Source organism: Passer montanus, unplaced genomic scaffold (assembly GCF_014805655.1).
Source record: "Passer montanus isolate IOZ18808 unplaced genomic scaffold, ASM1480565v1 scaffold34, whole genome shotgun sequence".
NCBI classification, from domain to species: domain Eukaryota; kingdom Metazoa; phylum Chordata; class Aves; order Passeriformes; family Passeridae; genus Passer; species Passer montanus.
Genome location: NW_024368152.1, coordinates 3,637,770 through 3,709,858, shown reverse-complemented (window position 1 = coordinate 3,709,858; position 72,089 = coordinate 3,637,770).

The following is a 72,089-nucleotide window of genomic DNA, read 5'->3' as shown; positions in this document are numbered from 1 at the left end:
AATTACTGTCTTTCATGGCCCTAAGGGGACCTAATAGGAAAACCAAGACATATTCTTAGGGTATGTTGGTACCATTCAAGCTTCTGGAAGTCTTAGGCTGACATAAACCAGCATTCATATTTTCCCGTGAGAAGAAAAATGGGAAAGTAAATTGTTACATTTTAATTTATTTCCTGGTGATAAGGGAAAAGGGTAAAATATGGCACTTTAATTTTGCCTTTTTTTTATTCTTTTACAGGAAAAGAAATTTTATTGGCAATGAAAGAATGAAATTTAAATTTTGAATTTACTTTTCAGAGACAATCTGAGTTACATATTCATGCTAAAACTTTCTTTAACCTGGATTTGCACAGAATGAAGACAAATAAATGCAGATGACAACAGGCAGCAACCAAAACCAGATACACACTTATTTTCTTTTAATCGTAACAAAAGCAGACAGAAAATAAGGCGGGATTAAAAAAAAAATAAAAAAGGGCAGTCAGAGTATTTCTACAGGCATTTTCTCTCCAAATTATTTTGTATTCTTTTTTTTGTTGCCAGAATGATGTGATTAATGAAACAATGGAACAGCTGAAACAATAACTGAGGCATAAGTGGGCAAACAGATCCTGGATAAGCATCAAAAAAGCTAAGACTTCAATTTTTCTGTTATTTTGCCCATATATAATGATATGCTCAGGGACTTACAGGAGTGTATCCAATGGAGAAGATAGAGGTATCAGTCTAAAAGACTGCATACATCTTGAAGAAATCAGTCAGCAGAATGAGGATTCCCACTCAAAACCTAAATAATCCTGTCTCACCGTATGTGTAAGTCCCACAGTTGTATAAAATGCATCCTTGAAACAGAAATCTGAAGGTTTTTATGTCAATTCACTATGTAGAAATGACTTGGTGATTATAAGAACATGCAAATCTTGTAGGTATTTCATTATCAGACAACAAGTTAATGAATAAACTTTCACATTTCTGCAAAGAATGGCTGGTAGCCATGTTTTTCTGAGAATTTTTGAACTAAACCATTCATTTAAATACACAATGTACCTCCTCACCTTCCCTTAGGATGAAACTCACCCTCTGCAGAGGTCTTGCACAAGGCTATGCATCACTTAAGTCATGTTTATGCCCTGTTTTTTCAGTTGTAGTGAAACTAAATGTTGTGTAGACTTTTGCACTGTAGAATGAGAATTCTAATGTGGAATGAGAATTACACTCATTATCCAAATGATTCTCTGAAAAACGTTTGTAAATATCTGCAGACTTCTTCAAATTGGAGGACCATAACGAAGAAATATTTTATTAAAAATCATTAATATTTCTGACCATATTTATACTTTTTTTCCCCTTATTATCTCTTTTATCACCTCCTGTTTGTTAAGTAAGAAAAATCCTCCCTCTCAATTACCCTAACAACTTTTTCACCTGTCCTCTGCATTTTTGCCTCACATTGCAAGGGGCAAAACATGAATCCACTTGTTCTCATCTTTCAGAGATTATTTACCTTTACTTTCCTGGTCCTTCATACTTTATTACTGGAACAAATTAAGCTTCCAGTCATTGCCATAAGTGATAATTTCATACTCTCGGTCAATATTTGATGCTAGTCTATCCAAGCTTATGTTACGCTTTCACACAAACTCTATGACCTCTGTTAATCATTCCAGATATCTGCAAAGGTACTTCATTTTTTTTAAGTCCTCCTCTGATCTGCTTTTTGATGTCATATTTCTGAGATTATAGCCTCTCGTGTATATATCTATGTCTCTATATCTCAATATTTTTCTATATCTATCTATATCTATAATGTTTACACACAGTGCAAATAGGTTCAAGTTCTGTCCTGATGCTGACTGTACATAAGGAATCCTTAGGGATATTTGTCCTTTGAGTACAGGATGTTCCTTAAGCTGTTCTTTAAAATAAGTTTTGTTAAGAAGTAGGGTAGGTTGCTCACACAGATCATGATATGCTGTTGCTTGCAAATGTTCTTGAGTGGGTGTAAGAAATGAATAGGTCTTCCCCCCCCACCTTCTTATCACCTCCTGTAAACTTCTGCATTTATTCTCTTTTACCTTCTTTTCCAATTTCCCTACATTGTGTTTTGTCCGTAGATTGTAACTGCTTTGCCCTTGGATTGTAAGTGGCTGGAGCAGAGGCCATGATTTTGCTTTTATATCTACTATTTTTTGGCACAGTGCAAATATGTTCAAGTTCTGTCCTGACACAAAGCTGACTGTACATAAAGCATCATAGGAATATTTGTCCTGTGAGTACAGGATGTTCCTTAAGCTGTGCTTTAACTGAATAAGTTTTGTTAAGAAGTAGGATAGGTTGCTCACATAGATCATGATATGTTGTTTCTTGCAAATGTTCCTGAGTGGGTGTAAGAAACGAATAGGGCTTCCCCCCCCCCCACCCCACCCCTTCTTATCACTTCCTGTACACTCTTTTCCAATTTCCCTACATTGTGTTTTGTCCGTAGATTGTAACTGCTTTGCCCTTGGATTGTAAGTGGCTGGAGCAGAGGCCATGATTTTGCTTTTGAGTATTTTTTGGGGTTTTTTTTGTTTTTGTTTTTTTTTGTTTTGGTTTTTTATTTGTTTGTTTGTTTGTTGTTGTTGGTTTTTGTTTTGTTTTGTTTTGTTTTTTGGGGGGGGTTGGATTTTTGTGGTTTTTGGTTAGTTTTGTGTTTGTTTGTGGTGTTTTGTTGTTGTTTGTTTGTTTGCTTGTAGTTATTTTTTCTTTATTTTTTAAAATTTTAGTATACACTACTGTATCAGGAGTCCCCTCCATTGCTCCGGTTCCTAGCAGTTCTAGCTACACAAATTCAGAATGGAACACATCACACTGAATATTAATAATGAGCTAAAAAGATTTGCATTCCAAACAGGATTTCACTGGTTATTTAAGTAAGCATTTGCTCTTCTGCACTGCTTCTCTGATTCCAGTCAGCACTGAGTCTCCTCAACCAGAAATGAAGCCCTTGCAAGGAAGTGCCACTAAGTTACATGGCCATGGTTGAACTTGTAGTTATTTATTCTTTATTTTTTTAAATTTTAGTATACACTACTATATCAGGAGTCCCCTCCATTGCTCTGGTTCCTAGCAGTTCTAGCTACACAAATTCAGAATGGAACACATCACACTGAATATTAATAATGAGCTAAAAAGATTTGCATTCCAAACAGGATTTCACTGCTTATTTAAGTAAGTATTTGCTCTTCTGCACTGCTTCTCTGATTCCAGTCAGCACTGAGTCTCCTCAACCAGAAATGAAGCCCTTGCAAGGAAGTGCCACTAAGTTACATGGCCATGGTTGAAGCAAGATGGCCTCAGCATTTCAGTGCCAAGTCTCAGCTGCCCATTTGAGGCATCTTTGCAGCAGTACAGAAAACCATAATGCTCTCCTCCCTGATGTGGGCAGGGTGGCAGCCTGTGGCCAAATGTGCCAACATGCCCACACATATTAGCACAGCCCCAACAGCTGTTAAACTTCATGCAGGGCTGGGAGCAGGTTCTAGTGCCAGTATGAAGCAACTGTGGAAGGTATTTGACAAACTGAGTTTATGGCAGCTGTCTGCAAGACAGAATTCCAGCCTGATTATTTACAGCTGGAACAATAGCTGGTACTTCAGATCCAAAACTATAAAATGACTGGACAACTTCTGAGGAGCCCTTTTTACTGACAGGATGCAGCTGCTAAATACACATACAGCTCAAAAACCCAGCATATTTTAGCACCAGCTCTAGAATGAAACAAAACAAAACCATAGCCAGGTTCTAGTGCCAGTATGAGGCAACAGTGGAAGCTATTTGACAAACTGAGTTTATGGCAGCTGTCTGCAAGACAGAATTCCAGCCTGATTATTTACAGCTGGAACAATAGCTGGTACTTCAGATCCAAAACTATAAAATGACTGGACAACTTCTGAGGAGCCCTTTTTACTGACAGGATGCAGCTGCTAAATACACATACAGCTCAAAAACCCAGCATATTTTAGCACCAGCTCTAAAATGAAACAAAACAAAACCATAGCTATTGGGTTCTTTCAATTATATTTCCTGTAGCACTTGAACATACTGCTTGTGCATACTTTTTGGCTACCACACAACTGTAACTGTGAGACAGTGGTGCAACATTGAAAGAAGTTGTATACATCCCCAGAAAATGCTAGCCTGCTGCCTTAATATTCTGCATAAGTCAAGTAATTCAAGTGTAACAAAAATTTTCTGGGACCAGAGTCTTCTGAAAAGAATCTGTATTGGGGTCCAAATCAGATCCTATTACAGACACACTTAGAAACAATTCTATATATTAGACCAACTGGTGACTGCCTCATTGGCAGTGATTATCACAGAACCACAGAATATTCTAAATTGGAAGGGATCATTGATTTAAATTCTTCAATTAATGGCCCCTACAAAGATCAAACTTGCAACTTTGGCATTATTAGCATCATGCTCTAACCATCTGAGCTCATCTCAGGATAAATAGGTCACTGATAAATATGTGGCAAAGATTTTGGGGCAAAAAAACATACAGTGAAATGGGATGTGATTGTTATGTAGAAACACCCCAAGAGTACCACAAACAACAAGTTGAGTAATGTTCTTTGCTGTTATCCTTGTTGGTATAAACTGATTTTTGTTTTTTTGCAGATATGTTTGTATCTGAAAAAAAGCAGCAGAATGTTCCCTGTGAGCAAGAGAAGAATATTTGGGCATTTTTTCTCTTTAGTGTGGTGTATTTTCTGAGAAGAAAGGTAATTTAAAAAGTAGTACTGTCATGAATATTTGCCAAACCAACAATGTTGACCTAAGACTAATTTCCCAAATGTCATGACCTGAATCAAAACCACGTTGTCTATAACTTGGGAAAGGAATCTAAGCTAGTATCAACAATTGTTCACAAAATGTCATAGAGATGGAAAACCAGAACCATTAGTACAAATATATGTACTTTCTATGTTCATTTATCGCTAACACTTAACTGAACAAACAATTTGTCATTTTCAAGGAGAATAATCAGGGAGAATACATTCTAAGTTATCTGATCTGTATATATTCATCCAAATCCTGACTCTGTATGACGCTGTTCATTTGATCAGAAACAGAGCTTTAATTGTCTACTAAAATTCACTGAGCTGTGTGTCTAAAACTACCCTTAGAATCTATTTCCTACCAATCAATTATACTTTGAGGTGGCAAGCTGGCTCTCTACTACAAAAACTATGTGCAGAGATGTGTTATTGAGGTAAATAAATGAGTTAAGTTCTGCTAATATTTGACTGTATATTCATTAGGACACTCAATATATGTGCAATCTTACTGTTTGAAACAAATAAATATATATGTAATAATCACTTAGAATTAATAAAAATATTGGGAACAAATCCAGCAAGAAATTTCATATCATATCATAGAAGCATACAATGGTTTGGGTTGAAAGAGATATTAAAGATCATCTACTTCAACCCCTCTACCATGGGCAGACTCCTATATCAATACTAGCTTGCTCAAACTCCCATCCAAGCTGGCCTTGAACACTTCCAAGGATGAGGCATCCACAGCTTTTGTTCCAGTGCCTCACCACCCTCATAGTAGAGTTTTTTCCTAATATCTAATCTAAACTGGCCCTCTTTAATTTTAAAGTCATTTCACCTTTTCCTATCACTACATGACCTTGTAAAAGGTTTCTCTCCAGCTCTCTTGTAGCTCCCTTTAGGCACTGAAAGGTTCTTTAAGATCTCCCTGAAGTCTATTCTTCTCCACGCTGAACAATCCCAGCTGTCCTACCCTGTCTTCCCATGAAAGGCTCTCCAGCCCTGTTGTAATAATCCTCATGTCTCTCCTCTGCACTCACTCCTGCAGGTCCATGCCTGTTATATGTTGGAGACCCTAGGGCTGGATGCACTGCTCCAGGAGGATCCCATGAGAACAAAGTGGAGGTGCAGAATCACATCCCCAAATGTGATGGCCACACTGCTTTTGATGCAGCACAGGATAAGATTGGCTTTTTGGCTGCAAGTGCACTTTGTCAGCTCATGTTGAGCTTCTCATCCACTAACACCCCCAAACTGTTGGAAGTTACCCTCAACACATTCCAGGACCCTCTAGGACTGCTTATACCTTGCTGTGTTGTCTCTCCAGCAGATGTTGGGGTGGTTGAAGTTCCCCGTGATGACCAGGGCTTGTGAATGTAGGTCTGCTCCTACCTGTCGCCTTGCTATGTTGTCTCTCCAGCAGATGTTGAGGTGGTTGAAGTTCCCCGTGATGACCAGGGCTTGTGAATGTAGGTCTGCTCCTACCTGTCTGCAGAGGGCCCCATCCACTTGTTCTTCCTGGTCAGGTGGCCTCTGGCAGATCCCCACTATAATGCCCCCTGTCCATGCACTCCCTTTAATCCAGATCTAGAAACTCTTGGTTGGCTTCTCACCCATCCCCAGGTAGAGCTTCATGCACTCCAGCCAGTCATTGACATAAAGTGCGACACTGCCTCCTCATCTCTCCTGCCTATCCTTTCTAAAAAACCTGCGTGAATAAAAAAGGTCTGATCTTCTAAAACTTCCAACTGAAATAATTTTTTCAATGCTAATTTATACAAATATAATCAATTAAACCCAAATCAACTGTAAAATTTTAAGGACTGCATTTCACAGTAGTTCTAGTGGAATAGATTTTATTTGAATAAACAACCTGGAATCTGACACAGGTTTGGTGAGCTTGGAAAAAACAAAGGAAAGAAGAGGAACATAAGACTGGGATGATTATCAGGACAAAGCAAGTCTCTGAAATAAATTATTGCCTTGTAGAAAGGCAGAGGGATAAACAAAAACTTGCTTTGTATTGCATTTGTTTTATGATAAGTAATAGCAAAGACATTAGATGACAAGGTGATAGCTTGTGACTTTCAGACTTATAAACAGCAGCCAATTTCAGTCTCTTTCAGGCAGTTTATAGACTAACAGAATTATGTAAAATGAGAAGGGCCTCTGGAGGTCATCCAACCCATATTCCTGCTCAGTGGGTCAGGTTGCTCAGGACATTACTCAGCTGACTTTTGAGTATCTCCAACGATGTAAATTCCACAATGCCTCTGGGCAGGCTGCTCCAGTATTTTGTTGTTCACATGGTAAAGTCTTTCTTAATATCCAAGAGGAATTTTCCTTGCCCAAAATTGTAGTTTTTACCTTTTCTCCTTTTACTTTGTGATTTCAAGAAATGTCCAGCTCCATTTCCTCTGCCCTCCCATTAGGTAGCTGAAGACAGCAATAAACAAAAATTATCTTTCCTCTTATGATCTTGTAAGTTTGCCAGCCCTGCAGAACACGAGTACCTTGATCCTTGCCTAGAGATTGCAGCACATGACAAGGAAGCACATGCTTTAAGATGATTTTAAGCCTGGGTAAACCTGAACAGAACTTTATATATAGAACATATATCCTATTGCCTAACAAGGACTGCATGACCACCAGTGTGCAGAGGGTGCCAGCTATACAACTCAAGTTGTTTGCAGACAACTCATGCTAAATGCAAAAAGAGCAGATTAAACACACTGCAGATCTGTGGATCAGCTTGTACATGTAATGAATAGTTACCTAGGATTTCTGGGAGCCATGCAGCATATTCAAAATTATCATTACTGTAAATGGGCTGTTTGGCATTGAGGAATCAAGCAGGATCAATGAGAGAGCTATATCCACTTAGTTCCACTTCACTACATCTTCATCTGCCACCACCTATCATTGCTGCGGGTGATTAAAGCTGAAAGGAGCAATGCAAAAAAAAAAAAATCACATGATTTGCAGTTGTTTTTATTTCTATGCAGAAGCTTCATCTGAATTACATCCTTCTGGGTGACTATATTGTTTGATGGAATTTGTCTACATTTGCTTTATGTTCTGAATCCTGGATGTGCTGCTTTAGTATCATAAGAACTTGTTTATTTTATGCATAACACAGTCAGAGAATGGACACTATAGCATTGCATATAGTAGTGGAAAAATGCATTTTATAGGCAATATATGGTCACGTAACATTTCCAAGTTAAATAGTTTTTCACCTATAATTCACTCACCTGTTTTATACCTACCCATTATGATTTTATTTACATTATAAATTTTCAAATCACAGTTAAGTCCATAGATAACCCTCAACATTGAGAATTCCAACACAGACAGTTCACATATCAAAGAAACAGAACATTCAGAGTGGAGAGGACCATTCCATATAAACAGTGTTGATACAAATCACATCATGGAACAATATAAGCATATTCTATCCTGTGGAACAATAAAGAGAGAATGAATATGTATTTTTGATAATGCAGCAAAAATTGTGATAATGCAGAATTTACATAAAGCCTTTGAATGACAGCAATATATATAATATGATTCAATTTTCTGTTATGTGTACACATAACATATATAAAAACAATTATTGCTACAATATTGTCTTCATGGTGTTTTGGTCTTTATTGTAATTTGGTTCTTGTGATACACTTACTTTGTATCCCATATGAGGAACTTAAGGTTAGTTCTTTGTGCTCTTTTACATGCTTTAGAGGTGAAGTCATGTCACCAACAAGTACAGTAGCCATATCTACGCAAGAGGAACTTTTCTTTCAGCTTTCCTGGGCATGTTCACATGGGCAGCAGAAGTAGTGGCAAGACCAGCCAGCTTTTCCTATGCAGAGGAATGGTGTTAATTCTGTTGGTTCATTCCTCCAGTTATAATCTTAAATACCTGCAATTTTTAGACTGAGAGAAATTTCAATACTCAGTCTAAAATACTTCAATAGTTTTTATATCAATGTACTTTAAGTAAAGACACTGGGTTTGTTTTTTTTGATTTGGGTTTTTATTTTTACTAGTCCTCTCCCAATAAAGCTTAGCATTTAGTCTGTTTTTTCTGGCCAGTGTTGAGCACCGCAGTTGCATTTCAATAGAATCACCAATTACAGTGACAAGATTTCATTCCTGAGTTTGCAGCATCATCAATATGTGGACCAAGTTTACTCTTTCTTTTTCCCAACTCACTTTGATTTGCATTTAGTCTACGCTAGATTATTCTACCAGTTCCTCAAAACTCAAAGTTCCTTTCTTCAGCTATTCCCAGAAAATATCATAGACTCCTTCTCCATATTATCTGTGAGTCCATTCAATGATTCATGCTATGTTTTTCTTCATTAGGAGTAAAGGGAATTTTAAGTGGATAACCTAGCCTTAGAAAAATTTATTTGATCAAACTCTGTGCCTTCTTAAGACTTCTCTTACCTTTCAAAATTCAAGAAATTAGAAATTCAGCTTTGTGAAATGGTCTATTTCGAGCCTAAAAGATGCTCAACTTTCATTAATATTCAGTTTAATATCTGCGTTTTATATTCAGAACTGTTCTGAAACTATAATCTAAGGGCAGAGTTGAAAGGCTGCCAGCCCTTGTCTTTAACAATGTGTTAAATGTCTGTTCTAAATGAATGCTTTCAAAATAAAAGAACCAGTTTTATAATTTTATTTATTTCAGAAGGGTATCTCCTACTTTCACTCTGTGAGGTACCTTTTCAGTTTTGCTTTTCTTTTTTTAAAACCCTGGCTAGGGTTGTGTCACAGCTTCACCATGTTGAACCATGTTAAGCCAAGCACTTTTTCTGGGGCTAGGGTCCATACAGATTTTTTGCAACTCTATGACCCTCCAGCTAACCAAATTGGGTGCTTAGAGGCTGAGGAGAAAGGAGGATTTTTTACTAGCAGGTGTAAGGTGTAAGCACAAAAAACTTTATATCATCGAAGAATAGGGAAGCTCTTACGGAGTTTATAGCACATGGTTTTGAAGAAAGAAGAAAACCCAGAAGTTCCCTTTTTTAGAAATTAAGACTGTCTTTCCAAATAGTTTTGCGTCAAAAGGAATTCTTATTTCTCTGAAGACCAAATTCATACTGTGTGTCTACCTGTCTGCTTGTTTTCTGGTTCATCCCACAAATATTCAGATAGTCAACTCTAATCAAGACATTGCCAAAGCCATCACAACTGCAAAAAATGTCAGAGGAAACCTTTCAGTCTACATGGCTGAACTTCCATTCAGACTTTGCAGCAGCAGTCTGCACCTTGGGAAGAGGATCCTATTGTTCCAGCTCTGATCAAACAAAAGCTCATTTAATTGCTTCTTAATTTAATATGAAAGTAGAGTAAAAGCACCAGTGTATGTGAGATTCCTATACATTTATTCACACACTTTCTGTAAGATTTATACCTTCCAAAATAACAGTTACATCTTGAGTGTGCAGGCACAAAATTCAGTCTCCTCTATCCCTCATATAACACTATCAAAATACCTGCATACTTTTGCTAATGAGAAAATTACAATTGAATCAAAATATTAGCCTAAGTTATTATTTTATTTATATATTAAATTAATTCCCTTTCTCTTGCCAACTTAGTTCTTGATAAGGAGAAGGAATTAAATTGCCAGAACCAGGAGAATTTGTCTGTGAAGGGCTGCTGAAGAAACTGAAAGCCCTTGAGAGATTTCAGGTTCTGCTCTTAACAGAGTAGCTAAGCATTTCAGCTGCTAACACCAGACCCCTAGGGTTGAGCAGAACTTTAACATAACTATGAAATTTTGTCTTTGGTTTTGTTAGAATAAATTTACATTTTTCCAGGTTGATTTATTGGAAAAACTACATTTATTGTCATTTGTATGATAATTTTTATTAGTTAAACTCAAGAATTTTGAAAGACACAAACTTGATCTCTCTGAGATGTTGTAGAGTTACAAACAGTGTGGATTTGTGAACACTGAATTGCACAGAGATTACACAGAAAATTCAATTGGCCCTAATTCTGTGCCCCAAACATCTTCCCAGTAAAAGGCACAGAAAGAATTATTCTGGCAAAACAGCTCTTTTAGCCATTTTAGCATCCTGAAAGGCATGTGGAATGGCAGATATTGGTGATGAATTTCACATGTTGACAGTTCCCTCTGTCCCAAAAAGAAGAGCAGAAAAGATGCTCAGAAGACACACTTCTTTCATCAGCTGGCCATAACAATGATTTCCTGTGCCTGGTCTTTTTGTAAGCTACTGGGGAAGGTGGAGGCAGCTCATAAATCTCTTGCCTTTTTACTTTGCAGCAGCTTAAAGGCTCTGAGTCAGAACTTATGGTTGAATTGAGTTGCTTCTTTAACACTTGCTGCTCATGTAAAGGAGAAGATTATGTCCATGTGTTTTTGTTGGTGCTGTTGCTGTGGAAGACAATTGGGCTTATAACCCTTAAAAGCAACATCTGTATGTTCCTGCATGTATACATAAATAGTATTACACTGATGTAGTGTAAAAACTGTCTTGTATCCAGACATTGCAGCACCAGTAAAAATTTAGTTAGCAGCTAAATAGTAATACGAGAGAGATAAACAATGCATTGTTTCATGTATTTTGTGCTCATACATCAAATACTTGCTCTCTTGAAGTGTTGGCTCTTTAGTCACCACGATCTTCTTGTGTCTTTGCTGATGTGAGAAAGCTCTCAGTTAATAAAGTTTTATTGAAGATTTTTTTTTTTCTGCTTGTGTACCTTCCTGGCTGGACTGTGCAACAGAGTACTCACAGATTGTCTGTATTTGATAGAAGGAAAACAGAAACTGATATATTGAAAATAATATTTTTAATGTGATTTACAGGCATTTTCACTTTCAGATGAAGCATATTTAACTGGCTTACTTTAAATAAACATGCAGAGAAAGAAATAGCAAATCAGTATCTTAATTACTATAGAAAGAACTGAACAGCTAAGAAGGCTGCCAGTTATTTCTCCGCATAGGGACACCATGGTAGAATAAGTGATAAATGTTTCTCTGCATTCCTGTCTAAATCCACTGTAGAATAGTTTGATGCAAGTTTAAGCCTCTGAGTTCACTTTTAAATATTTTAAGAGAATGTTGTGTAAAAGCTCACATCTAGAGGATTTATCACAATATCTGGCAGAGACAGAATGTTCGTGTTTAGAAACCAAATAAAATGTCTTGATGAGCATATATGAAATATGCAGATGTTTTCCAGGAAAAGCAAGTTCAAAATCTTGCTGAATTTTATGACTTCTATTTATTGGTATTATCTCTCTGGTTAGTATTCTAGAACACTCATTTGTTGTTGGTAAGTAGCCCTACTCATATTTTGCTGATTTCAATACGAAGTATTCATAATGTATAACTCACAATAGAGAAAGGATTCATTGTTTTCCCTTTATAGCACTCTAACACATGCCCCAAACTTCACAGTATAAATTTAACTAAAATTTTGACTTTAACAAATGTGCTGGTTTTGGTTGACATAGAGTTAAGACACCTTGGAGGTGGTTAATGGAGAAAAACAATGGATTAAACCAGGATAAAACCAGCAATCAGATTATTCAAAATTATTTTAAACAGTTTTTTCTTAAAAAGGCATGGCATTTGACATTTAATTTTAAAGAGGTAAAAATCTTCTTAAAAGTTATGGTCATATCTAGGTTGCAGTAGAGGACTAAAATATTATATGGTGTCTAGATTATGTTTCTCAATAAGTAAAGTAACAGTTGTTTCAGAAAGAACCACTAGATGCAGCTGTTCAGATTTTGAAGTCTTTAGGTTGCTTCAGATTTTTTATACAAACATTTACCTCATTTATCCTAACTGGTTCTTAAGAAACTGAGTACTACAATATACAAATAGTGACAACTAGGATGCAGGATTTTATGTTTTGTTTTATTGTGTTATTATTATTTTTCAATATCTTCGGAAAGGATAAAATATTTGTCTTCATTATGCAGTAATTGAGAGCTTCCTCAGATTTTTAGAATTAGCTGACACATAAACATGGGAGTTCTATGGGAATATTTCTGGGTGAGAATGATCACTGCTGAAAGAGGCTGGTAATATAAATATGATATTTACAAATAACCTGTCTCCCAACACTCAGGGGAAATGGCAGGAAAGTATAAATGAAAGGAAGGTAGAGAGGAAATATGTGAAGTTTTCAGGTAATCATATAAATCTCAGAAGAACTTTATGCATAAGCATTTTTTAAAGACTAATGAAAATGTGCCATTTGCAATTTTGTGAAAGATACATTTTAGAAATGGCAGCATTTAAGCATAAAATATCTAAACAAAAGAGTGTAACCTTACAGAGTATACTTACTACACAAGCAGGACAATAAATGCTAGGACATAAACAAGAAAATGAACTATTGTAGTACAGGCTTAGCATCCATTGAATCAGAAGTAATTGTATGGCTTTAATACTTCCCTAATAGGTCTGATTTTACTTCCCCAGCTTGAAGATATGTACTAAAACAATATCACTTCTGTGATTTTGGTTTTTTTTTTTAATGAGAAGGATCATGCTAAGCATTCAGGTAGATGGTAGCTTGCATTCTCAAAATATTGTATGACCATTCTTTAAGATGTGTCTTACTAGCAGCAAATGTTATGTAAATATTTTTTAAGTAAAAAATTTAACAAACACTAGTAATAAGCAAATATGGGGAAACATGTTTCCTTTTCTTTCAAACTTCCTAGGAAATTTAGAAAGACATAATTAACATTTATCTGTTTTCAGATTTATACTAGTCATAATGAACTAAACAGCAATCTTCTGCTTTAAAATCTTAGTGGCTTGTCTGAGTTTCGGGGAGTTTTTACTCATAGCTGTAGAATGGACAGAGAAGAATATAGAATAAATAATTAGAGAGAAATTTAAAGAATAGCTTCAACACTCTGGAAGCAAATTTGAGAGACTGGCCATCTTTAATGCTTTGTGAGGTAGGTAAGAGAAAGCCAAAGTTCATTTTAAATTCTGCAAGATAAACACGACAATGATGCAACTTTATCTCACTACATCTTGGACTGAAACATAATCAAAGAAACAATTTTTTATTTCAGCTCTGTTTATTTTTTAGACAATCATTTCAGAGATCATTAGAGTGGTAACAAAGACAGGACACAAGGAACAGCAAGGTAAAAAACAATTGTATGCTATTTTTAGAGACTTAAATATACATGGTATTTACTTTGAATAAGGAAATATTTATGAAGGGGCACATTGAAGGAAAAACCTGAAGGGACTGCAGGGGCAAATAAAAAGAAAAAATGGGAAAAAGTAAAAGGAGCCTGAAGTACATTATATTCCTTTAGTATATTATAATCCTTTATATTTCTGCTTTCTTAGCAGTGTCGTCCTAATGGCCTGCTGAAAGACTGCCACTCCTAAATACGGCCATGAATAATATTTGCATTTTCTTTTCCCTTATGAAGACAAAGTAATTTAAGAACAGAAAATTATGTAATTTGCAGACATATAGGAAATGGCAAATACCAGTGTTATGGTTTAAGCACAATCAGGTGTCTTACAAAATTCGGTGCTGTTAAGTTACCATTTGTTTTTATTTGGCTGCAGAATAAGCAACATAATGCAAACTCTACTTATGAGCTATAAATATGGCAACAATCAACATGCACTACTGAGTTAGAGTGGATCCATCTTTTTTAATTCATACATTTTAAGTTAGACTATGAAAATTACAGCAGTAAAGAAAAATGGGCACCTTTGTAAGGTGATTCATCTCATCCTTAGGTGTCTGAATCACACAGCATGATTTGTGCTTCAGAGCACAAAGGGATCCAAGGGTGCCTAATTGAAATTCAGATGTTTCACTTTTTAATACCAAAGGATAGCTGAGGTTATTTCTATCTATTATACATTCAGCAGGAAAAGACTGTCCTACAGCAAAATGGTCAGATAAGTAAATCTCTTCACTTTTTGGAAGAAAACGAGGTTAGCTAAAGTACCAGGAATTCTTATGGTAATATGTTAGGACAATACCATTTTCATTTTGACCTTGCAGGCATAATATATGTCTTCACTGCACAAAGTAATTTTTTTTTGTTATTTTATTAAAATGACACTGTATGCGCTTTAAGATTTAAACTGTTGTGGTTTGTGCTTCACTAACATTCTCATGTGCTTTACACAGGGTGTCAAATAAACCGTTAGTTGTCCTGAGAAGAATCCTCCTCTTACTTCCACAAAACAATAGTTATTTCCATGAACTATTTGCTAAGTGTCAGCTTATGTATGTATTTACAGTCATACTCATGAATTTTTGTAAACTTTAGTGGCCACATTTTACGAGTTTTTCTGAATGTGCTGTACATGAAAAGTTTTCCTTCAGTTGGGAGAGAGCTTTTTATCAACCAAACTTTCACACCAGATATTTGTATTGAAGTGTTAAGTCCAAAACCAGACATAGTACCCCAGATGTGAAGCCATTGTGACTTTGTACAGTAGTGGTGAACAACACATTCTTATTTCTATGACTGGTAACACAATTCTTTTCAGCTGAACTTACCACTAAGTGTACCACAATGCTGTCTCACATGTGGTCTAAGAAGTGAACTGAGACCATCAATCTAGGACACAAAAAAAAAGGCTAAAAATTGTTCAGTGCTCACCTAGGGTGGTTGAAACTGTGTCATAAGTTGAAAGTACCACGTATCCAATTATATATCCCTTGAGACATTTGAGTGACTGCTGTTATTTTGACAGACAAATGTATTTCACGTTACATTTCAGTCACAAAGACTTCACAGCAATGAAAAAGCCTTGCATTGTTAGGGAGTTTGTAACATTGTTGGCAAAGGTTGGCAAAAGAATTCAGAAGGGAAAACTGAATGCTTCTAAAGAGCAAAAATGCCTCATACATATAAATAAAAACATCATCAATTAAGATAATGATTGAACCATGTTTTAAATAACTTATGAGTATTTTTCCCATAAATGCCAAATGGTGTGATTGACAATAAAAGATGAAAGGATTAAAAGAACATATCTCAGTTCTATGGAATAACTACAGGATTTAAAGGAATTCAGAAAGACCAGGACATTTCACAACAGATAAGGCATCAAACCTAAAAAAGCTACTCACACGAAATAAAGAAAAATCTGTTAAAAATATATTTCAGGGGAAGAAACATCAAAACACTCTCTCTTTGCACCTGTCAGAAAGCGCTTGATTGAGTTATACATAGTGGGTACATAAGAATTTGTTTTCTAGAGAATAATGCTTTGAGCAGTATGTATTAGAAAAATCCTTTCAACCTTAAACATCACAGCATTGCCTTTGTAATTGACATCCATGCTCATTGAGAGCATGTGGAAGAAAGAGAAAAACAACCTCCACCTCCTTTTTAATTTCAGATGATTTTGTAGCCTTTGATTATTCTGCAGATTGTCTGAATTAGTATTTGCTATATATTTACGTTGATCTGTCAAAACAAAATATTTTGTTTACTAAGTATTTTACTCAAGATAGCACATAAAAATAAATTCTTTATTCTTATTTAGGTTCAAGTCTTTTATTTTGGTTTCAAGTCTCACTTCAACTGTAGAGACTTTATAGGAAGGTTCTGTATACAGCTGTAGTTTAATCACCAAAGAACAGCATTAATATGACAGTGAATACACCAGTCATAAGGCTGAGGCAATCAAGAGCTGTGGGTTTATTCCAAATCTAAGTTTCATTTTATTTAAAAAGTCTGTGTTTATTCTGATGGATTTTGAACTGGACCTTTTCCACTCTCTGTCAGTTCATTAGTGGATGATGAATGGATTAAAAGCAGCCCTGAAGAGAAGGACTGTAGGATACTGTTGTGAAAACTGGATATGAGCCATCAATGTGCACTTGCAGCCCAGAAGGACAGCAATATTCTGGGCTGCAGAAAAAGAGGCAGTTCCAGGGATGTGATTCTGCCCCTCTACTCTGCTCTTGTGAGACCCCAACTTCAGTGCTGCATCCAGCTCCAGGGTTCTCAGTACAGGAAAGACATGGACCTGTTGCAAATTTGCTGGGAAAATAGTCAAGATCTGGAACACCCTTCCTGTATGAAAAGGCTAAGGGAGTTTGGGTGGTTCAGCTCTCAGAAGAAAAGGCTTCAGGAGGACCTTATTGTGTCGTTCCAATATATAAAGGAGACTTATAGGAAAGATAAACAGGGACTTTTTATCAAAGCCTGTAGCAACAGTACAGAAGGCACAGGTTTTAAACTGGGAGGGGCTCGACTTAAATGGCATATAAGGAAGCAGTTCTTTAAGATGATGGTTGTCAGCCATTGGAATGGGTTGTCCAGAGAAGGTGTGGATTCCCCATCCCTGGAAGTTTTTAAGGTCAGGTTGAGTGGAGCTTTGAGCTTGATGTACATCTTCGATGTAGAAGGGTGTCCCTGTCCATGGCAGGGGGTTGGACTAGATGGTCTTTGAAGGCACCTCCCAGTCCAAATCTTTCCATGGTAGTATGTGATAAATCTCAGCCAGTACTCAATATTTCTTTTTTTTTAACTACAAATCTTACTTTGAAAAGTAAGACTATTTAATTGTACTAAAAATATTTATTTTCCCATCTAACCTCTTGCAACTCATTTTCTAGTAGTGAATTTCCATGTACTCCACCACAATAGAAAAGGGATAGGCATTGCTTACAAATTTATAATGGCAATCAAGTTGTAAGGCTGAAAAATTATAAGGATACAGCAGAATTGGGGCTTCTGTCCTCACGAGCGTGCCCTGGAAATCGACTGCTTGGCTTGAAGTCTAGGGTCCTCACTTCAACTCTGTTCTGTTGAAATTACAGTGAGTTCTAAAACCTCACTAATTGAATAGGAGTACCTTTTGCCAGCAGAACCATTCACTTCAAATCAACAGTAACATTAGAGGTTTTACATCTTAACAACAACATAATTAACACACTTAACTTATTGAAACTTCACATTTAACAGTTGCTGCAGAATTCGAGTTGCAGCAAGACAATAACACTTTCAATGGCCTTAACTTAGAGGATTGTCCATCACAATACACATCACGTATAACATAATCTTTCTCTATAAGTACAAAAATCACAGGAGTGATAACCCGATCCCCAACCCTAAATCTAACCCGAAACCCAACCCAAACATTAATCCAAACCCTAACCCTAACCCTTAACCTAACCCTAAATGTAAACATAACCCTAACCCTAAACCCTAACCCTAACCCAAAAACCTAACCCTAACCCTAACACTAACACTAACCCTAACCCTTAACCCTAACCCTAACCGAAACCCTAACCCTAGCCCTTAAGCTGAAAAATTATAAGGAAAGAGGATACACATCATGTATAACATAATCTTTGTCGATAAGTATAAAAATCACAGGAGTGATAACCCCAACCCTAAATCTAGCCGGAAACCCAACCCTAACCCAAACATTAACCCAAACCCTAACCCTAACCCTAACCGAAACCCTAACCCTAGCCCTTAAACTAACCCTAAAACTAACCCTAAACCTTAACCATAAGCCCTAACCCAAAACCTAACCCAAATCCTAAACCTTAACCCTAACCCAAGCCTAACCCTAACCATAAACCTAACCCTTACCCTACCCTAACCTTAACCCTAACTCTAACCCTAGTTCATACAAGATGGCGGTGCCTATGTCCTCAAGTGGTACTGGTCCAATATGGCAGCCTCCATGTGCACACGTGATCAGTGTCGAAGATGGCAGCCCTGGAGGGGGTCACGTGATGCCGTACAAAATGGCGGCTTCCGGGACAGGGCCTTGGTTGGGGTTTTTGTCGTTTTTTCTGGGTATTCCGCGCTGCTGCGGTGTCGGTGCGGCTTGTTCAGTGTATGCGCACCAGGCGGTGCCGCGCGGGACTGGTTTTGGAGCACGGGGTCGGTTTGGGCTTTTCGGTCCGGGTTAGGGTTATGGTTAGGGTCACTGCCTGTTCTTTTTCTTTTCTTATTTTCATCTGTTATTTAAATAGACACAGGATGTATTAGTAGGTTTCTGTAAAACCACATGAGTATTCCCAAACGACTAATGCTGTATCCAAGATGTGTCATCCAAATGTTAAGACGAACATAAGAAAACTCTTCCCAAATGTGCATTTTCCATAATGAAAATGCATTAGACATGATGTAAAGCAGACAAAGAAGAAAGAAGTAAATCAGAAGGTTTGGGAGTTTTGGTTAATTTATTGTGTGTGTTGTTATTGTTTTGGGGGTTTTTTTGGGTTTTGTTTTGCTTGTTAGCTTATTAATTCATGTGAGTAAAAAAATGTTTCTAGGATAAATAGGTTCCTAGATTATATGTTGAAATCATACAATTTTTAACTTTGAGTGTTGACATGGAAAATTAATTAAAGGAGCCAGAGGTTGCCATAAATTTTCCCTGCTACCAAGCTTAATGTAGAAAGACAAAAGTAAGTAATATGAAGCTTTCTGGCCAGGAAAACGGTTACCAATCCTTTGAGGACAGTTTTATTGTTCCTTGTGTCTAAAGGGTGAGACACGAGGAAGAATAATAGCAGGGCTATCATTGGAGTCACTGATTAAAAAGGAAAAATGCCTGTGTTAACAGTTTTACAATTATTGAGTACTTGAATCCATGGGATTTTTGTTCTGTTTTGTTTTGGAGGTTTGGTGTTCTTTTAGGTAGAGAACATGCTAGAGAAACCTTACAACAGAGAGCTTTACTTTTCTAGAACTGCCAAGCTGGTCTTGCTTATTCTTCCCACCACAAATTTATTTCTAAGGCTGCTTTAGATTGTGCTGTTATTACAAGGTTTTTTTGTACTTGAAATGTTCAAATTATATTAAAGAACACAATGACATTTTCATTGTGTATCTATATATAATGACTAAGGATGAAAAAAATCCCTCTGTTTAAAAATTTTTCTGAAAGCTATGTGCTTGAAATGGGAAATAATTCAAGAAATTAACTGTAACATAATTCAGAGAAAAAAATCAGTCTATATAGATCACAACTGCTCTTGTTGTCTTCATTATCTGTGAAACTATCAAACTGATTAAGGTAAAAATATTTGGGGTTTTTTGCTGGGTTTTTTAAATTATTTGAGGCTTAAGGGACACACATTTAAGTGTTTTCAAAGATCACTTTCAAAAGAACAAATTGCAGTAGTATTTCTGGGCACTGTTCACTCTGTCTTTGGAATGTATATAATGGCAACTTCTGCAAGATAAACCTGTATTTTCATTGCACATCCTGTGGGATAGGATGCTTGATTTGATAGGTGAGTACACTAATCCAGCATGGCAAATCCAATGTTCCTAGATTCCTTCACTGTTTGTTTTTTTTTTTGTTAAAGGCTAAACTGCCGTGAAGAAAGAAACTTTGCAAATGCCCTCAGTGCAGAGATGAAATTCTGAGACACAACTTTTAAGATTATCGATGTTGCAGCACTGTGCAGGTAACATCAAAGAAGATTTACAATAAAAGCACTAGATCAGTTTTAATTACCTTTTTAAGTTTTTCTTGTTTGTACAGACAAATTTGTCATTCATTCTAAGTTGTGGAAGAGTAGAAAAGCTGCTTATGGCAAGGAAAAAGAGTTTGACTCAGCATTTTACCCTTTTTTCTCAAAAGATTACAGTATAGCCTGGGGTAGCATTACAATGAGGCATGTTACTGTTAAGGGAATAATGTAGCACGTCCCATAGGTCCAAGTCTCAGGGGGTAAAAAATATTTCTCATGATTGCTACCTATCAAGGTTCAATTCTAAAAGGATTTTTTTTGTATATTCATGCCAAAACTGCCTATTTAGGCTATAAACTAAAAATTCACTTTGCTTTCCTAATATATTTCATGTTCCTATTCATCTTATCAGATTTTTTTGGCACTGGACATCAGATACCACCTCATTATTTTTTTTCCTCCATATGAGATTAAGTAATGAAAAAAACAATAATGGAAATAGAACAGGGTATCATGAACAACAGATTTTTATGGACCTTTGCCATCAAGTCATGAAACAATGGTGTTGGGCTGGTCAGTCCTGGTATTAGATTGTCATAACCATTCCAGAGGTTGTATATTTAAAACAATCACAAAAAACTCCAAAAACATCCAAACCAAAAAACACTTGAAGAAGAGAGAGCTCAAAAGGGAGATCAGAAGTCTTAAATTCTGTCTGATTATCAAGATAAAAAAAATATTATTTGATTAAAGAAAAAAATCATTTCACAAAGCAGAAATATTTAGTACCGTAAGGGCAATAATTTATTGATCAAGTCAAGTAACAAGAATATAAATAAGAAACAAGTTCAAATAAAAAATAAAATGTTCATTATAGTGGCATGAACTACTAGAATAAAATACTAAGGAGAATATAAGATTTTTTTACATTCGTGTTGCAACTTGAAGTGTTAGGATTTTTGGAGAATGCTTGGAGTTTATATTGGTTGTGGAAGATAGAACATGCCCATGGGGTAACCCAGTTTGACTGTGTGAATATATTGCAGGGCCTTAAATTAATGTCTATTTGAAATGGGCCATTTTTAATGAAAATATTACTTTTAAAATATTTAATGTGGCATTATAATCTGAAAGAAAAAAATTAAAATAAGACCTCAGGTGGTTAGAGTTTATCAGCCTCATAGAAATTAAGATAAATTTCTTCTAGATAAAGTATTAACAGGGTGGGAAAAAGTCATGTGAAAGTTTTCTCTACAGAAGAAGCTTTAAGCAACACAACTCTTCAGCAGAGGATTTACATTCTGAATGAAGTACAGGAGGGAAAGGCATCATACTGAGGAATTGTCTTAAAAGATACCATGCTGACATATCTGACTTTGATGGGAGGCTTTTCTCCTTCTCCTGCCACTTATCAGAGGAATGACCATTTGATGACTACATTTATGTGGAAAACCTGGAAAATTCCTCAAAATAACCTTTATTTTGAATCAGTGCAGGCTAGGATTATTGGGGGAATGTTCATAGAGTGATTGAAGGAAAAATAGTTGTGAAGCATGTCTTGAGAAGAAAATTTCTCTTTTCTCTATTTTTAATATAGTTAATATTTTGAAAATATTTTAAGATGAGTGTTTTTTCCAGTTTTTTCCAACACAGTTGTCTGTGTTGGATCCTTTGTTCCAACTCTATGAAAGGATGAGGGTTTTTTTTCAGTTTAAGTTGTCTATGTTGGATCCTTTGTTCCAACTCTATGAAAGTGTCACCTTTAGCACACCAAAGGCATGCACTGTTTTCTTTCCTACTATCAGAGGAAAGATAAAGGGATCATCCTTTGTTGGTCCTGAGCTACAATGAATTTTATTGCTCTGATCAAATTCCTTGTCTATAAGAAAAGATTGATTGAAACACAGTCTGTTGCCTATAACTTCTCCTGAACTCAAAAACTGACTGCCGTGGTATTTAGATATTACAAGGTGGTTGAACACCTGCAGCCTGTGTACTAAAGCTGAAGTCACCAAGGCTAAAGTTAAAAAATATAAGCCATTTTTTCCCCTCTAAGCCATCAGAGGTAGATGTTTGAGAAACCAGCATTCTGTTCTGTAGTGTGATTTGGTGGTTTGTAGCAGACAGCATCTAGTATCTACTATATTATACTTCAGGTGTACTTTTAACATCATGTTAGAATACATGAATATTGAAGGGGATTCCTTCTGTGCTGTACATGATGTGGAAGCAGATAATGCCATATTTGACATAGAATGACTCTTCCAATCCATTATTTTTTAAGAGTTCATACAAAGAATTACACAGAATGTTCTGAGATGGAAGAGATCCACAAGGATCTTCTGGCCCTGTACAGGGGAATCTCAAGAATGACACCATGTGTCTGAAAGCATTGTTCAAATGCTTCTTGTTTGTTTTCTTTTTTAATCTTTTGGGTTTTTTTCTATGAATCTTGTGCCTTTTAGTGCCTCTAAATTTTGTTTTCAACACCTTGAACTTACACTGAGCATTTGTCCATCTATTTAACACAAAACAAGTAATAGTTTGATCAGAGACAAGTTACTGGCTTCATTAAAGCAGAAACAGATGAAATGTCATGGTTTCTCATGCATATGTAGCATCCAATGGTCTCTTTGTATAATGACCTCTGTAAGTAACTAGAATAATAGCAACCCATTTTCTATATAGAAAATCCAATTAACCTTTCACTCAGCTCCTCACTGTAGTTTCTTTCTGTGGCTCAAGTGAATTTTGCTTGATGTGTTAGTCATAGTGGAAGCAGTTTGCTAACATCTCCTGTGAGATTTATGTGTTGTTTTAACCTTATTTTACACTGTACCCTGCATTTCAGTCCCCGTTAAGAACTCCTGCTACAGCTAGTGTGGGTACACAGAGTGAGAGCAGGAATTCTGTGAGATGAAGACATAGCTACAGCCAGCCACCTGCCCATGTGGCTAAAGGATGCAGAAATCACAAGACAGAGGTCTGCTGACTCTGTCTATAAAACCTGAGCTTAGAAAAATTGGTTTTTGAACTTCCAAGAATTGCAATGCTTTCATAGCAACTATTTTATAAAAACTCTTACTCAGAAAGTTGTAAATACATAAATCATTAAATTAATTCCTAGTTCCTAGAGAAGTAGAATAACACATACCGTAATTTAACGGTAGTATTTATGGTAAAATAAACCACTGGTGATACATGCTCCCAGTCCAGTAACCCTCACAGACATTTATCTGAAAGCCTCCATTATTTGTTTCAGAATTCTAATAAATAGGATAGATTAGTAAATTTTGTCTTACTGTGTATTTACTGTGAGCACTAAGTGCTATTAATATATATCATCAATTCAAAAGTTTAATCTTCTGTGCAAACAAGCTACTTTGAACTTCAACATTTTTCTGTGTTGACAGCTCTGACCTTTATCAAGAAAAGCAACTTCATTAAAATTAAAATTAAATATTTGAGATGTTACACTCACAGCAAAAAAGCCTGACTTACTGAGGACAAATCACCTTCGATCTCAGATCTTTGTTGGTGTTGATCATTTTGTGTTGTTGATAAAAGAAACAAAAGGTCTTTTTGAGCAGAGATGCATGCAGAGGGAAGGCACATCTCTCAGCCTAGTACTGGAAAACCATCACTGGTTCAGCTAAGGAAGCCAACAACCTGCAGCAAGATCTACATCCTGCTGTTTACAGCAGCAGTCAGGAACCTGTGCAGCATCACATTGCCTGGTCTTTACCATGGCAGTAAAATGGTGTGTGTCTTTCACTGACCTGTGTCCATTGCTGTGCTTGCCCACTGATGAGGCTGAGAGATATTCAAGAACCACCTGGGCACAACCTGTGCAATGTTCTCTAGGACAACCCTGACTGAGCACGTAGGGTGAAACAGATGATCCCACTGTGGGACTCTCCCAATCTTACCCATTCTGTGATTCTTCACTGACCTGGGGGTCATACCTTCCCTCTCTTTGTAGCCCCGGGCATGCTGCACACCACACCTAGCTCAAGTGTGGAGCCCAAACATACAGAACTTATGACTTTTCATGTTTTCTTGTAAAATGCTCTTCTGCCACTCACTCCCTGCCCTACTCATCTGCTCCCCACAGGGGGCAAGGAGAAGGCCCAAGGGGAAGAGGGTTAGAAGCCAGAAAGTAATGTTAAGGCTCATTTCATGAAGTTGCCCACTGGGATGGTCAGAATCACAAGCCAGAGCAGCTCACTGATTCAAGTGGAGGACAGAGTAACACCTAAAGTATTACCTCCTTAGGTTATGCATGCCAGGTTTTGGTGGGTCTGAAAATGCCTGAGAGCAGGATGTCTGGAGTCACCTTAGAATTATCCACACAGACATACAGACACAATGGTGATTGCTGCAGGGCACTGAACTAGAGATCTGCAATGAGTTACTGACTGTGTGTGCACCTGCATAGGTGGGAGGACAATTTCAGGTGGAATAAGGTAATTTCCAAAGTCCTTTCCCAAAGGGAGCATGAATTTTGCAGGAACGGAAATATGTGTTTGGAAATATCCAATTTAGTGAGTTTCACTCAGGAAACATGAGTTCTTCTGATGACAGAGTTATTTGTTACCACTTTCTCTTTGCCTGCAGAGCATTAGACTCTGGGCATGAAAAGGGGGACAGAAATTATTTGCAAGCATTTAACACCAGAGGGGCAACGAAGTACAAAAAAACAGAAAAGGTAAAAGATACAGAGTAGATTGCTATTTGAAATAATTTTAATTCACTGTCTATAAAATTACTCACACAAGCACAACACAATCTGAAAATATCCTTTCTCAGGTCCAAAATGGTAGATAGTTTTAACATCCATGCACTGTTACATGCTGTCCAAATAGTTCAAGAATATTGAACTTTAATCTAAGGTCCAAGTGAACAAGAGACTTCTATTTTGGTTTTTTTGTTTGTTTGGGGTTTTTTTGTTTGTTTGTTTGTTTTTTGGTTTTTTTTGTTTTGTTGTTTTGTTTTGTTTTGTTTTGGGTTTTTTTGGTTTTTTGTTGGTTGGTTGGTTGGTTGGTTGGTTGGTTGGTTGGTTGGTTGGTTTTTTTGTGGATTGAAAACATTCAGGACACTTTCTTGAGTTCAAAAGTATAGACTGTAGATATAGTCAGAAGTCAAATAAGACTGATTATCTTCTGGATTATACCCTAAGGCAGAACTACTCAGAGGAAGGCAAGGAAGCTAAACACAGGCCATGTTCTTTTGATTTAAAAGTTAAACAAAGCATCCTTATAATGTCATTATGTGCCCAAAGAAAACAAGGAAACAAACAAGTAGATTACAAGTCACTACCTTATTTCAAGTCTATGTTACAATGGATTGACTTTTTGTAAGCAGCACAAGTGGCTACTGAAATACTTAATTCTTTTTGAAAAAGATAATTCAAAAAGTTAGAAATGGGAATCCTTTTGTTGATTCTCTCTCCTGCTTAGCAGGCAGCTTTGCTTCCTGTTCTTCTTTTTCTTTATTGGCTAAATTCTGAAGATATTAAAGAGAACACCCTGTGGATTTTTACCCCACATGAACACACATCTGATTGGATTCTCAGGGTTTGGAATTATTGCCTGTGTCTGTAACAGAAGATTAAATGTACCAACATCTGTCCTCTGGGCTGAAGCCTGAGACAAAATGGTCTACTATGAAAGCTCCTAACTTTCAAAGTGGAATGACCATGATCAAGTTACCTGTTTGGAAATTTCCTGGGTCTACTCCTAAACAGCACTGGGGAACTTTTTATTGCCCTGTAGAACCAAGCCAGGGACGTCTAACAATTTATGAGGATAGATGATTGCAAGCTAGTGCTCGTTCTCTGATGTTGAATACAGGGGTGCAGGTGTGCCTTTCAAGTCAGCCAAAGCCCAGACTCTTGCTCCTCTTGGCTGCTGGAAGGAGATGTGAGGCTGTTGCTGAGTCTGAGCCATTAGAGATAGAGAAGAGGTCATCATGAGCTCTGAGTCTGTGCAGTGTTGGTACTAAATGTATTAGTGGACTTGAGTATCAACATCTGGCCCTTTCTGTCGCACTTTCAAAATTCACCTCAGAAACAATTGGGAATTCATTTGCTCCCAATTTCCCTTTTAAAAAAAAATTGTTTTCTTTATAAAAGTCTCAGAACAGGACTACCTTTTTGAATACATGGACAGGCATCTCAGAGGTCAGGATCTGGCTTCCTTTCAGGTTACTCACAAAACCCTGGCTGCTGGACAAAGGAATACATGCCTACTTGGAACTCCTCTCCTTTTTCATCTGAACATACATCAGTACTTTTTTTTCTTTAAGCATAGCAAGCTTGAAAAATGCCTAAATTTTTAAATTGAAGAGTAGTAGGCAAAGAATAGTTTTCCCCACAAATGTTAGTTGTGTTAAAAGCAGAAACAGAGTATTACTGGGAGGAAAAATAAGGATGTAAATGAAAAAAAATGTTTGATCAGTGTAAAAAATGGTTTATGAATATGATTATCCTTATCTCTGGGATTAAAATGTCAGCATTTATTTTTCTTAATGTACAAATAACTCCAAGGAGAATTATTTTTAGTGTGATTTCCTATTCATGTTCCTCCACATCTGTGAAAGAAGAAGAAAGACTATTTTAAAAATAATTTAGATTTCTGAGCTGGCCAGAAAACCTTACTCAGGAAACCCACCCTTTCTCTTCCCTTAACATCAGAGAGATTAATTTTTAATAGCTAAATATGTGACCACTGGTAAATGATCAGTTCTGCCTTCCAGTAGTGATTTACATACAGAAAATACTATGCCAGAAAATGTTCAGACAGAATAGAGATGTCTGAGTAAAATAACCCCTTTAATTTAAACAGTACATTTCATAGAAACTTTATACTGAATAAGCCATAGAGTACAAAAACCATAAATGTTAGATTTCTATCTTGAAGTCATCTACAAAAGAAGTAGTGATTTCAGATTAACTTGCAGGACTGCTGGGGTGTGTGTAATCTTTTGGCTTTGGGGTTGGAGTTTTTGAGATCTCAAAACACAGTTTTCCGTGTTTGCCATAAAAAAACAATCTAGATCAATAACTCAAATGGAGTTGTCTATCTCATGGTTCCACCTGTCACTGAATCCCAGAACAAAACCCATTTGTCTCTTTCTAACATTATTCAAATTATCTGATTTTTTTGTCTTCAAATACATTTTCTGCTAAAACAATAGATAAGATTATGTTAAATTTATCTGCTAATGTTTTATGAGACCATTCAGGAAAACTTCTAGCTCATTAAATATCACAAATAGATAAAAAAAATTATTAAAATGGAAGACACAAAGTAGCATATTCCACTTCTTACTCTATAATATTATCTTTATCTTTTTAAAGATTATAATTATTGATAAATAAGAACAAGTAAATATTCTTCTCTGAATGTAACAGAGTATCTTATTACAAAAACAAGCATGGAAATGGTGTCATAACTGAGTCTCAGTAAAAGCAGTGGAGGCATAGAAATGTACTAAGGAGGATTGATATATGACTTCTGTTTTGGTTAAGTTGAACTGCCCTTGGACACATCAGTTCTGTAAGAGGGATGCAGGTAATTAGATGCCAAGCCCTGTAACAAATGTATCTGTTCAGATTATTTTATTTCTGCTTCCACTTTACTTGGTAAAGCTAAAAAGCTAAAGGGTCAGTCTGGATAAAGGGTCCTATTTTAGCTATCCATTGTGAAAGAGAAGACTGCAACAAAAAGACATTGTGGGTAGAAGAAAGGCTTGAATATGATGGCTGAAATTACACTGCAACATATGTCTGGGGTTTTTATTCCTATATCACAAGCTTTTCATATGATGACATTATAGAAAATTTGATGCTATTCTGAAGATGGCATGGATTCTGAAATTTTAAACACAAAGATTAACACAATTACTTGCAGATAAAATACAGACAACAAGAATAGATAGGAAAAGATGCTGTGAAAATGGCAGTAGTCAGGTCCTTTATTAGTTAGTCCTTTTCATTATGTGGTTCCTCTGTGCACCCATCTATTCAATAGTTAAGCTAAAAATATGGATCCTTATGCAGTCCTCCCATCTAGTCAATTGTCATTAGTTCCAGCTCTAATTCCAAATTTCTTTCCTGAAACAATGAGAGTAGTAATTTACTACTCTTTAATCATAAGAGTGTATCATAAGGAGTACTAATAATGTAAAGTGAAAAACAACAGCACTGAGGTGGAAAAGCAAATGAGCAATAGATCTAAATACATGAATGAAAAATAATTTATATTACCCACTTCTGGTAATAAATGTCATTAACAAAATTCTCGTGTTCTGATATAAAATATTCATTATCATATATTTTCCCTTACCAGTCCAATAAAGTGTAATCACTGTTCAGGTCTTGTGAACAGGACAATCTCAGAATCCCCAAAGATATTAAGCAAGTGAGTACACAGTCTCTTAGCCCTAAATGTGTTCTCTACAACTTCACCAAAAATCTTTATTGAATAATATGAAAAAAGCTTCTTTGCATCACCCTGCAAAGTCCTCTTGATAGCCAGGCAGCCTGGTGACTGACTGCCATGCAGAAACCATCCACAGCATGGAGAGTTCCTCTTCCTTTCTCTTTCAGTTCTATTCTACACATATTGTTCTCATGTTTCAGTAACTTCAAAAATGTCCTTGACCAAAATGGATACACCAACTTCACTCTATCTCAGCTTTCCTGTTTGATAATAGGTGGGACCAAACTCCTTTCTTCTTTCTGAATTTCTTCATTTCTTGCTTAAACTTCTGAATACACTTAAAAAAGAAAAAAGAAAAAAAGGTCCGTGGCCATTCTTCCTCTCATTTCCTAATAAATGAGTAACCTCCAGTACTTCAAGGCTTATGCATAAATAATTACATATTGCAATTATTTAATTTATAAACTCAATAAATTGTGTTGAAGGAAGAATAAGCTGAATAAATAAGTATTGTCACCAGAAAGGTTAACTAAATGATCCAGAATGCTGACCTTGAAGTCAGGGGTATTTCAATAAATATGACAGTTTTGATCTTCGAGCAAACATAGGAACAGAACACAGAACTCTGGTTTATTCTTTTCCTATCAAAAAGTTGTTAAGATTACAGCTGTTTGAAGACAACATGACTGAGTCTTCCTTTTCTTGAATCCAGCCAGTGGTTAAATATTTACAGCAAAATCTCAGCTTAAAGAAAGCTCATGTCTTGAAAGACAGAAAAAAGTACTAGTGGGGCTGAATCCCAGGCATGATCCTTTCAGTACCAACTGCAAAATGAAATTATATCATGCTAGACTGCAAATATGTGATGCTTTTCAATAAACCATTTATAGAATCAACCTAAAGGGATAAAGTATAACCTTACTCTGTTTTGATTATTGTCAATCCTTAGTTACAGATCTGAATTGCTAATTGATAAAAGCATGTTGAAATTTTAGGTGGAAAAGCACTCTTGGATTTTTTTATTAAATGCTATGAGCTTGACTGGCAGCATACAGGGGAGGTGGGAAGGAATAATGAAAGGTTTATAGGCTGTGGTATTGTCTTTGAAAATTATAGACAGGAGTTATAATGGGTGTCTATAACAGAGTTCAATCCAATTCAATTGTCTTGCATGTATTTTTAGAGTAGAGCCTATGAATTTTTATTGTTAACAGGAACAAAGAGTAATCAGAAAAAAGTGGCCTAGAAATATCTTCAGGTGCAAAATATTCCCATGCCCCTTAATGGTTATAATTAAGGTTCAATGAGGAAATTAATTATAACTGGTATCATTAGATGAGATAGAGGAGCTAACATTGCAGTATTCAACCTACCTTCAGTCAAAATTTTCCAGCAACAAAACATATTAATGTTACTTGCAATATACTAGTAATGTACAGCCTCCATTTGCATTTTCCCTTAAGAGAGTTTCTAATTAATTTTAAAGATCATTAAACAGTCCAATGATTTTCAAATATGTATTAATGTTTATTGATGCTAATTATTTAAGTAAAACTTATCACATTTCTCTTGTTCTTTCCATGCATGTTCAGTTCGGAACATTGGTGCTCCTTGCAGGGCTAGGGAATCTATTGAATTACTAGGAATTATTTTAATTTCTACACCTAAGAGCGAGTTGATGATAACAACTACAGCCTCCTATTATCAAACCTAATGTTTTAAGGGTAAAGCAGTATTCCTGTCAATACATGAATCAGTAAAATCATGTGAAGCTGTTATATGATCCATTCTGAGCTGATACGTGCCAACAATTTTGATCTAAAGTGTCAGCTAAGGTTTCTGCAGTGTTTGTGTGGGAACTGATTTAGTACTTATGACTAGAAGATGCTGAAACCACCTTGCATTTTAGAAAATGACTTTGTTAGGTTCACTGGCAATCTTACAATAAATTCAAATAGAGGATATATATATTCCTCAACTGATTTACTACTACTGGAAGGGAATTGATATATTTAATTGGACTTACCCTAGTTTAAAATATGGAATAATTTTGAAAATACTGAATAACATAGAATAATATTGAATATTGAATAATATTTATAACATTAAAAAATACTGAAGCATTTTCTTTAAATGAAGGCCTCTGATTGTGAGATCACTGAATTGTGTTCAGTCTCCTATTAACTTTAAATTTCCTTAGTGATTCTGTGTCAAATTAATTAAGAAATTTAATTGAATTTATTTCAATGCAGATTCCTAAATCAAGATTTAGGCATCATTGAGAACCTTGAAACTCCCTGCTCTTAAACTGCCTATATCTGATATCTTAAGGGCTACAGCAGTGTTTGGTACACAAATAATCTAAATTCTGCTTAGTTTTATTTATATTACCTTTAGTAGGTGTGAATACTTACCTTCCTGGTACTGAACAAAACCATCACTACCCACAACTTGAAGCCCTAGAATCTTCACATATTAAGGTTTCAGTTGCCTTTAATATCTTTAGCTGTGGGGTTTTTGCTTTTTTTTCATTTCTGCTTTTGACCCCTGGTAGGGGACATCCATTCCATAAACAAGAAATCCAAAATTCAGTTGGCAAGAAATGTTTTGGGAGGGAAAGACATAAGTTCTCTCTAGTCTTTTACACTGAAGTCTGCAATAGGGCTGGGTAAGATGAGGGGGGAAAAAAATCTCCTAGGATCAGAGAAATGAGAGGAGTCTTGAAAATGCAGTTATATATACAATACATGTCCTACTGAGTTTCTCAAATGAACATTCCAGGCAATACCTTCTAATGATGTACTTTTTTCTCAGCCCGGGGAAGATGCTGCTGATCCACCCACCCAGTCTGTGTGCGTGGTGAATCGTGATCGTTGTGAAGGACAGCACTGGCCTGTCGTGAATCTCCAAAGAGGGGGGAAAAGTGGCTGAACTGCATTCTGGTCTAGAATAGGTGCATCTCCTGAGAATTTTCTATCTCTTTATAAATGTATCAAATTATTAGATTCTATGAAGAATTTTGTTTGATATAAAGGGTTTTTTTTCCCCCAATTTTCCGCTATTCTTTTTAGGAATCTGAAGGCAGATTTCATTTGGTGACAAGAGTTCCAAAATATTTGCTACTGAAACATTTAGCAGTGTCACAGTGGTACCTTTGTCAAAATTCCCTTAGTTTATGACTGCATTTAGTTTTCCCCATGTTGCAAAAAACAATTGAGAATTTATGAAAATGATGGAGGGAGGAATGATGTGACAAACATTAGTTAGAGATAAATAAAATATCTTGCTCTAAATGCATTGTGCTTACCTGCTCTGGAAAGATGGAATATTAAGGAACTTTTTGTAAAGATTCACACCTTAAGTGATTTTTTTAATATAATTTTTTTTTCAGTTTACCTAAATTACTCATCTTTAAAAAAAGAGATGCTGTCTTACAGTTCAAACCTTCAAAGTACAGGCTGTTGTTTAAGGGCTGTGTGATTTCTACTGAGTTCAAAGGGAACTGAAATATTTTTCAGCATTATGGTGGTTCCTTGGTTCTTATATGAAAATGTTAAAGCTGTCTAAAATCCTAACTCCCACAAGAGAAATTAAACTCAAATAGCTTTACGTATCTGGACTTTACAGTAAACTATTTCCAAGTGCTCTTTTCCTTGGAGGAAAAAAAAATCACAGATATTTTTCAGTGATTTAATGTGTATTTCAGCATGGCTGTTCCCTAACCACTATAAAATTATTGCTGTGTTTTTATGAAAATGCAGCTGGACTCTCTCATCATAGGTTTTATCACTGTCTCTTGCAGAAATACACTTTAACAATTAAATTAATGCATAGCAGCATTGAAACGTAGCTCCAGTTGCTCTCTGAAAAAAACACAACAATGGAAAGCAATGGAGCTGGGAACAATGACATTGTGGCCCTCTGCGTTTTTGATGTTTTTGAGTACAGTTGCTCTTAGAAACAATTGATGTGCAAACAATTCCATCTGAGTTACTGTATAGCACACAATTGAAACAGATGCTGTAAGCCTGCTCAATTCAATACAGCTCCACACAGCATGAATTCCATATATGGTTCCAATTTAATAAAATTTGTATTGTTTGACACTCTTTATGTAACATCTAACATTATTACATTTCCTGCCTAAGGGATACAAGTAGGTTGAATGCTTTGTTTCCTTTGAAGAGAAACAATGCAACAAGTGATTCCTCTTTTCCATTAGTTTTCCCTTTTTAAATTACCTTATAAAGTTTAGTTCCTTAGATATTTTATGTAGAGATTCTTCTAATGCAGTATAACAGAAGAAAAGTGGCATTTTAAAAATACAGTATATTTTTTTACTTTTTTTCTACTTTTACAGTAGAATACTTTCTGACCAGAGACAAAAGGACAAAGAAAACTAAGCATTATTTTTAGCATAAAAATTTCATATACGTTTGCTCTCTTTTCAAAAAGGGAAATTCCCTGAAGAAAAAGCCACAGATCTACTAAAAAATTTATGTTTATGTCTACTGCAGTGGCTTACCTTTTGTTCTTGACCTACCCTGACTCAGTCAGAGGAAAGATTCCACCATCAGCAATTCTATTTCAATCAGACTTCGACTGGATAAAATGATATTGAGATCCACATCAGTATTGTGTAATTACACAAGCTTGTATTACACAAGCTTTATGTGTAGACTGCTATCGAAACAGAAGGTAATCACTGAGTAATTAATATACACTAAGAAGGACTCAATGATAGTGCAGAGCCTATCTGATGTCCTGTCCTTTCAAATAGACCTTCAGGAACTGAAAAATCTAGAAATATTTATAGATATAGCACCAAACCAAACAACATTTATTTCATGTCTCAATGGAAACAAAATTAAACTCTTTTTTGTAATATCAAATGCAAAATATGTGCTATTACTAGGCATGAAAATTAAAGGTCTGCTTAACTTACTGATCCCTATTGTTATTTAGAACATAGGACACAATTTAGCAAAGCTACTGCAGGAAGAAAAAAATGTAAAAGTGTAATTTCCTGGGCAAATTCCTGTTCTATAATGCTTTAATTCTCTGCTTTCTGTTTTCCCTGAGACAACATGAAACACTGACACAGAAGGACGGCAGACCATATATACAGCTACGTCTTACAACCCCTTGTTTCTTCAGGCAGGAAAGCTCCCCAAATACCACACCCTGCCTGAGCAGATGCAATTACACACTGAGTGGTGCACAAAGTACACGTTTCAATTGAACCACACATACAATTGGAGATAAGTACATGTGCAATGTTGGGAGGACTGGACTTGAAACTTTTCTAGTTACTGACATCCTGAAGACACAATTTTTTTCTATGATACCTGCTATTTGTACTGGAAAAGCTGTTATTTTCTCAAAAAAACAGTGCAGAAAACAAGTGACTGTAGCCAAAGTTTTCATTGGTTTAATTTGGAAAAAGAAGTTTACAAAACTATTACTTATTTGAAAATAAATCCGTGAAATGGACGCTAGCTTTTAGGGTTATTTCCAGTGCACATTAAATAAAACACTCAAGAATGCCTCTGTTGTGCTGATGACCCTGCTGCAATAGAAAATGGCATATTAGCTGTCCTAAAATGCAAGGCAGTATCCTACCTAGGGCTACAATTCACGAGTTAGTATTTAGATAGATTAAATTGTTTGGCTAGATGACATTTAAAATGATATTTCATTAATTATGACAAGGCTGATGTTCCCAGGAATATTTGTTTGTTTGTTGGCTTCTTTTTCCAGGCTCTGGGTAGGAATGGAGGAAAGTGGAAGACAGATGATCTAGGACAACCTAGTTTCCTGCCTATTGGAAATGAAAAATACATGTAGCTATATCTAATCTGTCGGGATTTTCTTTTTTTTTTTTTTTTAGAGTACAAAACTGCCACATATAATCAGCGTCTGAATCAGTGGCTATTCTTTCTTTGTAAAGATAGAATGACTTTGAAATGCTGCCTCCTCTTACCCCTTTATTTCTCTGCCCTGGGCAGGCATTTATGGTTCAATGGGAACTGGAGCAAGAGGGAGTCTGAACTCAAATAATCTAGGCTTTCTTCTGTCTAAAGCAGCATATTCTTCTTCTTTCACAGTGCTGAACTTAAGTCATGTCTGTCCCTTTATGTTTCATGAAGTTTTTCCCTGACCTCCTAGTTGTGAAAAGTGTTAAGTACACACTACTCAGCTAAAGATAGATAAGACATCAACTTGTATTGATGGAAAACTTCAGAAATCCTGCTTGCTGAGACCATAACATGGAAGTAAAAATAAAAGAGTGAAATTCAGAAGATAAATCTAAATCATCTGTTAATTCCTTTTAACTGCAACCAATGCTTGAAGTTTTAAGAAGTTTTGCAACCACTGAGAAAGTGCTTTTTGTTGGAGAGGGAGAAGAGATGAAAGCAGCAAAGAACCCCTTAGCAAACCAGGTTTTGATTTGTCATTTTGACTAATTACTGAACAGAATGTTTGTGACCACAGAGGCCTGAAAGACATGCCCTGGTTCATTCTGTCTGAGAGAATCTTCAATCAGATTCTTCTGGAAGCTTCACAAGCAATTAAACCCTGGAGTATACAAGGAGCAGTTGATGCTATCTTTCTCACTCTGATTTTCCACCTACATGAGAAATGCCAGAGAGATGGCTATTAAAGGTTGAAGATTTGCTCAGCAAATAGTGTAGAAGTGATCAAACCTTGTTTATACAGATGCCTTTCCACATGGAAAACTGAATATCAAGAGTATATTTACCTGTACAGCTGGCATAATGAAAAAGAAACTGATACAGCCAGGACTAAATGGGTGAACTATGCAGTCATGAAATGTCTCACTGGAGCTCATTCTTTACTTGACAGATTCAGTGATGGGGAAAGCACTAAAATATCTTTTTTTTGTTTGTTTTTCTGAGTGAATTTGTTCCCATACATTATGACATCAATAATCTTTGCTTTTAATTCTAGATAATCACAGACATTAAATAGGTATTTTGAAGCATTATATAGACAATATGTTGTTTAAGCAGAATTGGAGAAGGGAGGAGAATTCAGTCTGAATGGTGATCTAAGGTCTTTAAGCACTTCTACACTCCAGTTACATGACACAAAGAGGAATAGTCACCCTCCTCTTGGCCCAAGGTCATACACAGTACACAAAACATCAGAGAGTGCATCTACTGAAATCATTACTGCTGCACCTACAAACTGCATAGGTCAGGTTATGCTCTTATGTACATTAATTTTAAAAGTAATTCAGAAACTCAGTTCAGTTCTGGTATTTTCTTTCCTGGCATCAATGAAGCCCCTACAAATGGTCTCCATAGAGTATATCTAATTGCATTTGTTTTGCATGGCAAAGCTTTGGTGGTTGGGGAATACTTCCAAGAGGTGGTTTCTGGGAGCAGCTGCCAGAAGCTTCCCTTATGTCCAACAGAGCCAATGTCAGACAGCTCCAGGAGGGATGTGCTGCTGGCCAAGCCAAGCCATTCAACTCTGATGGTAGCACCACTCGGACACCACAGCTGGGAAGGAGTGGGGGAAATGCACAACAGCAACTTGAGCCAGAGAGAGAATAAAGAATGCGAAAGAAACCTCAAGGTGAGTGCAGAAGGAGGGGCAGGAGGTGCTCCAGGCACCAGAGCTGAGATTACCCTGCAGCCCATGGGGCAGCCCATGGTGAGGCAGCTGTGCCCCTGCAGCCCATGGAGGACCACAGCTGGACAGACATCCTCCTGGAGCCCATGGAGGACCCCACAATGAAGTATGTGGATGCCTGAGGGAGGCTGTGATCCCATGGCAAGCCCGCACTCTACCTGTGTACCTGTGAAAAGAGGAGCCCATGCTGGAGCAGGTTTCTTCACAGAACTTGTGACCCTGTGATGGACCCCATGCTGGAGCTATCTGTTCACTCTCTGTTCCCCTGTGCCTCTTGCAGAGGCGTAGGTTGAGAAATCTGAAAGGAAAGTTGAGCCTGGAAAGAAAGGACAGGAGCAGGGAAGGTGTTTTTATGATTTGGGTTTATTTTTCATTATTCTACTCTTATTTGCTTGGTAATAAATTAACTAATTCCCCACATTTTGTCTGGTTTGCCCATTACAGTCACTGGTGAGTGATCTCTCTCCCTGCTCTTATGCTGACCCACAAGCCCTTTGTTATATTTTCTCTCCCCTGCTCAGTTAAGAAGTGACAGGATGGCTTTGGTGGCCACCTGGCATCGAGCCAGGGTCAAACCACCTTTTCATTCCTCTAGTGAAAAGGAAATTTGCCCAAGGCAACTTGGTAGGCACTGACACTTCAGGATACAAAATGACAGAAGCAATTTTCTGTTTAATCAGAGGTGCCTACAATTCCATATTAATTCTTTATATTTGTTACTTGAAATGTGAAAACCTTAATGTTCATCTGTCAATTTTCACAGTCAAAAGTGAAAGAGATGAAAATCAAAGTAATAATAGTAGAAAAAGTCACATGTAATTTCACTCAAAAAACTTAGCTTGCCAGAAATATGATTGGCACACATCACAATGTATCAGTGGAAGAAAAATTATTAAATACTAACCTTTCATACCCCTTTTATCTCCCATGCATCTTTTAGGTAATTATTTTTGTTATAATGCTCAGCAATTATTGCAAAGTACTTTATGTAAGTGATTCCATGTGACTGCACTTATATTACATCACACAATATATCCTTATCTTTTGAGGTTTATACCTGGCATGCAGAGTCCCATGACTACCCTATCATATTGTTTGTGCTAAATTGTCAAGACAAAAAATTTGGTTAAACTTAATGTCTTGACACATCATCAAATTTATTATTGAATTTATTCTAACCAATAGACACTATAGTCATCTGTTAACTAGCAAAATATCTGTGCCTTTAAAAAAATCTAATACACTTTAAATAGTCTTATCATAATAAAAATTATCAACTTAAAATATGTTGCCTCCTAGTAAATATTTCCTCAGTTACCCACTATTGAGCCTTCTCCAGATCTTCCTGTCCTTTGGAGGGAATACTAACACCTCTAAGTCTTTCAGCTGCACCTTCTGAGAAGATTGGCTTCACACTTCCATACCATTCACTTCTGTTGGTGCAGTTCAAGAGGCAGCAATTTTTGACAGCATTTTATAAGACTGACAAGAAATGATGGCTCCAGGCTTAAAAGGCCTGTGAGCTTTCTTTTTGGTTTGGTGGTTTGGAGGGTTTTTTTTGTATTGGGATTTTTGGGGGGTTCTTGTTTGTTTGCTTTTTTGTTTGTTTGTTTTTTGTTTTGTTGTTTTTATTGTTTGCTTGTTTTGATTTTTTTTTTGCGGGGGGGAGGGAGGTTCAGAATTGGAAGATGGTCTGGTAGGTTATGGTACCTTTGTATTGAAGCAATATTTTCTTTGATGTTGTCCCAGCCCCTATAGATCTTGACTACCTGTCAATGCTAATTTTATCTCAATTCTCATCCTGAATTTTTATCCTCATATAAATGGCCATCCATTCTTCATTCAATGGTGTATCTGCTAAAAACAATGTCTTCATGCACTCAACTAATTCAGTTTATCATAATCTTTATCCTCCTTCTTAATTATGCATCTCTTTTATTTATACGCTACAGAAACCACAGCTCCTTTGCTGAATATTTCGCTTATTACACTTGAGCATACTGCATCAAAATAATCCTGTTGTAAGCTACTAATGTATGTCATCTCTAGTTCTAGAAAGGCTTATGCAAGTGTTCTATTTCATATGATGTAAGCAGTACTGTTTACACCAGTGGGAAGAGTTGCTGTGCAAAAAAAGATAATTCCATAGGAAGCTCTTTAGTAATTTCAACCAAAATAAGGAAAAAGACTTTGACCTTCTGGGATCTAAGAGTCCTTGAAGTGCTTAGTGTTTTCATTGCCTCAGCTCAACTTTCCTCCCATTTCATATTGAACATAGCTTGGACCTCAGAGCTTTTATAAAGGCTATCCATTCAAAAGTGTGCACTTTTCTTCTAGCCTGTTATAAAGACTTAGTATAAAATACTGTCTCCTTTTTAACTGATTTAACTCAATGGAGGTACTCTGAATGGCAGTTATCCATGGAAGGAAAACTTCAGATCTCTCTTCTATTCACCTGCTGAAAACCGATTACCCTTTATTCTTAACACAATATATATGCTAGCAGCTATGAGTGCTTCCACACTTGTATTTACTATATTGGAGGGAGGCCTTTTCATATAGACACAAGACATTTTTTTACCATTTTAAGACAGCATGAAAGCTATCCTGGAGGTCCACATGCATTTCTCTACAACATAAATCCAAACTCTTCTCAATCACCTGCTGTGCTTGTGTAGTTATGTATTATCGACACCTTAATTGAAGGGAAGGGACTACTGTCAGGCTAAAAACCATTTCTTACTCAGATAAACATCAGACTCAAAGGCTGTGAAATTTTAAAGCAGCAAACAATTGGCCGTAGCTCAAGATAGTCACAAGTTTCTTTGTTACAAGGCAATACAGAACATTCTAATCCAATAGAAAGTTGCCACAAAGTTTATTTTGTTTTTCTAATCTATCACCTTTACTTAATTCTGCTGCAATGCATATACTTTTATCCAATGGGCTACTATTACATGAACACACACTTGCTTCTATTATAACATCTAAATTCTTAGCTTACGCTATACAATTACATTATTACACTATAAAACCCTTCACTATCTTACTCAATATAGTTTCTTACCTACTTAAGGGATATTCTTACTTAGCATCTTTACAACTATAGAAACAAAAGTTTATCATTTTTCTGTTTCATGTCTGTGTACTTTTATTTTTACATCAATCCAAGCTTCTTCCAAGGCTTCAGTATCTGTCGAAGTTTCTATCTTTCAATTTCCTACAGTTATGGAGTCCATAAAAACCTCATGACAGATAAACTGAAAGCATGCTATTGTAGGGACATACTTTTGTTTTCACAGAATTAAATTGGGAGATAATTCATCCTACAAGAAACAAGAGAAGAGAGCAATTTCTAAGTGAGAAGACAAAGACTACTATATTTATTCTGTTTGCTTTGTAATTTATATATGTCAATAGAAATTTGACATTATTAAGAACGAAACTTGGCTTAAAAGAGCAATGGTACTTATACTGAGTAGTCCAGTGTAAAATACCTGGTGTAAAATCTGGTGCAAAATACCACTTACACTTATGCCCAAAAAAGGCATTATTTTTCACAATATTTTTCCATTCCATTCTTGTAACTAAAATTATTTTCATGGGAGCCTTCCCAGGTGAAAGCAGCAACATACACAACCACATTCCAACGACTGCTGCACTAGAAAATATCAATAGATAAAAACACGTTGAATGAGAGAAGAATCAAACTGGAATGGACAGGGATGTAAACTGAATTCAAAAGGTTGTAAGAAAATGTGAGAGAAACAGCTCTGCTGATACCAAAGTCAGTGAAGAAGGAAGGGAAGAAAGTGCAGGAGCAGAGGTTCCCCTGCAGCCCATGGTACAGACCATGGTGAGGCAGCTGTGCCCCTGCAGCCCATGGAGGTCCCATACATGAGCAGGTGGATGTGCCCTGAAGGAAACTTCAGCCCCTGGATAGCCCATCCTTGGGCAGTCTATTCCAGAGGGACCTGTGCCCATGGATGGGACCTACACCAGAGCAGTTCCTGGAGAACTGCAGCCTAGTGAGAGAAACCCATACTGGAACAGTTCTTGTAGGAGCTTTCTTGTAGGGAAAGACCCCACACTGGATCAGAGAAACTGTGGGGAGGAAGGAGAGGTGGAAATGAAGTATTAATGACTGACCAAAACTGGTCATAAAAGTGTTTATGATTGGTCCTTTTCCCAATCCCTTTTGTGGTGCTTGAGAAGGGTACTAGGTGGAAGATTTGAGGGTGAAATGATCCAAGGAGGAAGTGAGAACCCGTGAGAAGGTGTTGTTAGTTTTGCATTTGTTTCTCACTATTGCACTCTATTAAAAACCAACCAAGCAAACAAAAACAAACAAACAAACCCCAGTAAACTAAATAAATCTTTGCCCAGCTGAGTTTGTTTTGCCAGTGATGGTAAGTGCTCACTCTGTCTTCATCTTGATACATGAACCTTTTCATCTTAATTTCCCTCATGATTGTGTTGAGGGGTATGAGAGTAGCTGGGTGGGGATCTCATTCCTAGGCAAGATTAATCTGCCAGAATGGCACATGTGTCTCAGCAGGAACTGTTTAATGGCCCCATTTTAGGCACAGGCAGTGCATTTATATGTTAGAAATTCCCAATATGAGACAATAAGAAAATCAAAAGTTTTCAAGAGACACAGAGAAGATAAAGGGGGAAAAAAAATCTCTGGGGACTAAGAAAGACTTACAAAGCCATCAAGGACAGAAAGAAAGGCACTTCACATATGCTTTTATTAATACAAATGCAGAAAAGTGATGCTGTGTTTTGCACAACACAACCTCTTTTTGACAACATTTGTCATGTATGCTAACCATCTTCTGTGGTCTTTCCTAGATTTCCCTGACTCGAATTCTTACCACAAGGGGTGCTCTGATGTTGCCAAGACTGGTTTATGCATTTCTCCAGAAGACACTAGAGTGATTGTTTCTCTAGTAAAATTCTAATCACCCCTTTTGTCATCATGAAACTGAGTTCTCTTTGCAGCTCTTGCCTAAGAGTTACTAAAGGACTTGACCCATAATTAGTTGGATTGCAGATATATTTATAAAACACAACATTTTTAACAAGAACAGATGTATTGTCTCTGTAATTACTATGGAGAAATTGGAGATTGTATTTGAACAGTCAGTTAATGCATCGATACATTCAAAATGTTTACAAAATGAAATAAAAGGGAAACTTGTGCACCGAAAGATGAGAAACACTATCAGTTCAGAGGCACATTCAGATCAGCACCGAAAAATTTCTATTTCACAAGTCTGAAAGCTAAGGGATGGCTAAACTGAGGCCACATTTTTCTAAATTTTCTGAACTGGAATCCAGTCAGTTGCTTTGATTAACTGATGACCTCTCAGGTTTGTTGCTGGCAGTGTTTTGAAAAATTGAAGTACTGTGAAAGAAACTGGATTGTGTCTTTCCATTAAGCAGATAACTGTAGTGTAATCCCTCATCCTTGCTAAAAAATCCACAAGGAAGCAGTTCTGGGATCTGCAGCTTCTAATTCATTTCATCCCAGTCTTCCTGGGATTCACTCAAAGGGTTTCCTCCAAACTTGTTCTTTTTTTTTGTAAGAGTTCCTGAAACTGAAGGTGTTTCAGAATAAACATGTTTAGTTCAATAAACCAAGATTTTTTAATATAGTTATTTTGTCAGAAATTTTTTTAACAACTCTGTGTTCCACATCTTGCACGTAGTACACCGTATGAAAAGGACAAATACACAGATGTGAAAATTTTCCATGTGAGGGTTTGCTGTTTGTCTGTAAATTAGTACAGTGCAAGATAAAATAGAAATACCAAATACCAAAATAACCTTTTTGCTTTTTAAAAAAGTAGAGAAGTCACCAGGGAAACTCACTAATAAATGCCTGTAGTAACTATACAGCTTGAATTACAGAAGCATTTAGTTAAAACAACTCTAACTTTTGTACCATTAAATTCTTTACTAAAGGCAGTGTAAAATGCTTCAGCTATAAAAAAATGTATTATTTTATAAATAATAGCCATTTTTCTACAGTACCTAATGCCAAGGATGAAAACTAACAAACTTTTTTTTTTTCCTTAGAATTGGTGCTAGAAAAAAACAGGTAGAGGGACAGTTCTGTTAACCAAGCAGTAATCTCATCCATGCAGACAGCTGAGTATTAGGAAGGCTTAAGTCCAGTAGATCATTTTAGATGAGTGCATAAACCTTCATATGGGGATGAAACCTTGTGAGAGAAATCTATTATTAACTTCAGTTGGTACTCAGATTTGACCACGATTTCATGAGCAACAACCATAAGAGCTGACCAGTAATTTTCAGTCTCGTACCATACCTGATATAAGTTGGGTAGGATTTCCCACTGGAAGAAACGTTTTTTCCATGCAAATAGCAAAGTTACCATGCCATAAAAGGAAAAGGAGAATATTCCAAATAATTTGGTACCTTGTGTAACTTTTGCTGGAACATTTAGCACTGTGAATGTATCTCATGAATCACTTCAATCCTAGGCATGGATTTCTGGCTCTTTGAAATAATTTCTTCATCAGACAGTATTTAAGTAAAGTAGATAATTAATCTTTAGAAACCCTAGAATTAACCAAGATAAAGCACAGCAGTGTTTAGGGGTAGATATATATATATAAAGCAGCAAGTACACTTTAGGTTGTCTATGTGTTTCACTTAAATAACAAACTGTAATCATGCTGATATGATTTACTTGCTGAAATGTATTTGTAGGACAAGATCCACTGGTTGGATATTGCCTTTCTTGAGGGAAATCTGGATGGTAGGATGCATCAGTCTTTGTTTGACCATTGTCTCTGCATTAACGCTCAGACATTTGTCCTTGCTGCTCCACAGCACTCTGGTGCTTCATCACTTGTTCAGAATGTCAGTTTGTAACATTGTGCCTGCAGGATTGTTGACTTCCCCTCCCCAGCCTGAGAAGTGCTAATGTCTCTGTCTAGAAAATAAATAGAAAGTGCTAGGATTGCTCCCAACATCTACATTTAAGGAAATCATTGACTCCTTCTGAACTAAGTACTTACAAGTTCATGCAAGCATAACATTCATATAACAATACCTTGACAAGCACTCTTTGTAAAGTCACATGTAAGGAAATAATGTGTGGTGCTCATCAGGTCCTCTTTGAGAATAAACACAGCAGTGAAAAAACTCTTTTGGGAGTGGTGACAGTCTTGGAGTGTCTGCAATTTTAGATCTGAGCTATACTTTGATCTTTAGGTTTCTATGATCCATAAAAAATTAGGGTTGGAATATTTTTTTCATGAGCAAAGAAAGCCTGAACAATGTAAATGTCTTGGTGTCCATATGAGCTAATTTCTCAGAGATCCCTACGGTAGTCTCAGGAGTACTAACCTAATCCCTTAGGACAATTTTCAGAGTTTAGCATCAGTTTGCCTGAAATAAGGTTAATTTATAAGTTGTCCTTTTCTAAATATCAGAAATTTTGAAATTATTATTTTAACATGAACATTTTAATGAAGGACTTCAAATTACTGTGGGTCAATGCATTCTTAAAACTGAAATACGAAACAAAAGTGGACTAATACCTCATTTGCTTGCATGAATAATTCTTATAAAATATAAAAATGCATATCAAATTTGTTGGTTTAGCCAATCAAAAAAAAAAAAAAAAGAAAATATAAATCAAAGATTTAAGGCTAGAATATATTCAGAGGTATGAACTTCTGAAGTAGGGTGAAAGTTTTACCCATGAGTCCTTTGATACTTTGAGAAGGCCAGGAGGGAGCTGTAGCTGGAGAGGGCAGTGCTTCCCTTCCCTGAGCTGGGTGTGAGCAGCAACTCCTGCCACAGGCTCAGCCCCTCTCCTGGGAAAGGGCTCCTCCAGACACCGGGAAATGAAGAGACACAGGGTAAGAGGCAGCAGCTCCAGCACAATGAACAAAGAACCAAGAGCAAGACCTTGATCCCAACCCTGACACGGGTTTCATTTGTCAGGACTGACAGGTCACAGTGGGAAAGCCCAGCACCTGATGTGGGTATCAAACTCCAGAGGCTGGGGCGCTGCACGAGCCAGGTGGCTCTGGTCATGACTCACAAGACAATGTGGGCACAAGCAGACACAAGCAGAAATGTTTGCTTTATGTATGTGTTCCATTCTGTTTACCCATCCTGTGAGCGTAATGCGCAGAGAAAGATTCCGTGTGTAGGCACAAAAATTCACTATTATTTCTACAAAGCCTTCAGAGTCTGGACATCCAGAAACTTCAAGAGTTCCAGCTGTCCTCAGCACCATTTCTCACAAAGCTTTTCCAAATACTGGGGAAAAAAAAAAAAAAAGGTGCCTTCCTAGAAGCTGCTGGATACCTGGATACCGCTGCAGTATCCAGGACTGTGGTCCATCCTGACTAACACTGCAGATCCATTATTGTTGCTTCATCCCTGGGCCAGTGAATTGCAGCTCTGGACCCAATTCATGCCCTAAGCATGGAAGCAGATAAAATAAATTTATAAAATTAATCTCTTTGTCCCTTGATCTTAACAGAAAAAAAGGAACCTATTGTCCCTCATTGAGATGTTTCTGTTAATTGCTGTATTGTGCAACATGAAAATATGATTCTCTGAAGTCTGTTTCAAATCCAAGCAAATATAATTTTGAAAATTAATTAATTTACAGCACAGTCTGTAAATGTTTTCTTTTTCAGAGTGATACTGAGAACAGATGACTCTTCAAATGAGAGCCACTTTTGTCAAACACAAAAAGCTCAAGTTGCACTCAGTAGAATTATTTCTGAAGAGAAAAATACTAAAAATTTATAGATACTCATATATATATTCCATATGTAGGTATATCATATATAAATTTGCACATACAGACTACAAATTTCCTAAATAAACAGCATTAACATTTTGGAAAAACTTTTTAAATAAGTTTTTTAATGTGTAGACAGGAATTATGTAGACTTTAGCATTTCTTTTAAAAATAATTTTTTCAAGAAAATAATAGTTTTGAAATATACTCTGCATTACATTTAATACGCCACAGTCTTTTAATAAAGTTGGGATCTCATCCCAAGAAAAATTAGTCCTAAAAAAAATTAGTCTCTTCATTTTCTCTGCAGAGGCTATCAATAATTTCTAAATTCTTGCTGAAGAACACATGTATCAATTAATTAGAAGGCTTATTATAATTTATCTTTGATTTTACTTGAAAATGAAAACACATTGCTGGTTTTATAGCAAGAAACATACACCATACACCACTTCAATGAACAGAACATTGACAAAGCAGGACAAATTGGCCTACAGAGCAAAAGCCAGCAGAAAAATATAACTTTAAATTACATTAACAGATGATCTTCTCTTAATACCTTTCAAGGATTTGGTGGTTCTTAGCAAAAAGTATCAGTAATAATAATAGCAATAATAATAATAGTAATAATAAAAATAATAACAACAACAATAATAATAAAAGCTGTTCTAACTTGAATTCTATTTTCTACCCTCCAAAGTCCAGCAAAAGCATTGTAATCACATCTCATTGCTCCTCAAAACCCGCTTCTTTGCTGAACACATTAATTGTATCGGTCAAAGTCTTGTGTTGAAAAAAAAAATTGGAAAGAGTGAGGTGTGATTACAGAAAGGAGAAAATCTATACAGGGAGGTAGTAGCAGGTAAGCTAATTCAGGCCACAGTGGATATCATATGTTTCGCAACAGTGTTTTTCTTAAAACTTAGGGAGATCATATCTCGGGAATTATGCAATTTTCTAGAAGAAATTTAATACAACACAACACCAAAATAATAAATTATTTGGAAAATTTCTCAAAGATATGCTATCATTGATGACTTTTTTCCAACTGTGTGCAGAGGACTATATTCACGCAGCAACATTAATCTTAATTTATTATTATTTGCAGTCAATGTTTTAAAAACAAATGATTCTTTTAAGTTATATTACATCCCAGTAAAGTGCTGAAAAGTGAAATACTGTGGAACTGAATAAAACATGTCCTGTTTCAACACCAGTGGGGAAAAATTAATTAGATATCAATTAGATATCTCATATAGGAGCCTCCAGTGATGATTCAGACATTGTTTATTAATCCACAGTAAGTAATAAAATCTGGTTAGGAAAAAAAGAAGTCTATGTGACAAAAGAACAGAAGGCAATTCTAGCTCTGTGTTTGGAAACAGCCCAGAGGAAATCCCCTCTGCATGCTCAGTGGAATTCAGTCAAAAAGGGAATTGTTTCCAGAAAAAAGGAGCACCATGTCTGGAATCAAACTTGCACAGACTATTGAAATAATTTAATCTGAGGTCTCTACAGGAATGATTTTCTCATGGTGGTCAAAATCCTCACACACCCACCCCTCCCCACACACCCCCACACCAGGTTTTGGCTCTTGCTGGGATGTCCATTCTGTCTATGCTGCTGGTGCTCTGAGGTTTTGAAAATATTTTGTCCTGACAACATAGTGAAAGTGATGTCTTTCAAACTGTGACCTCCAAGTGCTGATGACCAGGTCAAGGTTGTCCTTTCTCCAGTGCGCCCTGCAGTCTCTCTCCCAGCAAGATTGGGAGAGGAGCACATTCGTTGTGCTGTGGCTGCCTCCTGGCCCATGTGTTCACTGTTATGGGTTTTTTTTTTCTCCTACAATATTTGGAGTCCATTTTTTTCTCTCAAGACCATTCCTGAAATAGCCCATTAAATCCTAAGCTAAAGTAGAAGACAGAAGGCATTACTGTCTTATGAAGAGACCAGAGAAGTCTGAAGACTGTGCAAGTGAGATTTAAAAAATCCTGAAGAGCGAGTATGAATGTATAATTAGATCACAACCCTTAAATTATACAACTAGAGAGCAGTCATTAAAGCTGGTAGCATACTAGCTTAAAGGAAATTTAAAAGCTACAGTTTCATTCGCTGCACATTGAATTTCCTGAATTTACTGGCAAAGGAGGTTGTATCTGAAGATTCAAAAAGGATCAGAAATTTAATAACTAGTAGTGTTCTAAACAGACAGAAATATAAACCTTCCAATACTTCTAATATAAAGATTGTGGATGCTAGAGAAATAAATTGTCACAAGTTATTGTTCATGTTTGCCTACTTGTTCCATCTCATTTGGATTTTTTTGAAACAGAATATTGTGTGACATGAATCATTCTGTGCCAGCCAGGAATTTCTGATGTCCCCGTATCATTGATCAGCCTCTGATAGTCCCTGTACCATTCTCTGGGTTAGACTATGCTAGCCAAATTAAAAAATTTGTCAGGTAAGATGCAGAAATTCCAGAAGAAAAATTCCCTGGCTATGTATAATTTAGCAGTACAGACATAGTTAAATGACACAGTATTCAGAACTCGAGGAAAAAAATAGCATTCCACATTTAATTCACTTTGTAGTCATTAAGTAAAACTTTTATTTTCCTAATTCATGATGCAGTTCATGTAGAAGATAACATTAATTTAGAAATAATTTGTTATGTAAATGTGGATTCTCATCAATTATCTAATCCATTTGCTGGTTTAGATCCCTATGCTTTGCTAATATACTGTAAACTTTCTCTTCCAAAATTAGGTAAATTGTTTAGATACACAGAATGAAATCACTATAGCAAGATTCACTTTCAACATAATAAACTAGGAAAGTCTATCAGCAAATTAATAGAAGAAAAGTTACATTAATTATCCATATTGCTGCATGATAAAATCTTATTTTGCTTTGTTATTTTTGAAGATTGAAATACTTACATTGGATTTAATTTTGATGGATATTCTCGGTTTAATTAATAAAGGAGCTTGTAACAATTACAGAATCACATAATCAGAGATTATGCCACAATATTACAACAATATAATTAATAAACTTATAATGTTTTTGCCTGATGAATATTTTGACTCTACTACAATAATTCTCCAAGGTCTTTGATGTTGTCATGTATCTTTGTTGTCTCTAGTAATCATTCAACTCATTTATATCAGAATTTTTTTAAATCCTTCAATTTCATATAATCCTTATAATAATTCCCATTCAATTTCATTTCTCTAGGAAAACAGACTCCAGTGTCAAAATGAATAGATTCAGACTTTACCAGAAATCTCTCCATGCACATTGTCACTCCTCCTTTGGTGCATGTAGAGTCTTTCTCTTCAAAAGCCCTGATACACACAGAGATTCTACATAAAGTAAAAACAAATCTCATTTGCTGTTATTTTTTCCATATTGACTTTAAAGATGATAGGTTAGGTAAGAAAAATGAAAATATACAATTAACTCTTCTGTAAGCTCTGAAGATACCACAAGGTATTTTGAACAATAATAAAAATCATTTAAATTATCTTAATTAGGACCCATTATCCCTCAAACTGCATATGCAAAGAGGGAAGTCTCTCATTCAGTCTCTCATTATATTAGAACACTAGATTTGCTCTTATTTATTAATTTTTGTTTACAATAGTGTGCATATAGCTAGTATGTTCCCTGTAAAAAAAGTCCCACCAAGAGGGTTTTACTTGTCAGTGATGTTGGATGATATCAAAGGAGCAAGAAATCAGAGTCAAATGGGCTGTGAGAGTGAAGAACTGGGAGAAATACAATTAGACAGGAGGCAGCCTGGTGAGCAGCCCTGGAGACACTGTTTGTCCAGGCTGGAATATAGGATTCATTCAAGTAGGTCATCAAGTGTATAAGACATCTGTGGTAGAATGATGAAAGTAGATCAGAGATGATATCAATCAGAACACAGAGCATGTGCATAGAAAATGAGAGAGATGTAAGCAGGGCAACATCAATGCAAGCCCCAAGGGACAGCATAAAATGTTTGCGATGGCATGTCATAAGCCAGGAAGCTGGGTGGAAGAGAGTTGTAAAAGCAGGAGAAAAAGAAGTTGCTAGCATGGTACAGTGACATTCAGGAAAGGATGAAGCTTGTTGAAGGCAAAAAGTGCCAAGGTGAAAAACAACCTGTGCACATGGTAGCACAGGAAAGACAAGTGGAGTGTGTTACCAGGGTGAGAGGCAAGGACACAGCAGCTCCTGCATTTCCCTCAGTGACAGTGTGCTTCCTGCAGAGATGAGGTCTCCATGCAGGACAGGGTACACCAAGTGTAGGGAAAGGGGACAGAGGCACACAGAGCTTAAGTGAGATCAGAAGATTTAATCAGCCTTAAGTCTGGACTGAGAAAGAGGCAACTTAAGACTAAAGAGGCTGAAATATTAGAAGGCAAAAACAGAAAAGAGAAAATCACAAGGGCAAGAATCAAAGTTCAGGGGAAAACTAAAATTTTGTCTTAAAAGTTTACTTCAGTACTGTTACTGCTTCTGGAAATCATAGTCTCCCTGTGCCTGAGAGCAGGATGGTGCATCATCCCCAGAATAATAAAGAAAAAACTTTTGGGTACAAAAGAACCACAACATCAGTAAATTATAGGAGAACATAATGAAAATTTAATGCCAGTGGTGTCTTGCTCATGTGAGTTACAGTACAAGGCATAAGGAAGAGAGATATCCAGCTACGGTATCTGGGACATGTGTGATGTTTTCTGGCATCAAGCAGAAAATGTGTGCCGCTGACTATGTAACTGCACAATTTAAGCTGTTAACATGGGGGTTTTTTTGGGAAAATATAAAGCTTTTATTTGTGAAGGGTGATGCTGTGATGAAAAAAAAAAATCAAGCTAGCAGCAGGAATAGCATTTTTATTCCATAAAAGTGTTACTGGTCCTATAATATATATTTAACAGGGCTGTCTACCCTGTCACACTTCCTTGAGCAGTCTACAGCTGAATTGGTTTTTTTAGCCTTCATCACTATTTTTTACTCCTGACAAGCCAGAAAAAGTGAAAAAAGTTTAAATAAGAATTCTTGAATGTAGATTTCCAGTTTCACAGCAGTCTGTATCTGCTAGCCATTTCTTTCCTCCTTATTGTCAGTCTGTACCTGGAATGGAGATAAGAAACCTAGTTTAACCAAAGTTTAGTGAATGATTGCAGCACTGGCTGAATTTCAAGGCTGCTTTAGATTGGCCCCATCCTTGACTGCAGAGAAATGGTATATTCTCCCAAAGTATATTGAAGACACTTATAAATATATATTTCCCATTTATAAAAGTACATGCATTTTTTCAGATAGTTTTTCATACTGGACTGTGTCTTTACATTACTTCCCCCACCCTGTCTGATGGGCAACTTTGCAGGTTTTTCAAGAAGGAAGTTTTTTGATTAAGAAATACTCTTGAGAGCCTAATTCTGATTTCATATTCAACTACATAAACGAGGAGTATCTGTGCTGAAACCAAGGTAAAACTACTGTCAGCTGTCATCAATTGTGCACCCTGCAAATTAAATTTCAAAACCAGTGCACCAACAAAGTGAAAGAGTTCTATGCCAGCTGAAATGGGTAATTTTTCAGTTGTATTATCTAAGAAATGAAGAACAACAATGAGGAGCATGACCAGTACTATTACATTGCATGACATAATATAAAACTAATATTTTGGTAAGTTTATTTTTCAGCAGGTTTCTTGTTTCAGTACTTAGTCAGAAAATAGCCATTTGCAATAATATACCCATGCCAAACATCAGAGGAACAAGAAAGCTGTGAGATGCAACCTACCTGTCACAAATACTGCCTGGTGCTGTCACCCCCTGTGCCATATGGTTGCAAAATGGTAAGGCTCAGTTCATTCTCATCAAGGATAGGTTGAGACATAACTCAGACATAAGAGGAAAAAAGCTACACCAAACAGTATTATGCTGGTATCACTGAATCCTGTCTGTATTATGGTGATCAGAGAAGGATCAGCTGTATCTGATGGCAGGCACTGCTGAAATGACCAAAATTGCTCCAGCAATTAACAGGAACCCTTACAAAATGTTTCTTTAAAATTGAAGCCCTGGGAACCTTCATCAAAGATCAATGAGGTAACAAGCCCCATTTTCTTGGAAGGACTTATTAGAATACAAGCAATTTTTAATGTCTCCTTAAATTACATTATAAATTCTTGATTTATATACTCTTCCCAGACCTTCATGTCCAGTGTCTCAAAGACTATTTTTTTAGTTATTAAACTAATTTAATGGTCTACACTGAAAAAAAGTGTGATCAAATCAATCACTAACACAGAATTAATAAGGAACATTAGGAAGATATCCATAAATAATGCTGCTCACATAGAAAGCACTGTCATTACAGTATCTCTTATCATAGCAAAAAAAAAAATCAAATAAAGATGATGAATAACACAAAATCTGATTCTCAAATTCTTATCTAATGATGTTGAAAGACACAGACTAAAACCAAACATGCTTTGACCAACATTAGATTGTTTTTCTATAAATGAAAATCTAACTTCTGGTTGCTGAAATATTAAAATTTCTTATCAATTCTTACTGAATGAGTAAGCTAATAGAGACATGATTTTTTCTGTCTGTCAGCAATAGCTGAAAAATTTGAGATGGCTTCATGAATTATATAAAACTGCGTGCATTTCCTATTAGGTTTTTTAATAATCATTTACATTTATTTAGAATTGTAATATATTAATACATTGGTACTTAATGATATTTTCTCAGGCGTTGCTAGATCATTCAGTTAAAAGAATGAAAATGCTGAAAGATTGACGAGCTACATAAAGTCAGTACAAAAGGACAAAAAACCCCGTGTGTTACATGCAGCATCTTTGTGTTTGAGAGAGACTGAATTGAGTAAAAGGGCATGGATCTCCAACCACTGAACTTTCTCATAAGGTTACCAGACACAGCAGAACTTCCCTTCATTAGCTGAGAAAGTATGAAGAAAGAGGTCAAAAAAGTCACCTCCTCATAAAGGTTAAATTCACTTGCTCTGTAAATTATCTATTACATTGAATACTTCATTATACCAACAATCCTGCAGGAAACTTCTTACTCTACAGAATTAATTCTTGTGAATATCTGTAATCTGCTGCAAAAACCAGCCTTTCTGTATCAGCTGTCTGAAATATTAGGAGTTCACAACAATATCAAATTACCAATTTCCATATGTGTTCTACAGACTGCAGCAGATTGCATTTGTACAGGTATATCACACGGCTTTGATTCTGAATGTATAATCTGATTTTAAAATTTAGAAGTTGGTATCGTTATCATCATTTCATCAGATTGGGACAATAGAAATGCTGCAGGCAGAGGCCTCTCATTTATATCCTACATTACTTTACAGAAACAGAACCATGCAGAAGCCGCCCCATGAATGGCACAGAAGTGTGCAGGAGACAATGTAAGCAGAACACTTTTGTACAGTAAAAGAGTTTTCTTAGATTATTTCCTTTCTGCTGATGACAACTCTCAACTCCAGAGACAAGAAGAGGTTGGTACTGCAGCGTACTACTGTCAATATTCAGCAAATGAAGATACAAAGATTCATGGTGTAGTATCAGCCTTAGAACAGGAAATTAATAAATAACTAAAGGATGGAAGAGATTTTGTGGGAAATAAACCTCGACAAATCTGACTACGTGGCTGGCGTATTAGTATTAAGTTTTTCTGATGTATGTATTAGTTTTTCTGAAAAAAATAAATGAAAATAGTCAGACATTTGAAAAGCCTAGACAGAACAGGAAATTAATAAATAACTAAAGGATGGAAGAGATTTTGTGGGAAATAAACCTTGACAAATCTGACTACGTGGCTGGCGTATTAGTATTAAGTTTTTCTGGTGTATGTATTAGTTTTTCTGAAAAAATAAATGAAAACAGTCAGACATTTGAAAAGCACTGACTTAGTAAAACATGGCATTATGATAAAGAATTGGCACTATGTGCTATATTTAAGAATAGACTACATGATTTCCAATACCACTGCAAATGGTACAATTACATCAATATCAAAAGGGAGATTTCCAAGAGGGCTGCTTTAGTCTTGATTCTGTCCAATATTGTCATCAGTGACAAGGAAGCTAATATAAAAATTGCTACTGAAATGCAGATGGTAAACACTTGTAAAATGATAGAAAACAGATGCATACAGTGCAAATATGTTTGTATAAGTACTTTGGAACTCTGAATCTTTTGGTAAACAGAATTAATTCAAACAGACTCACTTTAGCATCATCATCTATAACTGTTTTATGCACAGCAAGGAAGAAACTACACTACTTTCTGTGTGTACACATAGACACTCATCCATACATAAATGCAGTTTATACCAGATTTCTGTGTCCACTTGTGATTAGTTTGAATGTATTAGAGCTACTCTGACTTTAAAAAGGGAGAAATTGGTAGACCAGTTTTGGTCCTTTCAACAATATCCATTGCTCAACTGAGTTTTATTCTGATCCATTATTTCAGCTACATTTCCACCACAAAACAGATGTAGATGGGCTGGAGCAGGTCCAGGAAAGGGACACAGGCAAAAGGGACCAAATGACTGGTAAGCTTGATATTTGTGGAGAGGCTGAGAGAACTGTGTTTTTTTCAGCCTTGAGAAAAAAAGGCTTAGAGGATAACTATCACTGTGTTCCAGTATTTAAAGATATCTAAATAATGCTTACAAAGAAAATGGAGACCCCCCCTTTTTACAAAGAGACATGGCAAAGGCAAGGAGCAAGGGGTATAGGTTATTGCTGGGGAGTCTCTCACTGGACAGAGGAAAAAAATTTCCACAGGAACAATCAAACATGGAATAATCTCCCCAGGGAAGTGGTGGATTCCTCAGAGCTGGACAATTTTATGATTCAGCTAGACAGCTAGATTGTTCAGCTTTTGCCAAGAAAAATTGGACCATATGATATTAGAGGTCTCTTCCAACCTGGTATCAATGATTCTATGAAACCTAAGGATACACAAAATTCTTTCATCTATCCTGGCACACAGATGAGGTTCACCAGTACAAATAGTTGACTGGTTTCAAAATCTTGATTCAAATCTATCACCCAGTATATGATCAATTTCAAACTGACAGAGAGCTTCAAGATTTGAAATGGAACAGTGTGAAGTTGCTTTCAAAGCTTGAGAAGCTCTGCTCTTTAGGGATGGATGACCCCACACACAAGCACAGGAAGGGGGCTGACTGGCTGGAATGCAGCTGGGCAAAGCAGCCCCTGGGTCCTGGTAAACAGCAGTTTGAACGTGACCCAGGGATGCTCACTGGTGACACGGAAGGACAACAACCTGGACTGTGCTGGGAACAGTGTTACCAGCAGGCCAAGGGAGGTGACCTTTTCCCTCTTTTCAGCACTGGTGAGGGCACACATGGAACTCTGTTCCCAGTTCTATGCTACTCAGTACAAGAGAGAGACATGAACAGCCTAGAGAGAGACCAGTGGAGGATGAACAGAGGAATAGAGCATTGCTCCTGTGAGGGAAGGCTGAGGGAGCTGGGACTGCTCTGCCTAAGTAGTCAAGTTAAACCTGATTTTCTCTTCCTGACCTCTTCTCTTTTTTTTTGGTTTTGAAACCCAGGAAGGAGTAATTTTAGTAGGAATACTGTTTGTACACATTTGCAGTGCTAGGTTGCAGACTAATGCCATTGGTGGCTACACTAAAATTCATAGTAACAGGAAGACCATATCAGAAAAGAAATAGGGATTTAGGTTCATATTTCAATATGTAAAGGCTATGTAAGAATTTCAACATGAGCAAAGATTGTGGATGATTGATAATAACTTCAGCTCAGAGGAAGGATAAAAAGACAGATGCAAAACAGACATATTTTACTACACAAAAAGTGAAAGAAAAACCTAAATTTTAAGCCACTATATTTTACATGAAAAAAAAAGTTGTTTTCTACTTTAATTTTATCTTTCTCTGCCAAAGTTTGCATGTGTTACTGTGTTATTTCTAGTTGGAGTATCTTATTAGGTTAGACTTTTCAGGAAAACCTAAAGGCACTTGAAATAAAGGTTAATTGGATTTAGGTGTCTAGGCACATTTAAATCCCATTGTGCTCCTCTCTGTAATCTTTAACAGCCCTTGCAAAATATTTTCTTACGAAGTGAATTGATAGAAACTTAAAGTATGTAGAGTTAAGATGAATCTTACAGGATTCCTGGCTGCATACTCATATTTTGTTCTCTAGTGGCCAGATTTTCAATGACATATTGTGCTGGTTTTGGCTGGGACAGAATTAATTTTCTTGTATATTGGTAGGAGGCTGTGTTTTGCATTTGTTCTGATAATAGTTCTAAAACACAGGGATGCTTTAGTTACTGCTGAGAAGTGTTCATATGATATCAAGGACTTTTCCGTTCCTCCCCACCACAGCAGTGAAAATGTGAGGCTGCACAAGGAGCTGGGAGGGGACACAGCCAGGGCAGCTGAAATACGAATGGTAAATAATTTAAATCATAATGTATTGGTGAAAACTGAGCAGTGGAGCTGCTCAGTTATTAGTTATAAAAGAACTAATCTTCTAGCAAACTGTACTGGAAAGTAAGGCAAGAGAAGACTTTCACTCCTATTTTGATTTTATACAATATCCACCTTTCATGAAAAAGATTTCAGTGAAGTAATTCTGGGGTAGAGTTCTTGTATTTTCAAACACCCTAATTCCAAAAGTGTCACAAATCTCCCATAGGTAAATGATAACTTTATTTTGCACTTTGTACATTAATATTGAATGGTAAAAAAGGAAACTAGGAAAAAAAAATCAACAGAAAAAAAATGTGGATGAACTTAAGCTACCAGACCATTCCTTGTAAAACCTTAATGTTGAGTCTCAAAAACCTTTTTGAAGCTAAGGTGGTGTTTCACTTTTTTAACAATATTAAATGTTCTACATCTATGCAAGATAAAGAGAGAAAATAGCAGGCACATATAATGACAAAACAAGAAGTACCTGCATTAGTTTCTATTTATTTCTTAGTGAATTTTAATGACAAAATTAATGGATATTTTCCAATATTAATGCTACGATAAAAATAGAGAACTGTCAGTTTACCCTTACTCCCTTCACAGTATAAAGTTTTCTCATGTGAAGAAAGTAAAAAGATTACTTGTTTATAAAAAATGCTAACTCAATGAACCAAAAAAATGAGCCCCAAATCATCAGAATGATAAAATAAGTGTGAAACACCCAAACTTAGTACATGAAGAAAAAGGACTTTTGAAAGACCAAAACCTTATCCTGCCAATGGGTTGGTACATTGAGCAGTAATAGAATGAATTCAGGGTATGCTTTAGATACCCAGTATCTAAAGAAATGTCAGATTATCTATGCTATTCTCTTTAACTACAAAAGAACAATTTAAATGATACTTGACAGTCCGAGTGCCTTTCTGACTGGGTTGGTCATAGACCAGCACCTCCTGCAAACAAATCTCTACCATTTTCACTATATGAAGGGAGATTATAGAGCAGCCAGAACCAGACTCTTCCTTAAGGTGTAGGGGGAGAGGACATGGCAAGATCCTGCTCACAAGTTGCAACAAGAGGTGACAACTTGCAGGAAGGACAATTGCAGCCAGGCACAGCAATGCAGCTCTCCACCATGAGAATGGTGAGGTCCTGAAGCAGGTTTCTAACAGAAGCCTTGGGTTAACAACCCCTGGATGCTTCCAGAACTGAACTACATGAGCCCCATGGCAAACTGATCCAGTTTTGATAGCAACTTTGTTTTCAGATGACCTCCAGAATCCCTCTTATCCGATTTTTCCACATGACTTTTTTCCACTCCTCTGCGTCTGGGACACAATTTAGTTTTAATAATCCAAGAAGTTGTGTTAATTTTTAAAAATTATTTTTATTTTTCTGCCAATAGATCAATTTTTCACTGTTCATTATTTGTTTTATTTTAGGTACTTGCATATTTTCTCTTTCTATTCTCAACTATGTGAACAAACATCTAGAAATGACTGGCTTCATTCTGAAAGAGACCACAATATCTACAGAGTTATAAAAATAAACAACCAAACTGTCTGGAGTTCTGACAACCTCATGTTCATTTTTACAAGGTCTTATGATTTGGAGTCATACAAAATTTTAAATATAAAAGATTTTGGGAGGATATATAGGTACTGGTTTTTTTTACAATAGGAAAATTAATCTGGAAAGAAAACACAGATGTACTGTATTTCATAACACCAATGTACAAGAAAGTCTAGAATTCAGAGGACTACTGGGCCTAGTCCAGTTTCCTGCTATTTTAGGCAACACATTGGATAATATCTCATAATATTCTATTATTTCCTCCCACATTCTCAGGTTTTGTGTTTGTTTCAGTTTAATTATCTGTTGTCAGAACACCAACTGAGAGGTTTTTTTTCAGACAGAGGTGAGTTACAATATGGTAGTGATCCTAATCTTTGACATTATTCTATGAAAACCAACAGATATTCTAGTATTTCCCCCCACATTCTCAGGTTTTGTGTTTCAGTTTAATTATCTGTTGTCAGAACACCAGACTACAACATACATTAAAGACAGAGGTGAGTTACAATATGGTAGTGATCCTAATCTTTGACATTATTCTATGAAAATCAACAGAAGGAAGAATTTTCTCAGTCTCTCCATGTGTTACAGACTAAGGGACAAACCATGAGCATTTTATGAGGCTGCTCAGTAAGGCACTGGGTAGAACTCAGAATATTATATCAATATTGTATAATACTGGAGCACCACAGAAACAGCAGGTTAGAATTTAATTTAAAATCTTGTGGGAAGCCATTACCATGAGGAACTCTATTACTGAGCATAGTAGTCTACAGCACTATGTAGCAGGCTGCAAAACAGCCTTTATGCTCTGATACACTATACTGTTGAAAGGTTAACAAAAAACAAAGACTAGATCATTTTATCCTCAAGCATTTGGTATGTAAAACATTTATATACTATAGTCCCAAAGAGGCCTAAAACTGACAAGCTTCTGTGGTCTGGTATAGATTAAAAACATGATCTCTGAGAGCTTCCAGTGAGAGCAGAAAATATATGCTTTGTGTGATGGGAAAATACAGACAGTACATAATTACTGATTACAGTACAGTAATCTTTTTATTTTCTTCATGCAAGGAAACTTTATCATCTGATGGGAGTAAAGGTAATCTGACAAGATTTTATATTTATCACAGCATTAATATTGGAAAAAAATCCAGTAATTTTGTCATTAAAATTCAGTAAATACGATGCCATATTTAGATTTCTACATATGTATGTCAACAGATTACATCATGTGTAATGGCACTCATTCTGTATTTAGCAATCCAAACAAAAGCATCTGGTGTACTATCTGATTCCAGTTCATTGGCAGATATTTTCCCCTGGGCTTCAGCTGTTTCTCTAAATTGTGTGTCAAACAGCATCCCTTTCTCCATGTGCCCTCCTCTCTACAGGAAGCTGTAGAGAGCAATGAGGTCACCCCTCAGTCTCCTTTTCTCCAAGGTGGACATACCCTCACCTCCTCTCATAGGATTTACCTTTCACCAGCTTTGTTGTCCTCCTCTGGGTGCATTCACATCCTTCTTCAGTGGTGGGACCCAAAATTCCACCCATGCTGAAGGTGAGGCTGCACCAGCTCTGAACACAGCAGGACAATCACCTCTTTTGACCAGCTGGCGATGCTGGGTTTGGTGATCCCAGGATGGGCTTTGCCCTCCTGGCTGCTGGCCACTGCTGGCACACGTGAGTCTGCTGTCACCCAGCACCCCAGACATCTTTCTGCTCTCCAGCTACTCCCCCCCAAATTTATACTTGTGTCATAATTGCTCCATCCCAAGTGCACAATCCAGCATTTAGACTTGTTTAACTTCATCCCATTAATGATGCTCCAATGCTTCTAGATCCACCAAGGCATCTTGTCCTTCAAGAGAGTTAACAGCACCTGCCACTTTGGAATTGACAGTAAACTTTTTAATAGATTACTGAAATCCTATGTCCAGCACTTTTGAGATTTGCTGTTGCTGTTTCTAGAAAAAAATTGGTGTTGCAAACTTGGGCGATGCAGATAGACGCAAATGACTGATGTGTCCATAAGCCTCCAAATCCCCGAAGTGTCTGGCTAACAGGACAAGAATTTTTCCACAAGCAAGCCAATGGTAATTTGGGTGTGTTAGGGAGGGCACTGACAACAGATTGAGGGAGGTCATCCTGCCCCTCCACACAGCCTCAGTGAGGCAATATCTGCAGTGTTCTGTCCAGTTCAGGGCTCCCCAGCCAAGACAGACAAGGAACTTCTCACCCCTGCAAGTCCTCAAGACCAGGTTTTATAGGGCTTGGAGCAACCTGGTCTAGTAGAACATGCCCTTGACCATGGCAGGGGATTGGAACTCGATGATCTTTAAGGTCCCTTCCAACCCAAAACAGTTTTTGAATCTAAATACTACCAGTAGCCATACCAACAGCACAGACTCGACCTTTCTTCTTTTTTTGTAAAGGAGTTAATGCTTTGTGTTAGCTGTATTATGCACATGTTGAAAAGTTCTGGCATTAAATAATACATAAAGAATTAATATGTCTGTTAAATAATGCTGAAATGTATTGCAACTAAACTTGCGCTTCTTTTAAGAGCCTATAGTCAAACCAATGTGAACATTGCCTCCAATTTAAACATCTGCTGTGTTTCACATAGATCTTAAAAGAGAAACAGCTTATAAAGTGCTGAAATTTTCGATAAAAACAATCTTCCCTGGAATACAAAACTAAATCTTAGTAGATTCACTTCACTGTTTACAAGAAACAGATACTAAACAAAACAACCAATTTAGATAAATTTATCTCCATAACTGCTTCATCTATTATAACTGAGTTTTAATGTTTTGATTTTTGTTAGTAAAGTAGTTATCACTGAATTTCTGATAACAAAGAAACAACAGTAAACAGCCCAGAGTGACAAGGATTACTGCTGTTTAGAGTATAAATAATTGAGCAGCATGTGTGAGAAATGAATATTTTGCCTACTCTAGACAAAAAAATTTCATACAAAAATAAAAGAGAATCAGATAGATGTCTCTGGTAGCTAGAAACATCCCCCTTGAAGGCTGCAAAAGCATTTCAGTTTATTTCTTCTCATAATAGATGTGATCTGATTAGACTAATGTAATCACTGGGATAGATTTGAATATTACTTACATGAGTGGTAGAAGAAACATCACTGCATTATGCTTATTTACTTGATTTTCCTGCAGCAGAACAAGGCGATTTCTTCCTCAAAAGGCTTCAAATGTAGATCAGATAAAACATATTAACAAAATGTACAAATTAATACAGTAATAAACTAAACTGATAAATTCTTCAATTGCTTTGTCTTTTTTTTGTCTTGCATCTCTGAAAGTCCAGATAAGAACTATTCCTTGACTCAAAGCCCTGTATACTTGATGAAAAAAATCATGCTGGAGGCAAGGGTCTTTTTGTGGAATCCTAAATTATTTCTTCTTCCTTGGGAAGAAAAATTACAACCTCAACTTCCCTACGCCCTGATAAATCCCCTAAAAATAAAAGAAAAATAAACTAGAAATGAAATACATTAAGACTATTTTAAATGCATTTCAAACTCTCTACAGAAATTAAAAGCCACAAACCACCCTGCATATTTTTCCTTTTCACAATAGCTTATGTAAAAGGGTTAGAAATGCAAATGTTTTTCACCAGAAGAAAATTGCAAAAGATGTCACTATATTATAACCCTCAGTTTGTCTTGGTGCCAGTATAAAGTCTGGAAGTACTGAAGTGAAATTGTGAAAGATTCTACTTCTGGGGCAGTATGTTAACTTTCTGCGGTAAAAATGCTGCCACATTCAGATTCCTTTCTATGTGTTGTGTATAAGCAGTAATTTTGTTTTTAATAACAAGAAATCTAAGTGAAAGTCAAGTTTCAGTATTCCATGACTGAATTGCCCTGATACTGTTGGGTGGCTGAGTCTGTATTGAGTAATAATGCAGTGCAGATCCTTCTCAAAAATATGCTAAGGCACATAGAAAATATGAATGTGATTGGTGATAGACAGCATGGCTTCAGTAGTGGTAAAACCTACTTTAAAAATGTGGTGGCCTTCTCCAATGGAGTTAAATTGGTGGGAAAGTGAAGGGAAATCGCCCAAAGCACTAGCCCCAGCAACAGAAGATATCCTATGCAACAAGTTCTGTCTGCAAACACACAAGTGGCTTCCACACTGTTTGAATTACAGAAATTATCTTCATTTCTATATGTAGAATGAGTTCCAAGTTAATTACAAAATGCAAGACAAGTGTATACTATCTGGTGTGTCAAGGAAGAAATTTTCTAACAAAACAGTAAAAATACCTCTCATGTGGGTTATAATGCATATTCCCCAAGAGGGAAAAAATATATGCTCCACCACCATAAATAAATGAATTGATAGGAACAGTTCCAGAAGCCATTAGAGAAAAAAAGATGGGAACAACCTAATGCAAATTAATGACATTGTAAAATGAAGCTGTGATTTCCAAAGGCTGTAGATATTTTATGTCCTTAATAGGGAAGTTAAAAATATAGGTGTCACCATTTTACAGGAACAAAAACCATCAGACTAGAAGAAAAACCACAAGAGAGGAAAAAGGAGGAAAAAAACCCAACAGAAAGCAGGGAGAAAACCTTACATTAAAAGGTAAATTAGTTACAACTTCATAATATTCTCTTTTAGTGGTTTAGTTAGGGATTAACCAGACTTCCAATTCCCTGTGCATCATAAACTGCAAAAACCAAAGCAAAGGAACCACGAATGCATTCCACTCCTTTCTAGGACTTAAATAGGGTATGTGATTTATGAATGCATCAGAAAATGTTTTAGGAAAAAAAAAAAAGAGGTAACTTAATTGGCTAAAGCCCATAGAGCCAAAAAAAAATGCGTGGAGTACGTTAATGAAAACAAGAGAAACTGTACTTGTATTTATTCAGGCAGGAACACATTTGTTGTGACTGCTCACTTGGAGTTTTATTGACATCTGTATCAAAACATATTTGAGCTACATATGTAATAGATTTTGACCTCTATATTTGTCTGTTTGCTGATGTCAGAATTTACTTTTCCAGTATAAAGAGCAGTACACTTACACTGAAGTTTTACTCTGGTCTAAGTCTGGACTTATCACTTAGACCAGAGTAAAACTTCAGTGTAAGAGTTACCTACAACCAAATACAAGTGTTAATTTCACATTTTTCAGAGAATATAATGAAACAGCACAAGTTACCCACAACCAAATACAAGTGTTAATTTCACATTTTTCAGAGAATATAATGAAACAGCACAGAGTTCTTACCTTATGGTCCTCCAAAATCAGTGCCAGTAGTATAATAATAGCAATAATAATAACAACAATAACCATTAAGAGGAAAGTAAGAAAATGAGAGAGAACTAAGACCCAAGAAAAACAAGTGCTGCAAGTGGAAAGCAACCATTCACCACCAACTGACTGATGTTCAGCCTGTACCCAGGCAGTGGCCCACCAGGCAATTTTCCTCTTATTTTATATCCTGAACATAGCTCCGTATGGGATGGAATATCCCTTAGGTCTGTTGGAGTCATCTCTGCTGTCCCCACCAGCTTCTTATGCACCCCCAACATCTCCAGTGGTGAGACAGCATGAGAAGCTGAAAAGTTCTTGAGCTTGGGTAATCTTTACTCAAGAAGAGTAAAAGCATCAGTGTGTTACCAATATTAGCCTCATCCTAAATCCAAAATACAACACTGTACCAGCTACTATGAAGAAAATTAGCTCTACTTCAGCCTAAACCAGGTCACTTTCCCAGATGTCTTATTGAATGCATACATTTTAGCCCTTAATATTTTATTTGGGAATCTCAAATTAGCTGCCAGAAGATGAACAATAGCCACGTAATCTTGTCATCTGACAGTTCAGTCTCTGAGATAAACAGAAAATATGCAGACAATCAAAAGGGTGTAATTTGTAGATGTGGGAATGGCTACAAATAAAGTGATTTCCTCTATGTAATAGTCACGTTCTAAATTTAGCATTATGAGTGGGAGAAAACTATTCTTTACCATTCTTGAAAATGTAGGATTATATAATACATGCACTTCTGTCACTACAAAGTATTTGTAGAGGTTTTATTATAAAATGAAAAAACCCCACTCCGCAGTGACTGGAAGAGCGACAATGTACAGAAAGGCAGGGCAAGGGAGAAAAAAGAAGGGCAAGAGAAAAGACATAATACAAGACTACACATCTCCATTCTTCAGCTTTACTTTCTGGGTTTGGCTTTTCAATCCCAATGTATTCCAAAGTATCCACTTTACAATTCCTAACCCCAAAGCTGTTGTCCTGACAAATATTAATTACTCTGCAAAACGCTCTGTAATATTGAAAAAACTTAAAAGCCAAACCAGGTGGGGAGGGTTGGTTTTGGGGGAGGGGTGTGGGGCTGAGATAAAAAACCCAAGAAACAAAGCTGGAAGAGTTTTCTAGCCTTCATTTTCTCTTAACACTTCTAAGTTTTTAGAGCCACCTTTCAAACAGCAATAGCTGTATGAGGCAGTTCCCTCAGTGTGACAAACAAATATAGACTGCAGGAATTGATACTTTTATTTTGGACTCTTTTTTTGGTCCTGTATTAAGTTATTTCCCACATAGGAACCAGGAAAAAAAAATAAAGGAGGTTTAAAACAAGTCACTTGCTTAAGGCAAAGCACCTTCTATTTCTTAGGTTCCCTGATTGACCTTTTCAAGGAAATGACTCATGGTGCTCTTGCAAAACAATGGGCTATGGCATTGATCATCCTGTAACATCCTTTTTTCCTTCTCCCGCTTTTCCTGCAGGACATAGAGACACTATTCTCCTGCTTTGGATGTATGCACCTTGACATCCAAATGATGTCACCAACAACAGCAAGAGTAAATACTTACTGAATTCATTGCTACATGGTCTAAAAGGTATTCTTCATCATGTTAGACATTATTTCATCTGAGCCTAATAATTTTCTGAGTCTGATATGTTACTCATTACCAAGACCCTTACTTTTAACCAGGAGAGTACTTAAGAATGCATTATTAATACCAGTAAGGCATTAGGTGAAATAATTAATCATTAGAAGTCTCATTTATTGGCCTAATTAATGGCTTCTTTCTGAAGACTTGAAATACAGTCCAAATGGTACAAATATAGGTGTCCTGGCATAGTTAAATGTAATGATGAAGATCAGTCCATCAAGAGTTGCCCTCAGCACCACAGTATCTACCCACTGAGCCATTTGTCACATGCCTGCAGCCACAGGGGAGTGGCATTAATACAACTTCTCACTCCTGTTGTCACAGACCTGCTCCCCACGCACCACAGTATCAACCCACTGAGCCATTTGTCACCTTCCTGCAGCCACCAGGGGAGTGGCATTAATACAACTTCGCACTCCTGTTGTCACAGACCTGCTCCCCACCAGCTAGAAACGACATGGTGGCTGGGGAGTGAAACACAGCAGCTGAAGGAGACACAGGTCCTTTGCTTTGGCAGTGGCATGTCACAACATCGAGCTAAAAATGACATGGTGACTGGGGAGTGAAACACAGCAGCTGAAAAAGGAGACACAGGTCCTTTGCTTTGGCAGTGGCATGTCACAACATCATCTCTTACTTTGATGAGTCCTCTGTGACCAATCTATCCCTGGAGGCCTGGGGAGCTCTTCTGCAGACCCCTGATGCTAGGAGATAACCCCTTGTTGTCATCTTCTTGCAAATCTTCCATACCTTCTTAGCGATCTTTCAAGGGCAGCTCCTCACAGCACTAACTCATTCCTCCCCACAATACAACAAACTCCAGCTCACTCCACAGTAGGCTAACCCACTCTTTTATATCACTCATCCTCATTGGACACAGCTGTGGCCTATTAGGGGCAGGTCTGTTCCTAATCTTTGGTATTTAGTACAGCTGCAACTCCTCAGTGGTGATATTGCCTTCTGCACTGTCTCTATTCTCTTACATTCTATCCCCTCACAACCCCTTTCCTGAATCTGTGTCTTTTGTCATGGAAAACTAGTGGTCACTCCCTATTACAGGGACAGAAGCGCACATCCACCCTCAATTTGAGATATTTATCCTCCTGAGTTTATGTGAGGTCAGAAATTCCTATGAGTCTATCACACATGAAACAACTTATTGAGAGTGACTTAAGTCACTCTCCCAGACTGGGGATTCCCGCCAGGGACTGTATCTGCACTGTCAAAGGGCACAGAGACCTGGTGTAGCAGGGCATCTTACCTGTACCCCCCCACCAAAGCTTATCTACTCTTTGTTAACTGATCAAATAACTCAAGCTGTACAAACTGTATTGTAGTGACTAATTTTGGCACCATGAGGTTAGCTCTGGTCTGGCATCTCCCAACTGCCAATAAAAATCTTTCTTTTGAAATGAGATTTGACAAGAGAAGCCACATTTTTGACTGACAGCCACTTTATAACTACAAAAGTCATACCAAACTCCCACAAAGCAGAAATCTTCCATACATTTTCCTGGATATGTGTGGAGTGCCTGCTGTGAATAGGGGTAAACAACGGAATATTTCTGATTAAGATCTTTTGTTCTGTTATATTTTATATGTTCAGTTGTTTTACTAAATAATTCACTTAAATAAATTTATTTGATTTGGTCATCATTAGAACTTGCAGGACAAGGGGATTCAATTATACCTCTATAACACTTTCTGTTGTGAACTGTTCTTTATCAAACCTTCTACAGAATTAGTCCTTGACCTGTCTCAGAGGTAACAAGCCAATTCGCTCCAAAACAAAACTTAGTGCAAAACAACAGGCACAAAAATAGGATGACTTTAAATCATAGAATTCCATGTGTGGACACATGTACAATGATAAATGTATTGACAAACATAATGAATAAAAGGAGAGGCAAAGTATTTTTGTCTGAGTTAAGAATGAAATGAAACTCTTGAAGACACTAGAAGTAATTGAGTTTCCCAGTACTTTTCCATGGCCTTTCCATGGCAGAAAGACAAAACAAGTTCCAGAGTTCCAAGCCCTGGGAGGCACAAAGCCCCATGCTGTCTTGGTTCTTCCTGGGAACCAAGGCTGAGAACAACTCTCGAGATACATTCCCATGGACAAAGTACAGCCAGTGCTGAGTGGGGCTCCAGAGAAGGGGCTTGACCTGGAGGAGACCTGCATCCTAATTGGTGCTTTTTATCAATTATCCTAATTTCCCAAAACCTATAGAAATGTACACACCCGTTGGGGAGTGGTGGGCTTTTATGGGCATCTTTCCATAACTGCCCCTGAAGGCTTTCAAGTAAAGATCCACTCTTATATTACCTCCTTACTAAAATTATCTCAAATTTCATTTCCAGGTTGGGAACAAGGCAAGACTGTGCCAAGGTGACAACATTCACTTAGTGAATGTTGGAAAGGCTGTGAATATTTTCTACCTGGACTTTACTAAAGCCTTTGACAATGTTTCACACAGCGTTCTCCTGGAGGTGCTGGCTGCTCGTGGCTTTGTGGAGGTGCACTCTTTGCTGGGTGAATAACTGGCTGGATGGCTGTCCCCAGAGCATGGCTCAGCTGCTGGCAGTCACTAGTGGGACTCTCCAGGGCTCAGTGTTGGGGCCAGTTCTCTTCAGCTCCTTCAGTGATCTAGACAAGGAGACTGAGTGCCCCCTCAGTCAGTTCACAGATGACACTAAGTTGGGCAGGAATGTTGATCTGCTGAAGAGTAAGAATACTCTGGAGAGGGATCTGGAGAGGCTGAATCAATGAGCTGAGGTCAATTGTGTGAGGTTCAATGAGGTTGACAGCCAGTGGAACACGAGCCAGCTGTGTGCCCAGGTGGCCAAGAAGGCCAATGGCATCCTGGCCAGTGGAACACGAGCCAGCTGTGCGCCCAGGTGGCCAAGAAGGCCAATGGCATCCTGGCCTGGATCAGCAAGAGTGTGGCCAGCAGCACCAGGGCAGGGATTGCACCCCTGTACTCAGCAGCGGTGAGGTTGCACCTCAAAACCTCTGTTCAGTTTTAGGCCCTTCACTGCAGGAAAGACATTGAGAGGCTGGAATGAGTCCAGAGAAGGGCAATGGGGCTGGTGAAAGGTCTGGAGCACAAGTCCTGTGAGGAGGTGTTGAGGGGCCTGAGGTTTTTTCAGCCCAGAGAAAAGGAGACTCCAGAGAGACATCACTCTCTCCAACTACCTGGGAAGAGTTTGTAACCATGTGGGTGCTGGTCTAATTTCCCAGGTAACAAGCAGAAAGACAGGAGGAAATAACCTTAAGTTGCTCCAGGGGCAGTTTATATTAGATATTAGGACAAATTTCTTCACCAAAAGGGTTGTCAAGCATTGGACTGCCCAGGCTGCCCAGGGGAGTGGTGGAGTCACCATCCCCTGAGGTATTAAAGACATGTGTAGACGTGGCATTTAGGAACATGGTTTAATGGTGAATATGTCAGTATTAGGTTTGCAGATGGATTTGAAGATCTTAAACATCTTTTTCAACCTAAAAGATTATATGGTAAGATCATAAATACATTTTAATGTAAATAATATTTGTGATGTTCTTTACTCATTATGTCAGGTTAAAAAAAATGCATCAGGTAATAATTAATTATGCAAAAATGATGTAATATATCTTTCATTGGAAAGTTGAATACATAGAACTATAAAATCCCATCACAGAATGGGTTTGTATTCTTGTGGTATATACTGGCCTAGTGTTCCTAGTGTCATAGAAGAAGAATACAATTATATCATCTGTTACACCTGTTTGGTGTCTGGTGTATCTTGTGACCATCCATAGTCTGAAAGGAAATTTCCAGCAATGTCTGGCTTCAACTTCTTTCTACACCTGCTCAGCTTCCATTAGGCCCACCAGCCTAATTTCTGGCCTATTTTCATTGCAGAACTCATTAGCTGACCTGTTATTCTATTCTTGCAATTCTTTTGCCAGAAAAAGGTAATTCTGATTAGGACTAATCAGGAATTAATGATCTTCAGAGAAGATAATGAAAAGGAAAAAAATAATTTACTAGGAAAAGAAAGATTTAGTAGAAATAGTAACTTAAATTTATCTTCACTTACAAGTCATAAAGAATTCACATTTCACTAATGGTTCAAAGGAAACACACCTAAAATATAAGGGATACATTTTTCTTAGAATGTCTAAATATTTAGGCAACAGTCTGCTAGCTTGGTGGTTTTCCTCTCTGGCCACTGAATATTCAGTCATTTAAATATTAATAATCACTTATTTGTTTCAGTTTACTCTCTAGTCTTTAATCTTGACTCATTAATTTATTAAATGCTCAAGATGCTTCAATACTACAGACAGAAAAAGAGTATTGGGCTGGGTCTGAAGGCTGCATAGCTAAATGAAGTCAGAGTGTTCCAAATACACTGGAGAATCTGTTTGTTGATATGTCTCACATTTAAAAACTCAGTTGATTCGCTTGCTTAATAGATAATTAACCTTGTTTAAGAACTGGCATGCATGAATGAGACTAAATTATCAGGTCTATTTTGGCTACTGTGGAGTGCTGGCACCTAGTTAAAAATGGTAATCTAGGATCTCTTTTTAGACAACAAAGAAATTCAGGAAGCTCTCTGAGTATGTGTGTATGTCTGCATGTGTAGTTTGCTCTGTCCTGAGGCATGTGCAGGTGTTATTTCATCAAGCAGAGCTATGTCTAGAAAATGGGTCAGATTAGAGTTTTGATTTGCATCACTTCAATGCAGCTTTGCTTAAATGAGGCTTAATAATTGAAGTAAAATGAACAAAAGTATGTATGGTTTAGAAGACAGTATTGAGTCTGGCAAGCAGGTATCTTATTTTGAGAGAGGCTGTATTAGTGTTCATGAGATATTAAAAAAAATGCTGTATTTTTATGTGAAAAGTTCCTTAGCAGTATCATGGAAAAAATTAATAATTGGCATGATTGTAAGATCATATTTTGTATTTATTTATATTTTTGTTTAAAGTAAAATATATTTCAATAAAAATATATTCATTCCACAAGATGTAACAAAGTAACTTAGGCCATGTGCTCTTCAACATCATCATAAATTCCTTGGACACAGGACTGGAAGAGATATTAAGCAAATTTGTAGATGATACAAATCATCTACAAATGATTGTAGGAGGAGCTGTTGAGTCCCTCTAAGGCAGGGAGGCCTCAACAGATCAGAGGGCTGGGCAATCACCAACTCCTTGGGAGCATCAGGGACAGCATTGACAGCCAGGCAAGGGAGGGGATTGTCCTGCTCTGCTCTGCCCTGGGGCAGCGTCACCCCAAGTGCTGGGGGACAGTTTTGAGTGACACAATAGATTCTTTGGACTTGTCGAGTGCTGGGGGGCAGTTTTGAGTGACACAATAGATTCTTTGGACTTGCTGTGAGTTTGTGGCTTTTAGACATTAAATTCCTGAGAAAGATATTCTAGAAAAATTATCTGCAATCTTGTGGTGTAAATCCTTTAAAAACAGAAGGAACGCAGGCAGGAGCTTTCTACTGAACCTTATACTACACATTTGTTAAAATATGAGCAAATTTTATGCTGGAAAAAAGTAAACCATCTTTTTTTCTTCAATTATCAGTTACTCTTTCCACTTCAGTCTGATTAAAATTAGAACTGCTTTTTGACAACGGAATGGAATATTTCTAACTAATCTAGAAACTGAATGTGAATCACCTAAACACTGATCTCTAGACATTTAGCTTGGCCTCTATTTCAAATAAAACTCAATATGTTACAGTTGAGAAAATAATTCAAAATCTGAATTTCTCTTGAGTTAACCATTTGAGGTTTGTAATTAATTATTTATATTATGAAAACTATTAATTTCTTAATTTTTTTTAAAACTGGTTTTGATAGGTTATTTATTTGTTTTTTGGGGTTTTTTTGTTTGTCTGTTTGTTTAAATGCCAAAATAGCTTAAGAATCTGACTTGCAGTACTTGTTTGGGCAAAAATCCTAGTATTTGGTATGATGTTATTAATAGACCTTATGGTGTAAACTTGAATTAAATTATTATACTCACAAGCAAGAGAATAGACAGCTGTCACAAAAATGTCGCCTCAAGTAATACATAGAGATGAAGCTGTAAGTGATTGAATCTAGCCACTATCCTGTAATATTTCCCTAATTAAATTCCTGCATCTGTCAAGGAAAAGAAATGTGTTTTGTCTCGTTGAAGTATTTTTCATAGCAAAAATCTGATAATTCCCTAGATTGAATTGAAAGTAAACAGAAAATCAGGATGCAATTTAATATAAAGTGAATATAAATATAAATTTAATATAAAGATTCAGTGAATATAAAGAATAATTTAAATGTGCATGTCAGGGAAGTTTTGTTGTTGACAAATACCAATAGAGCCAAACTTAAATGACCTGCAGAAATTCACTAATTAACTGCACCCTTTTACCTCTTCTGTCACCATCCCTTTATTTTTGTACCCATTAGGTTACCACCTTAGGCCTAGTAGATAGATCAACACATGCAATTTTTTTCAGTGTAGATAAAGATGCAATTTTTTATTTTCTTTTCAGAATAAGATTATAGAACTTGCACTAGACACAAAATGCAAAGGTTTCACTCCAAAGAAGAACATTTATTTTATAATTTCTGTGGACTGGATTCTAGTTAGCTTAAGCTGCATTCAGTCTGAGAAAAGCCACTTTACTATCAATGCATCCAATATTTAACAGCTACATGCCCCCTAGAGAATTATTCATATTCTGCAAATCATCTTTATAAAAACTCTGGGGTTAGTAAAGAAGTTTTAGGGAAAAACAATAAACTCACTATGAATACCCCTCATCAAGTCTGTGTTCCTGCCCTGCCAAGCTTCATGTAGAATGGATAGATTTTACAGTCCTCTTTCTGCCTATTGTCTTCATCAAAGTATCCTGAATAATATTCCCGTTCCCTCCTTCAGTTAGCTCACTTGGAAATAATAATTTTGTTCCTGTTTCCATTTATTAGATGACTCATTTATTTTTTAGCCTTTCATGCCTTGCTATAAGGCACAACTACACAGTCACAAGAAGGAGTGCCAAACAGCTGTCACGTCATGTCATTAGAAGGGGCCACAAACCATCAAAGATCTCTGAATGTTCCCATAATTTGCTTCCACAGGGTTGTTTCAGCCAGTGTAAAAGTTCTCTGGAGCATTCCCATGTAAGGCTGAATGTCTATAACCCACAGAACTCTGCTGCACCCATCCCCATGCCCCAGGAATCAAAACTACAACCATAGGTCTGACCGTGGGCATCAACACTGCAAAGATCAAGTGTTACAGCTGGATCCACAAGTGATGGTATCTTTCCTTTCCACTGCCTACTCTTGTCCTTTCTTTCTCTTTCGTTCCTTTCCTTAGATATTTTCTTCATATTATTATTGTTTTTTAAAGAAAAGAACCAAAATGGTCACATACTTAATTTCTGTTCCGGTGGTGGTATCTTTCCTTTCCACTGCCTACTCCTGTCCTTTCCTTCTCTTTTGTTCCTTTCCTTAGATATTTTCTTCATGATATTATTATTGTTTTTTAAAGAAAAGAACCAAAATGGTCACATACTTAATTTCTGTTCCAATTACTTTTTAAAAATAAACCTTCATTATATATACAGAGGTCCTCCTGTGATTGTTTTCATCCTCAAAAATGGGTCCTGACAGAAAATCATCAAACTTGATGATGTTTTGACTTCTATCTTATATGAGATCAGATGTGCAAGTATTAAACTTTCCTCTTGTTTCCAGAGGCTTTGAATGTGAATAAGTTATGGATGCAGCCCAGTGAAATATGAACCTGAAAGACGATTCCCATTTCTAATCAGATG